Here is a 72,089-nt window from a genome sequence, read left to right as displayed (position 1 = left end):
ATTGATCTGGTTTGTTTTAACTAAGTGTGGTTGAGGCATAACAACATCATCCAATACTCTTAGTGAACTGTTAGAGAGAGAGGAGATTTAAACCAAAGACATAATGATTCTTAGCTCAGTCTGTCCACAAGCATGATCCAGATTATGATGTGCCAAAAATCATGGCATGAATCCAGAAATGCCCTTCCTCTAGTGCAGGCCTTGTTCAACTTCGGCCCTCCTACAGATGCTGGACTACAACTCCCATAATCCCTGGCTACTGACCATTATGTCGGGGGATTATGGGAGTTGTAGTCCAAAACCAGCTGTGGGACCAAAGTTGAGCAGGTCAACTCTAGTAGAAAGCCTGTTTCACTCAGGTAATATAGTAGTAATGCTCATGCAATCACAGATCAGCTGTTTTTTACTTGGAATAAGATTGCATGTGAAAAGTGACCATAAACCCAGAGTTTCTCAATTTGCAAAATCACTTGTGTAAGACTTTGCAGCTAAGGTATTTTCTAAGCCTTTAATGGTCTACCAGAGTATATATTCTACAACATCTCTTTCTTATTCACCATATTTCTCAAGCTGTACTGCAGCCTCCAATATATTGTAGCTCTGCACTGTGAGAACATTCCTACTAGTAAAGGTAAAGTGTGCTATCAAGTCGATTTTGACTCCTGGCGCCCACAGAGCCCTGTGGCTTTCTTTGGTAGAATACAAGGTGGGTTTACCATTGCCTCCTCCCGCACAGTATGAGCTGATTGCTTTCAGCATCTTTCTGTATCGCTGCTGCCTGATATAGGTGTGCTTGTGCACAAATTCACAGAACAGCAATAAGTCATTTTCTCCTTCAACTCACTATTCTTTGGATGCAAGCCATGACCAGAATGAATGTGGTGATCTACATCAGTTACTTAAACAATTGTATTCTAGGTTGCAACTATTTTGCCTATCATTCCCCCAGTGAAATTGCCAGGATCAATATGGTGGCAAAATCCTTCCCAGAATGATAGATTGCTGATCACTGCTGAAAGTACCTTCAATGAATAGCTACAGGCAAATTTTGGGTATATTAGAATATCCTTCTGAGATAGGTAATGATGAGGGCCACTGCTCTTGGTCAGCATCCTGACTGAATTGTGTGTGTATCTTAAACATTACCCCCAAAGTACATCTGCCAGTACTCTGCACAGGCGGCAGAGTCATAGCAGCATACCAGGCGTCAGGTGGGAACAAAGAGAAGATTCACTTCCTGCCAGAGCAGCTGCAACAGTAAGTGCCTGGAAGGAGGAAGGGTTTGGGGCCAGGCAAGTAGATAGGTGTAATATCTTGGCAAAGAATACTGCAATCAATGTTCTACAGATCATGCTTTATTCTTCAAACACACAACACAAAAGAACAAGAAATACTAGTAGATAAGAACAAGAAATACTAATACCCTGAGTAGGGTAGGGCAGTACTCGTCTGAACGAACTAAGGAAGCCCCAGCAGGCCAAAACTAGCACACAAACTCTATAGAACGATGCCCCTAGAGGTAATTCACATTGTCACAATGGGGAAATTAAAAGGAGAAGTTGGACCTTCAGGAGGCATCAGATTCGAAAAAGACTTGTAATTTGTTTTTGGGTTTTTTTAAAAAAAAACTCGAATATTTTCCAATTTTGAGGAAATATTTATTTTTTCCAAAACCGGTTCTAACCTTAACTAGCAAAGCGGGGGGGGGGGGGCTGTTTGCCCATCATTAGTAAAAAGATAAGATCTTGTGAGTTAATTACTGTATTTATTTATAAGATTTATGTACTCCACCTTTCGATCAAAGTAATTTTCAAGGCAGCTTACAAAAAGTAAAAAACAAAATAAATTAAAAATAAAGTGAAAGTAAAATGTAATAAAGATACACATTCACAACAGCAGCAATAAACAGATTTTTTTAAAAAAAATCTGGCTACAATTGAAATTGGTCTTTGGTAAATAAATGTGTTTCACTTGGAGCAAAAAAAATTGGATATGCACATGAATATGTTTGGGGAGGGCAGGTCACTGCTGGGTGTCACATCAGCAAAGGCCCTGTTTCTAGCTTGACAGCATCTTGGAAGTTGGGGATATGGAGCAAGGCCACAGTAGATGGGAGGGGTCATTTTTCAGTGGTGGTGCACAAGCTTTGCGGTTAGAGGGTCCTAGGTTCAATCCCTGGAATCTCCAGGTAGCATAAGGGAAAGACCTTTGTCTAGAGAACCTAGAGAACTGCTGCCAGTAATTGTAGACAATACTGAGCAAAATGAACCAATGATCAGCATTCCTTCAGTAGCTGTTGCTGGTATCTCCCTTTAGGTTTTTTTTACATAGTGAGCCCTTTTGGGGGAAATAACCATCTTTATCTATCTATCTATCTGTCTATCTAACTATCTAACTATGTAAACAACTTTGAGAACTTTTGTTCAGAAGCGGCATGTAAGTGGTGGTGGTGGCAGTGGTGGTGGCGGCAGTAGTCGTCGTCATCTGATTCAGTGTAGCACAGCTTTCTATCTTCCTGTCTTAATGCTTATGCAGGAGAAGGTGGTCCAATGAGATTAAGAACTTGATAGGTCACTTTGAATTTCATCTGGGACAAATAGAGGAAACAATGGATTTATGTGGATATTCGGATTTCTGCCCAATTTCATCATGAAGATTGCCCACATCTGGATTAAATCTTCATTCTTTTTAAAAGAAGTTTGCACACCTAAAGCTGGTATGAAGTAAAGTAAAGTTGTGCCGTTGAGTCGGTGTCGACTCCTGGCGACCACAGAGCCATTTGGGTTTTTTTGGTAGAATACAGGAGGGGGTTACCATTGCCTCCTCCTGCACAGTATGAGATGATGCCTTTCAGCATCTTCCTATATCTCTGCTGCCCGATATAGGTGTTACCCATGGTCTGGGAACATACCAGTGGGGATTCAAACCAGCAACCTCTTGCTTGCTTGGCAAGTTACTTCCCCGCTGCTGTACCTGCGATTTAAAAGGCAAGTGAACAAAGTTATTGTAGAATTTCCAGTCAGGGGAATCTTTCCTATCAATATTTAGAAAGGAACACAAAAAAACCCATCTGCTCTGATGGGCCTTTCAAGTTGGATGTTGTGCTCTCCTGGTAGATTGTTTTTGTTGCTGTCTGACATAATTCTATTCAGGGTTGTTGTTGTTGTTTTATCCTTTAACTATTTTAATCAAGTGTTGTTGTTTTTATTTTATTGCATTGTATTTTGTTGCCTTGCAAGCAGCCTTGGAGATCTTTGTGGGGTGGGGGGCAAAAGGCCACATACAAATCTAAGATGAAGATAAATCAGTGAGTGAAATGAAATGTCTGTGTATGTGTGTGTTCTATATCTGCTTCCCTCATACACACAAAGAAAGCTTATATGGATTTAAGCAAAGGTTTATTCAGAGACAGTTAATTGTCTTGTCTCCTTTCCCACCCTTTTCCTTTCTGACTTCTCCCCCACACTCTCTACCAGATCTCCCTTGGGACAAATGCCCAAACAAAGAAACTGCAAAAGATAACTGGATAGGATACAAGTATGCTCCATGCAATTTTGGTATTTTGCCACAGGTGGTCTTAGTCACATGACTGAGTTGCTCAGTCACATGACAATAGAGCAGAAAAGCACAAAGCCTTCCATGTATTAGTTACTGTGTTCAACAGTAGCCATTCCACCTGACTGCAGCAGAGGAAAAGGTTGGAGAGCCAGGACCCCTCCATCAGCCTGGCTGGGCCCAACCGTCATCTGGAACATAGGAAGATAGGAAGCTGCCATATACTGAGTCAGTCCATTGGTCTATCAAGCTCAGGATTGTCTACACAGACTGGCAGTGGCTTCTCCAAGGTTGCAGGCAGGAATCTCTCTCAGCCCTATCTTGGAGAGGCTGCCAGGGATGGAACTTGGAACCTTCTGCTCTTCCCAGAGTGGCTCCATCCCCTAAAGTAGAATATCTTCCAGTGCTCACACTTCTAGTCTCCCATTCATATGCAACCAGGGTGGATCCTGTTTAGCTAAGGGGACAAGTCATGCTTGCTACCACAAGACCAGCTCTCCTCTCTGCAGACCAGTTCTCCTGTCTGTCCATTCCTCTGAGAGCTGTGTCCCTCTGTACCTTTCCACCGGCAGGCCCCCTCCATGACAACGGTTGATAGTTGACAATAGAACTTCTATTCTGTTTATTACCTGTAATTAGTATTATAAACCACCTTGGGAAAACAGGTTGAAAAGTGGGATTAAAAATCTAATTAATTAAGTAATTAATGAAGAATTCATGTAACTGGAAGCAACCAAGAGGCATTGCTATACCAAAAAAATTGAAGGGTTCCTAACAGCTTATATAACTAACGTTCAAGACATCAAATCAACTAAGCAATGAATTTATCTCACTATTCCTATTCAATTTATTAATTATTATATGAAATCACACAGAACCTTTCAAAAAGGGGGAGACTTCTTAGGAATCATTGTTATTAGGTTGGCTTTTTGTATGCTCATTATTCCTTTTGCCCATCTAAAAGCTGCCTGCCACTGTTACTCGGGGGGGGGGGGTAAATTGTGCTGAGAAGGAAGGGGAAGGAGTGTAGGGAATCAAGGTGATGTTTCGGAATGAGGGGTTTGGAGGGGCTGAACAACTTGCAAGTGTTTGGATTGGCTCCAAAAATAAGCTAAGTTTATTTCCAACTTCTTATAAGTAGCTTGATTTTATTTTCTTGGATAATCTCATGTGAGCAAAATGGAACTCCCTTATCTCTGCCAAGAGGAAGCCCCCCGCCGCCAAAAATTATTTTCTGTGTCCTGGCCACCACAACATTGTGTCCTGGACACCAGCCACCAGGAAAGGTAAGCCACACACCAGACATGTATGAATGGGAAAGAGTAAACCTCACAACCAAGAATTAGAGGGTAAGAGGCAGTAAAGCCAGCAATTGCTGCTCATGAGAACCCACAGGACTAGGCCCACCTACCCAGCCTGTTCGAACCTGGGCAGCCCAACTTTTTAACCTTGCTTTTTATCAAGGTTGGATGAAAATAGCAGCTGTCCTATCTTGGTCTTTGTGTGTGGTGAAACTGCTGTTTTAAACAGTCCCTGGAAGCCAATGGACAGGACATGTTTGCCAGAGAGTGCTGCAGCCAGAGGGGCCAATCAGAGGAGAGCTGATGGTGCACTGAGGAACCAGCTCCTTTTTTTGAGAATGGAGCCTGTGGCTGCCCTGATCAGTGAATTAGCAGACACAAACAGAGGGGCTGCTTGTCTGTGGGGATCAGGGTAAGAGGTCTTCCCTCCCACAAACCACCCTCAGATGATCATGTGAAAGACCTTCATGAGTTTCCAAAACTGAACCACATTTGTACCCATTTGTACCACATTCATCACACTGAATGGACCCCATTCAATTAATGTTTCCATTAATTCCTAAATGAATGTAAAACCATTGTATCCTGTAGCCAAATAATTCATCAATAAATTAAAATTTCAAGATGAATTAATAGCAAAGAGAAAGGAGACTGCCTTTAATCCTTTTTCTTCACTCCATGGTCCTGATGAAATTGCCTCCCAGACTGGCAATCAGGGGCAGAGCCACCATTGAGAGAAAGGGTTCAAAGAACCCGGGCTGCCACCCCTCAGGGGCCACGCCTCATGACCCAGCCACACCCCCTGCGTCTGATGTCAGACAAGTGGGGGCATCTCTTTGCTTGCAAATGGGGCCATGCTGACATCAGATGCAGGGGGTGGGGCTTAGCAGCTGACACCAGATGCAGGGGCGGGGCTAGGCAACGGCAACCTGGACCCAGGCCACCACTGGCCTCCCTCCACCCCTGGCTCCAGTAGCAGCAGCCTTCTGGGATAATTAACATCCTCATCCCAAATAGCATCCCAGTTTTTATTGGTACCACTATACAAGGAGGAAATGATTAAATTCCCTTCCAACTGGATATAGCCCCAGCATTGATCCCTGTTGCTGCTTATTTGTTAAGCAGAAATATATTTCTATTGTTGCATGTAGTTTCACTCTGATTTTTTTTTAAGTGGATGAGGAATAAACAAGAATATATGTTAGCACTATGTCTATATGGCTCTCAAATCTTGCTTTATTAAGCCTGTTTTATTAATATAATTCATGATTCCTCAAATATAGGACTTATGGAGGTTATTCACACAATCTTGGTTGTGTGGAAACAAGAAAAAAGGAAATCCTGGGTAGAAGTTATTGGGTGGAAGCAAGGAAAGAGGAAAACCTGAGTAGCTTTTTCTCCTACCTTGCTTCCACACAACTGAAAATTGGGAGCACACAAAGTTCCCAAACCTAGGTAGAATATAATTTTTGATTGTGTGAATGACCTCACTGAGTAAATGAATTCTAGAACTTTTTCTTCTGTCTTCACTATATTGGATCCTTCTCTGACCATTTCTCTCTTGCAATGACATGAATTCTGCAAAACTTCCTAGACTAGATGTAAACACCATTATATTGTTTTGACTTTTAATTATCCCTATGTAAAAACAGAGATTACAGAGTCTCTGATTGTCTTGAGGCTCATTCCCACTTTGTTAGCTTGCCATCCTCAACGTAACCCCCCATGAATGTAAACAAATTCAAGGTTGAAGTAAGTTAAGGAGTTGTTATCCTATAATAAATGATGGTGAAAATAAGTCAATAGTGTAGCTGACAAGCTAACTATCTGGGAGCAATCTAATCAAATCTCATTACTGATTTTCTGTGCCCCTGTTCAAGTCTCTGATTGATTAACAGAAACTGCATATAAAAAGATATGTGGGAGATTCCTCATCTCCACAGAATTAATAGCAACATAGAAAGGACTGGAATAGACCTCTAAGTCACAACTTCCATACTTGGTGCTGCAAGGAGTTTATAGCATGAGACAGTCAAAGAATGGGAGAGAATGTACAATGTACACCAGGTTAGAGACAACAGTAAGAATGTGCACCCAATTAGAGACAACAGTAAGAATGTATACCAGGTTAGAGACAACAGTTAAAGACAACAAAGGCCGAAGACCCATCCACCCCCACTGCCTTGGACAACTCCCCTGGAGGGGGTAAGTTTTTTAAAAAATTAAAAATGTAAAAAAAAAAAAACCCTTGTGAACCCCCAGGGGGGCTTGGTCCGGGGTCGGACCGAACAGGGGTGGTTTCGTTCAACCCCAAACAGTCAAACTGAACTGGTTCAATGTTGCACATCTCTACTTGAGGGCCATGTGACCCTAGGGACATATTTTGGTGACACACGGTGAGATTCAAAGGGATGGGGGGGGGAATTGTCCAGTCCCACCCTCCTGCAACACCATAGCAGTACTCTATTATTCAGCACTGCTATACTCACACAATGCTAGTTTGGGTGTCCCTCCTGTCTTTGTCTTTGATGTGATTGTGCTAATAGACCCATGCCATAATTTGGTACTGAAAGATACTGATTTATTTGTTGTGTTCAAATCAAACTTCTCCCTCATTTTTTATCTGGAAATACAGGTGCTATGATTAGCGTGGGCCTATCTGAGGGCCTGTACCCTCAGAGTTGAGCAGGGGACGAGCCACCATTGTGTGAACAGGTTAAAAGAACCCAGGTCGCCCCACCTCAGGGGCCATGCCTCATGCCCCAGCTACTCCCCCTGCGCCAGACGTCAGATGCAGGAAGAAAGATTTCGCTCACAAATGGGACCGCATGCCCTGTTTGGGAGCAAATTCCAGCCAGCACTTCATTCGCAGCATGTCTGAGAGTGGCTCTACCTGCCTTTAAAGGCAGAGAGAGCATTCCCAGCCACGTTGTGAATGCAGCGCTGACCAGAATTCTCTCCCAAGCAGGGCATACAGCCCCATTTGTGAGCAAAACCATGCCCCTGCATCAGACTTCAGATACAGGGGGCATAGCTAGGGGGCTGCCAATGGCAGGAGGAACAGAGGCCACTGCTGGCTTCCTCCACCACTGGAGTTGAGTCCTCTACTCATAAAACCCGAACATATAGCCACCTGGGATGGGACCACTGGGTGCATCAGTGTCAGGGTAAGGCCAGAGGCACAATCCTCCCTCTCTCCCAATATTTGGTAAAAACATGGAGAATTAAGTTAGGTGCAGGCTAAAGTCTGATAGAAAAATGAAATATTACTTCTGTATTCCAGATAAATCAGTAATACCTGAGAGAGTTCCTATTAGAGAAAATTATAATGACCAGAGAAGCACCAATGAAGACAGTGCATTGGAGTGTTTGTGTGTGTGTGTGTCTGTGTGTGTGTGTGTGTGTGTAATATTTTGAAATGGGATAGCTACTAAGTGCATATTCCATAGGAGAGAGAACCAACAGGGCAATAATATCAGTCTTTTAATGGTGGGAAGGCAGAACAAACATATAACTAGTTATGAGATTTTGTAATTATTTTGTGTCCCAAGTAATGTTTTTGTTAGGAGTATGGTGATTCCATAAGAAAATTATTTTTAAAATAGTTTAGAATGTCAGCGAATGCTTCCTGACATTGCAATAAGCAAAATCTAGTTATTTCAGGATTTAGTACCCAGATGCTTTGCCAAAGGTGTATATAATTATCCCCATTTCACAGGTGGAAAAAATGAATCAATTGCTCAAGAATATAGGTTGCAGACCATTTGGTGATTTATAAGTCAAAAACCAACATCTTAAACTCCACTCTGAGACCAAATAGCAGACAGTGCAAATCCCAGGACATTTGTATAATGAGATCTCTGCAATACAGATGCTTAATGAGGGGGTTGCTGGATGCTGTTCCAGTGTCAGTCCTGGAATGCATTCAGAATTTAGCCTTATGCAGAGCACATTGCAATTGTTTAATCATAGGAGATAAGTAGATAATGGTGGCAAGGTTCACACCCAAAAGGAAAGAGAGCAATTTTGTGGAGAAAAGTCATTCTAAGCTACTTTTGTAATGTCATTGTCTAATAAGAATTTTGGCATATGGAGCCAACTGAAGTCACATTCTGGAATAATCAGGCATCAGGTACTTCCATATAGCTAAAATCCCCCTTGGATATTCATTGCCTTCACCAAGATTCTGCAGAAAGAGCCTGCACAACCTGTCGATCATGCAGTATCCATCACTGGTAAGTGAACAAACACATATCACCTCAATGGTCCTATCTATGCTTCTCACATGTAAGGAGGCAGGATTTGTGAAATAGTTATTTTAAGCATGAGTTATTGAAAATGTGGCCTCCATATAGCATGTTGAATAAATCAGCAACAAAGGGAACCACTCATTCTTATATTTCTTTTTACTAAAGCATTTCTATTTAGCCTAATGAACAGAATGTTCTTACAAGTAAAGCAGGTCCCCCAGCTGTTCCAATTTGCCCAAAATTGTTATCAGAAATGCTTGACTAACAAGCAGAAGGTTGCCAGTTCGAATCCCTGCTGGTACTATATCGGGCAGCAGTGATATAGGAAGATGCTGAAAGGCATCATCTCCTACTGCGCAGGAGGAGGCAATGGTAAACCCCCTCCTGTATTCTACCAAAAGAAAAGAGCTCTGTGGGCACCAGGAGTCGAAATCGACTTGACGGCACACTGTGCCTTACCTATGGGCCATCTGCTGCCTTTGGAAGAATCATGGATATAGGCAGATGGCCCCTCTGTTGTGTCTCTCTTCTCTCCCAACCCTCTTCTCCACCCATGCCACTGCTGCAACAACCAGTCAGCTTCTTCTTCATTTCCTCCTCCCTATGCAAGAGATAGTCAGTAAAAGAGAAACCAATTAGTGGAGATGCTCTAGCTAGAGCAGGCCTGTACAACATAAGGCCCAGGGACTGGATTTAGCCCACAGGGAACTTTTTGCTGGCCCCAGGTAGGAATATCCTGCAGCAATAACAGGAGCCATGAAGAGCTCTGGGCTCGTCTCACTGACAAACCTCAATGCCTCTTGAGTTGGCTGCTCAAGACCAGATGAAAGGCATGTGGTAATGATGAGTGAATGAGTGAGTTGCTTCTGCTGGGGAAGCAGTAGCAGCGATGCATGGAGTGGGCTGGAACAGTGGCATCCACAGCATCAGGGAGGTGCAGACAGAGTATACCCCAGAAAGGCAGAGGGTCACTCTTTTGATCAGTTCCCTCTTCTCCAAGGGGCGCACATCCTCTGTCCTCTCCAGAAACTGCCTTGCAAAGCCATCCTATACATGTTAACTTGGAAATGTGTTCCACAGTGTACCCAGTAGAAATTTACTTCCAAGTAAGCATGCCTGAAAGCAACAGTTATTTAGAGAGAGGAAAGGACTTAGTATTTCTTTGGAGCTGGCATGCACTCCAGGTTCCCCAGTGACTGACTGAACAGGAAAAGGACCTATTTTCTGGTCACAGAGCAGAAACCAAGGACCTGTTTTCTATCCTTGGTTAAAACTGTGGGTCCCTTGTGTGGCAGAATGTGAGTCGTCTGTGTGGCTTTCAGAACAAACACCAGTGCAAGGTTTAAGACCACTTTACTTGTGAGACAAACGCTTAGCGGTCAATACAGAACTTGCTGACTCACAGGAACAGGAACAAACAGGAACTGCAAGGAGAGTGGAAACTCCCAGCTAGCCCAAGCCACGCAGAGGAAAATATGGTACACCCTCTGGCTTAACAATAGTTTACATACAAACTACACAGCAAGTTAGACTGCAGCTGTTGCATATCCCAACACCTTGATGGGGCTAACATCCACAAGCAATTGTTTCATTAATATTGTTAATTAATTTAGTGCAATAACACACTGAAAATTGACTTTGGCCCTTGTGCATCAAGTCATGGTCTGTTCTGGTTCACCAGGGCATTTGAGTTATGCATCCCTGATCTGTAGTTTCCCCAGACTTATATTCTCCTTCAGTAGCTTCCCTGCTGGAATAGGAAGTGATGATGGAGAAGACTCCCAGGGAGTGAGGAAAAGGTGGGAAGCAATGTGCTCAGTTGTGAGTGGAGGGAGGAGGAGGAGGGAAGAAATAGAGGTTCCCCTCACCACTTCTTGAAGGATATTCTGGGGAAAATGTATCACCTAATCCAGCAATAAGATGTACCCATAATGCATTTCTCAAACTAAGATGTGTTCTCCCAATCTTCTTCTTTTCACTTACTATTAAAGATGAATTTGGATATTTGCTTACCATATCCAACCACTGGGGTGGGCTAGGGGGTGCTTATCACACTGATCATGGTTTGGGCCCAGAATACCTGAGGGACCGCCTGCTCCCAAGGGTTGCTGCCAACTTGACAAGGTCATCTGAGGCGGCCGACAATGAGGGAGGCTCAGCTGTTATGCATGTGGAACAGGGCCTTCTCTGTTGGTGCCCCCAGACTCTGGAATGCTCTCCCAGAGGCTATTCGCTCCTCAGTCTACATCACATTTTTAAGAAATCGTGTGAAATCTTGGCTTTTTACCCAGGCTTTTATATTATTGTCTCCACTGCTGCTGCTTTGTATTTTGTACAGATCTCATGCTTGTATTTTAAATCTTTTTAGTCAGATTTGTTTTATATTTTAGCTTAATATTTTAATTGTGTCATTTTTATAGTCTTGTTTTTAATTTTGGTGTGAACCACCTTGGAGTTGTTTTAATGAAAGGCAGTATACAAATATAACAATAAATAAATGAATGAATAAATAAATATTTCTCTTTATAGGAATGGTGCTAAAATTTTGGAAAAAAGTGAAATTTCAAAAGATCAAGGCAAAATATCTGAGAATTTCTCCACACTCCTAATTCCAGTTCCACCAACAATCATTACACATCTTCAGTGGCATGCCACTGCAAAGACAGGACCTGTTTCCAGACTAGGTGGATATGTATCTTTGAAAAAATGGCTCTTCATTATCCAGACAATTACATTTTCTTTTATTTCAAAAAGCATTTAATCATTTAGATTGTGCACTTTTTAGATACAGTGATCTGGCTCACCTATGCAGATTTTATTGAGTCCTGTTTGATCCTTTGGGATAAGATGGTCTCTAAATCTGGTGGGGGCATGGGTATTGACAGTATAGCTCATTCGTCTGTGACTCTGCAACTGATTTTTAAAGCTAAGGCACATCTTTCAGAAACCATGCTTCAGGGACAGGGATGGATTTTTATTCTAAACTCCACAGTGGGGGATATAAAAATGTGATCGTGTTCTCCTGCTGCTCTGTTGCTAGAGTAAGTAAGTTTGGTTAAACCTCCTGGGAGTGCAATGCACATGCTTCTTTTTAACTTGCATTTGGAGGCGTGGTGGTTCTCTGCTCAGTCTCCTTTTGTATCTACTGGATAACAGAAGAAAGAGCTGTTAAGAGAGGACTGAGAACATAAGCACATCCCACCTACTCAGCAGGTTGCACTTGGGCCCATAGGGATTTCCCCTTCAGATAGGGTTGTGTAGTTTCTGCAGATCTGCACAAGCAACACATAAGTGCAAAAACTGGGGCTTGCAGTGTAAGGGCCAAAATACATGTGGCATGAAATGCAGGATCTAGACGTGAGCTTGAAATGGGAAGGGCTTCATTTCTATTAAAAACAGTTTGCCTTGTCCTCTTAGGAACATAGGAAGCTGCCATAAACTGAGTCAGACCATAGGTCCATCTAGCTCAGTATTGTCTACACAGACTGGTGGCAGCTTCTCCAAGGTTGCAGGCAGGAATCTCTCTTAGCCCTATCTTGGAGATGCCAGGGAGGGAACTCGGAACCTTGATGCTCTTCCCAGAGCAGCTCCATCCCCTGAGGAGAATATTTTACAGTGCTCACACTTCTAGACTCCCTTTCATATGCAACTAGGGTGGACCCTGCTCAGCTAAGGGAACAAGTCATGCTTGCTACCACAAGACCAACTCCCTTCCTTTTCATCTAGTGAGCCATTTGCAGCTGGTTCTGGCGCCTCTCCTGTGGACTTGGCTCTGCAGAGAGGCTGCATTTGGTGAAGGACCTAAGTGCGGAGACTCCTTCCCACTTATGGGACAATGGGCAAATCTGCAAAAGTGCTGCTTGCGCAATCACCCATTGTGTACAATACCAATGCTGCCTGTGAAGGACCCAGCAGTCCTTGGATATGCAGTGCTGTGCTGGATGTCAGCCACCATAATTATTATTTAGAATAGTTATACATTGCTTTTCAAGGGAAAGTTCTGAAAGTCATTTTCATAGCAAAAGAAAAGATGGTTCTCTGTCCCAAAAGGGCCTACCGCCTAAAAACAAACACAAGGAAGACATTAGCCACAGCCACTTTGAGGAATTCTGTGTGAGTAGAGCTGCCATGCCCCCTGAAATTCCGGATTTCACCCGGATTTTAAGCATGTCATGCAGATTGCTTAGCCAAGCCAGATTTGCCCGGATTTCAGCTTCCATTTTTAAAACAAAAAGCTAAGATTTAGCCCTTGTAGAAATGGAGTTATGGAGCAAAACGTGCAATCACTATTCTGCTCAAAAATTATTTTCAAGCCAATTTACATAATATGCAAATTAGGCACCTGGATTTGGAAAGCCAGAATACGGCAACCCTATGTGTGAGGACACATCTGCTAAAGATAAAAGAGTCCACAATTTAAAAGATGCCTCTTTGCCCAGTCAGCAGAGATATTTACAAATCCCAAACATTCCAAAGGGTCATGACAGTTTTGTCCAAACCGCCTAAATCAACTACATGTTGACTGTCATAATCTGGTCGGATTGCAGACAGATCCGTTGATGACTGAGATGGAGTCACTTACCGTGTTTCCTCTTTGGGCAATAATTGTCCTCCTTATAACCATTGACGCATTTCTATGCATCAGGTCTATATAATAAGCTGCAACTATAAGCATTTCTGGCTGTACACTCCCTCATGCCCAGTGTCAAGTTGAAAAACCAAGGCACCATATGGGTGAATGAGCCTAATTCTTAAGCAAGCATAATATGCAAGACTATACCAAGCCCAATGTTTACATGATGCCGAAGCGAATGTAAGCTTGACTTATGATTTCCATAACTTTTGGAGCACTAATGAAAGTTGTAAGTATCACAGCTTAAATCTTAAGTGGAAGGGTTTGGGGTTGCTTCTTTTTTTTAAAGGATCATGTGATACTTTCAAGTATCTAAAACATTATTCGATGCAAGTGTGTGCCACTCATGGAAAATACATTAGTTGGTATTCAAAAGAGCTTCTCAAACTTCAGTGACTGAAACCACAACTATCCCAGTTAAGAAAGCATCTCAACTTCCATCACAGCATGGTATATTTTTCTTATGTATGACTACTTTGAATTGTGAGGTATTTCACATTCTTCTGAATAGTTTTAATATGTAAATAAAGAATTGCTTTTATTGCAAGTTAAGGAAGCAGACTTCAGAAGGGCATGTCAAAGTCAGTGAAGATTGTGACTCAATAATTCACCAAAATATGTCCTCACAATAAATCAAAACATTTGAAAAGAGAGTAATGGCTTTATTTTATGTAAACAGAACAGAACCTTTACAATAAATATTTTATCCTTCATTTTCAAAGAGAAGTGAGAAGAAGCAAATATTTCTAATAAGGAGGCAATTCACATAAGGATGATTTATATTGATATCTATCTGTCTGAAGGCTGACAGGAGCATGCCCACCATTTTCCTTTTAGCTACAAAAGAACTAAAAATGCAAATTTGCATCTTCCTCCAGGTCTCAGTTGCTGGACTGAATGCACCTGTCCATATAAAAGCCATGTGTAGCCTGGCAACTACAGGAAGATTCACATGCTAACTTTCAGAGCGTGGGATAACTCTGGCAAATGATCCCCATTATGTATGCCCAGAGAATAAATGGGAAGTGTTCCCTGAGAAAAATGAATTATAAACCAGGTTATAGTGTGTCACAGTTCCTGGGTTCATAAAGGAGCAAACCACATGCATTATCGTTCTGTAAACATCCTTACACACATGTTCTAATCTGCTAACTGGGCAAAGAGGCACCTTTTAAAAGTGGTGATTCTCTTTATTTAGCAGGGGGAGAGCAGTTGGGCCTCCAGGGTGCAGAGGCTCTGGTTTACCGACGTCTTCTGGATACTGAGCTACAGAATGAGACTGCCCTTCTCCCAAAACTGTATAGACTTTTAAAATCATGGTTAGGATTTTCTACTGCCCCATATTTATCTAGTATCACCTTCTCCAGGTATTACTGGGCCTTTTCTAGAGCCCATTTTAATGCACTGCCATCTGCATTACTTTATGGCAGATTCCATCATTGGCCGATAGAAGTGCGAATTTGCCCTTGTAGCTCTAATGAAATTGAGGCGGTTGCTCATATCCTTGCTTCATTGTGAATTGTATAAAGAGGTTAGGAAGCACTTAATTGTACCCTTATTATCATGACGTTTTGGTTGCTGTCGGAGCAGTATTCCTAATGATCCGTTAGTGAATTTTCTCCTTGAAGATAAGGATGCTGATATTTCTTACCCAGTGGCAAAGTTTTGCTACATTGCTAGCAGAATCCAGAGTATATTGATGTAGGGTGAGTCTTGTGGGATTATCTGAATGTATCTTGTGATTTGTTCTTGCTGTGTATTATTTGTCTTGCTGGTCAATGGACCGAATAAAGATGATTGATTGATTGATTGATTGATTGATTGATTGATTGATTGGCAGGGGGAGAGCAACTGGTGGCGCAGTGGTAAAACTGCCGCCCTGTAACCAGAAGGTTACAAGTTCGATCCTGGCCAGGGGCTCAAGGTTGACTCAGCCTTCCATCCTTCCGAGGTCGGTAAAATGAGTACCCAGAATGTTGGGGGCAATATGCTAAATCATTGTAAACCGCTTAGAGAGCTCCGGCTATAGAGCAGTATATAAATGTAAGTGCTATTGCTATTGCTACCCATCCCTAGCATACCATCCCGGCTGTTGCTGGTGTGTCTCATGTTTCTTTTTTAGATTGTGAGCACTTTGGGGACAGCAAGCCATTTTATTTGTTTGTTTATTTACTTACATCTATGTAAACTGCTTTGGGAACCTTTTTTGACAAGTGGTATATAAATATTCATTGTATTCATAATCCAGGGGACTGTTCCAGTACAATGGCTGATGTGATGAGCAAAGTTACTCAGAGTAATCTCATTAAAGTTAAAAGGACAAGCCAGGCAAGATAATTTTCCTCATCATGTCAGCCAAAAATAAAGCATATAGAGCTCTTTCCTATTTTTAGCTGGGAAGTGTTTCTACATTTATTGAACGTTTATTGGAATGGAGAAAGTAGACCCATATACATACTTCTTTTACAGACATTCTCATAGTGGACAACATACAGTATGCCTTGCATACAGAATCTTCCAGGTTCAATCCTTGGCAAAGCGAATAGGCCTGCAACAACACTGCCTGAACATAAGAACAGCCCTGCTGGATCCAAGGCCCATCTAGTCCAGTGTCCTGTTTCACACAGTGGCCTACCAGGTGCTGCTGGGAAACCCACAGGCAAGAGCTGAAGGCATGCCCTCTCTCCTGCTGTTTCTCCCCCGCAACTGGTATTCAGAGTCATCCTGCCTCTGAGGCTGGAGGTGGCCTATAGCCTTCAGACTAGTAGCAGTTGATAGACCTCTCCTCCATGAATTTATCCAAACACTTCTTAAAGCCACCCAGGGTTGATGGCTGTCACCACATCTTGTGGCAGAGAATTCCACAAGTTGATTATGTGTTGAGTGAAAAAGTACTTCCGTTTGTTGGTCCTAAATTTCTTGGCAATTGGTTTCATGGGATGACCCTGCTGGTTCTAGTGTTATGTGAAAGGGAACGTTTGTTGAAAAGGAGAATCAGTAAAGGAGAAAAGGAGAATCTCCACAAACTGGACAGACAATGCCAATCTAGAGCACAGACACTGCCAATCTAGATGTACCAATGGTCTGACTCAAGAGGCAGCTTCATATGCTCATCAGTGTGATGCACATGGAGTTAGAGTCTTTCAACTCCAATCAGAAGTAAATCCTCCTTAGTAAATCCATAAAAAGAGATGTAGAGCAGATACTGGAACTTTCCACAACAAACTGAATCAATACCAAGACTATGAGGATCACAACAACCATTCCATAATGGTGGCATCATGTAGCTCTACATATCATGTAGATAACAAAATCTCTCAGGTATATTTATACACCAACATCTAGCATATATTAAGATGCTTCAGTAGTCATTAATTGTTTAGCATAACACTAATATTCAGTACGAATTTCCAAAATAAGTAAAGTAATCCTAATCTACAATAAATATAGCTTGTAGATCTAGTTACATACAAGCAAACTTCTGCCTTTACTCCTCAGAATCTCCTGTCAGAATCCACTGGATGGGTTGGCCCTAGTATGCTTTCTGATTGGTTCTTCCTAGTTTTGGTCTCTCATAAGCCTTCAGATGCATCTGTCTCAGAGGGTATTGCTAATATCAGCTTTCTCTGGCTTGCCATCCCAAGAGAGATTTCATAGAATAACAACTCTCTAGACTTTCACGGGAGTTAACCCTTCTAACATGTTGGAGTGTGTCATGATTGCCATTCTTGTCCCTTCCGGAACAGCAACTCTCTTTCTTTCAAATAAACTGAGGTTTATTTTTGCTCTATAGCCTGAATATTCTTTTTCCGCTGACATAAGAGTTTTAGTACATTGTTTGAACTTTTCATTTGATTGTTCTAGGCCTTTTTTTGCAGCATTGCTCATGTTTCTTCATAAAGTTCAACCTCTGGAAAAAAAATCAAATCATTACTTGCAGCCAAATGCAGAAGTCATTATCAGTTCTTGCAATAAGGAATCTATGCACTCATTTTTTTTCTAGACATAGGGAAAAGATGAGTTCTCATGTCAATAATAGGACCCTTCTAAATGGCTCCCAATAAGATGGATGAGGCAAGGCAAACAGGCTGAAGTCAGCAAGTCTATTGGGCATAAGCAGAACCACCAGCCCCTTCAAACGGTGTCCATGAGGTTTGTATCTAAATACACCCCTTTTCTTTCTTTTTGTATAAGCAAATGGTTTCCATTAATTCATGAAGGGAAAAGTTAAGTGCAGAGTTGTACTGGCCCCAGACCCAAAACCTACCTCTCCCAGCAACAACCCAACTGGGAGAGACTTTGTGTGGTTGAAGATGGAATGAATCTCTGCGTGCAGAGTGTGCAGAAAATGTTTGCAGTTTACCAGGAGTTCTTGCCCTTCTCTCATCTGCTCATCATAACAATGGGCATTTTGCTAGTTTGTGTACTATAGTTTACTAATTCACATGAAGGCAGGAAAAGAAAACAAAGTAGAAGGGGAGTTTATAAGGGGGGCTTACATGAAAAAGGTTGGTTGTATGTCAAAGGAACAAATGTATCCATGTCTACAACCTGAAGAACACTAAAAAAAAAAAAACCCAACGTTTACATAAAGAAGACAGTTATTTACATAGGAATGCATTAACAAGGGAAGCACAAGGAATATGGCTAATTTTTTTCAGAGAACCTTTTCATAAAGTTTTGATTATGGGACTTCTGCTTTATATAAAGCTGTGAATCAATACCAATTTATGAATATACAGCCTGTTGAGTTGTGACATTATTTTAACAGATGTTCCAAATGAAGAAATGCCTTCTGGTTTAATGAGATGCTATTGTGTCAACTTCTTAGAATGAAGTACTTCTTTAGAAACCTATACCTGGAAATGTGGTTCATGGAGCTGCCTGGTGTTATGCTATTGCCTAAGACAGAGGTAGCGATAGCGTTCTCAAATTAGCTTTATGTAAAAACCAACCCAAGTTCTTAAAACTGCAGGCAGACTTGCAGGCAAGGGGGTAGCTATAATTGAGTGAAGGGGTTCAAAGAACCCGGGGGGCCCAGCTCCTGAGGCCCCCCAGATCCACCCCTCCCTATTTTCCTATTTACTTCATTATCTCCCTCACTCCGAGGAGCTGCTGGAGAGAGGGGAGAACACGAGCCCCCTCTACCCTAGCTACGACCCTGTTTGCAAGTCTTCCAGTATATGATATTGCAAAGAACCAACCTTCTACATCCCTTATCGTCTGCATGTAAAGTATAGAGTGCACACTGACTTCACAAGGCTTCCTAAAGCCTTCCCATCTGGGAGAAACAATCAGTTCATTTTCCCTCCACTTCTGTTTTGACTTTACTCACATCTTAGAGTTTGTCAATATGCTGGGCTGGTTCAGTCAATACGAACAAACAGGTGCTGCCCACCACATGATTAGGAACATGCACAAGAAGGTCCCCCTCCCCCTCACAGAAAACCTTTTCCCTTCTCCTAATCACATGGTGGGGGGAATCATCTGAACAGTCTCCTCACAAGCAGTCTCCATACTGCAGTAATGCAGCATGTAGATTGTGTGTGTGCATGGTGGTTCAGAAGAACCCTGCCCAAGCAATTACTGTAGGAGAAGGGGGAAGGCATGTCATGGAGGGCAAACAGGATGACCTTGTGTACTTCCCTAAGTGGCTGGTGCCAGCTCAGATATATTGTGCATACTGGTCCACTAACACAGTGTATCATGTGTATCATGCTGCCACCCTAACTGACCCAGTGACAACTTCTTCTGGGGCTTTGAAGACATAAGAGTCTCTCTGAGTACTCTCTCTAAGGAAATGGGCCACCTCCCAGAACACCATGAGTTGTTTCCTGAGAGAGAAGGAGGCAGTAATCCTAATGTTCCACATCCACACTAAGTGCACATGCAGAAAACACACAGTATGCATTCTGGGGAGAGACAGATCCAACCACATTCTGAAACTAATTATAGGAAACAAGAAAAGGCTGAAAGTAAGATCAGGTATACAGAGAGCTAGGCATGAATAATCAGACACTAGACCCCACAAGAATGTACAAGCCAGCATTACACACAGAATATTAGGCAGGTGGTGTGACCTTACAATGCGGTTAATTTCAGTCAGAAAAATGGCCAGCTGGATATGGATATCTGCAGTACAAATATTCTGATGTGATTAATAAACTTGACAAAGGAACAAGAGACTGGAATCAGTTAAAAACCTGTTTCAGTTGATGAATCTTTAAACGTTTTGTTAAAAAAAGCAAAACATTTTACATGTTTTCTTGGGAAAGTAACCAAACTCAGAAACAATGAAGATGATTGGGGGGAGGGGGGAATTGTCTTTATTGATTTACTTGGATGGATTTAGAGACAAAAGATTTTTCCTGTTCAGTTGCAGGGGCTATTCTTTGAGGAGATGAAAAAAGACCCATGACCCACTGCTCTTCTCTGGATTCAAGAAAAAAGACAATGCGATGCAATGGTGAGAGTCCTGGATGTCTCAACATATAAGGATGTGCACGGAACTGGCGGGGGGCAGCTCAAGGCGGGGGAATACCTTTAAGGTCAGGGGAGGGTGCGCTTACCCCTCCCACTGTGTTTCCCCCACTGGCGCGGCACTTTAAATCAGTCTGGTGTGATGGCGGCATACCTCCCTGCTGCCCCGTTGACTCATTGGACCGGAAGTGACCAGAATTACCCAATGCACATGTGCATATTGGGCACATGAGTGTGACATGTGCCCACGCACCCGACATGTGCATTCACATGGGGCTCTTCTGGTCACTTCTGGTCCCACAAGGCAATGGGGTGGCAGGGAGGTACACTGGTGCCCTGCCTGACCCGTTTAAAGTACAGCACCAGCGAGGGAACCCTCCCCCACCCTTAAAGATATCCCCCCACCTTCAAACTGGCTGAACCACCAGTCGTGCAAACCTGTTCAGAGGCCCATGAAAGGGCCTCTGAACAGGTTCATGCACATCCCTATCAACATATGGGAACCAATTAAGAGGGTTAGTGAAGCAGACAGGGAGACTGATAGTGGGACACATAGAGACTGACCGAAGCAATGGGGAATACGAAAGAAATCAGTTCAAGCAGCCCAGAAAGCAAGCTGGAGGAAGCACAGATATAAGCATGAATGTTTAATAAAATAATCTATTCATTTTACTTCTGACTGGTTCTCAACTATTAAGAAACACCACTTGAAATATTGGATGAGGCATAGGAAGACCCAGTTGAAATCCCTGTTCAGCCATAAAGTTAATTGAGTGTCCCTGAGCCAGTCACCATCTCTCAGTCTAACCTGCTTCACAGAGTTATTGTGCAGACAAAATAGTGGGAGAATTTTGCATGCGCTCTTCAGCTCCTTGGAAGAATGGTGGGAGTCAAAGTAGTCAAAGTAGGAGTTCACTCTTCCTCAACAATATTTAAACTGTGGGAGAAAGGGGGATCCTTTCATAGGACAAATCTTCTAGCCTCTAAAGTACATCTCTCTGGGCTTGACCAAGAAGCACTTCCAGTGATCTGGTTTTTGTATTGTGAGGGACCCTGTAAAGCACAGGAAGTCTCCCAGAAAAGACATCTGCCTTCCCTTCAGGGATGACTTCTATGGGTAGCAAGGGAGTCATCTCCAAAAATATTTCCTGCTCTCACATCCACCAGACTGGAATTTTACAGCAAAGTGTCAGGCAATGCAGTCATGGTATATTATGGTCCTATAGCCTGAATTAATTATTTTAAAGGCCTCCATTGTTTAAAGGAGCCTCATTCATTCACTCCTCTATCCCAGAACAAACAGCAGAAGCCAGCACAGCCAGGTAGGTAGGAGACTCCTCCAGCCTCCCAGGAGCCAGGCCAACCCCTGAGCGTCCTTCCTGGACAGGAATTGGGTTGAGTGAGACCTTGTGTGCAGGGGAATGCTGGGTAATTTCCCTGCAGATTTCGGTGGGTCTTGTACCAACCTCTCTTCCCACACCAGTCTTTCCTTGCCACATGGTGCTGGGTAGGAAGAGAAAAGTAGCCTGAAAAGCAGACTGGAAAATTTGGCCTAATTTAAAGAGATAATTTTCTAAGAGGAATTTTGCCCATTTTATGAATACGTTTGAAAATGTCAAGCAAGCTCCAATAATAAATAATAAATAAACTAAGAACATAGTTTACCTCTATAAGCAAGAGCCCTGATAACATTACCATTCTTTGCTCCTCCAAACTATTTATTCTAGAGTTGCCCCTGCTTCCTTTGTGACTAGGGGCAAGTTATAGAAGTACAAGAACAAAACAGTCATCTTAACAGTTTCCATACAGTGTAGTAGTGAGCTTTCCATCTAGAGTGGGCCTTCTTGTTTTGGGGTAGCACCATGCCACCTAATGGTGCAGTGGGGAAATGACTTGCCTAGCAAGCACGAAGTTGCCGGTTCGAATCCCCCTGGTATGTTTCCCAGACTATGGGAAAGACCTGTATCGGGCAGCAGTGATATAGGAAGATGCTGAAAGGCATCATCTCATACTGTGCAGGAGATGGCAATGGTAAACCCCTCCTGTATTCTACCAAAAGAAAACCACAGGGCTCTGTGGTCATCTGGAATCAACACCAACTCAATGGCACACTTTACCTTTATTGTTAAAATACTCCTTAACCCTCTTTTTTGTGTGTGCCATTATGCCATATACTAATTCAAATAAATATGGATGATAGGTTTATTCCATCCTGTTTCATAGCATGTATGTCATCACTGCACATCTATGGCACTGATAATGTTTTCAGAAGTCGCATACATGTAACTCCCTAATCACTGCTTAAATATTGACAGATTTTAAAGGAAGAACAGTACAGTTGAACTCCTTCAGTATTCTTGGAATAGTTTTTCTTCTCTCAGCATAGAGAGAAGAAAATAGCATGTTCAGTTCTTGTGTCATCTGTTTCTGCCATACTTTGGCTTCAGAATTGCTGTTAATTAGAGGTGACTATGGTTTGATTAATTGCTAACATGTGTCACATATGCACAATATGAAGAGCTGCAGTCTACATTTTTCCACTTAATGAATGCCTAAATTCAGTGGACATCAGCCAAACATTTCTTTTTAATGACTAAGGACCTAATCTTATCACAGTGAACAATATGGATGTAATCAAAATAAGACACTCTAATCCATTTGAAGTGTTAAAAGTTCACAGAAGTATGCAATAACAGTTGACCACGTTTCACAATGTAATGCAGGACAAGCTGGAAGTGAAAGTTCAGGAATATAAGCTCTGAGTGTCTTCCCCTTTCTGAGGTTCACCACATTTGATTCCAGGTTGGTGATGAGCTTTTGAAGCCCCAAAACTTGTCTTGTTTTGTCTCGTGTTCAGCTTCCTTTGGTAATGCCATCTGAAGCCTACGGAGTTAGAAGAATATATCATGAGATTTATTTTGCAGTGCACTGAATTTCATATAGGTTTACTGAAGATTCAAAGACAGATGGCTTTTATGCTTTACATGTAATAGTCTTCACGGCTCTTCCACAACAATGTGTTGGCATCCCCAAGGAAAGTTTCCTAACACAATCACTATTTTGGCTGAATTGTCTATTCAGACTCAGAAGTGGGACTATTGTTATAGGCTTCGCAGTCCATAATCCATGTCAAATGCATTTCCCTGATCTCTTCCGCAAACTCATAATGTAATAGTCTCAGTCCACATGGCAATAAAAAATTTACCAGATTGGGTGGTAAATTCTCTACTACTATTACTACTACTACCACTACCACTGTCACTACCACTACTGCCTCTACTACTACTACTACTACTACTACTGCTACTACTAAAGATATTTATATACCACTTTTCTACAAAAGTGGTCGAAGCAGATTACAAAGAAACATTAATAAGATGGTACCCTGAACAAAAAGGGCTCACAATCTAAGAGGAAATGTAAAGTAGACACCAGCTACAACCTCTAGTCTAGTGGGACATTGTGCTGGGGCTGGACAGGGACAGTTGCTTCCCTCCCCTTGCTAAATATAAGATAATCGCCACTTTAAAAGGTGCCTCTTTGCTCAGTTAGCAGGGGAAATTCTCTGTGAGGATGCAAGCCAGTGGGGCCATTCACACAACCTACCAGGCAGGTGGGGTGGGGGGAAGGCTGCGCAAACCTTGCCCTCTCCCCAGATGAACATCCTGTGCTTGAGATTTAAAACAATCAAATCAATTATTCATAACTAATAAAATAAAATAATTTAAAATAAAATAAGGTATGAATTTTAAGTGCAAACAGAACAGCAAATGAAAGTTGTGGCAGGACTAATATAAATGTGAATGGTGTAGCAGTCCTAAATGTTAGCTGGCTCACTCTTTTCTTATGCAGATCACACTGGCTAGTCCAAGAGGCCAGAAAATGTTTCTGAACAAGGTGTTAATGGTGTGGAAATATCTTGCTGGGAAAATCTATCAAGGACCTAGTAAGAGAGCACACATACATCACCTGATGGGAGGGGCTGTCAGAGTGTAAGGGGGCACATCCTTCCTCCCCACACTCAGCCAGATGTGTGAATAGTCAGTGGAAGGGGGAGGGGGCAGTTTCAGGAAGCTTCTGTGTGAGATAAACACAGATTGAGTTTTGGAGAGCTAAGATGAAAATGCCGGGTAGAGTTGAAGCACCTTGGGGTGCTGCAGCAGTCTCTGCAAATGGAAGTAATCTGTTGCTGACTTGTTGGAATATGCCGCTATTTCAGCTCGATCTAATGCTCAACATATAATTTCAAATAAACCAAGAATTACAAAGACACCATAAGCAGGTACATAATAGTTTTGCAGCAACACAGAACTGTAAATAAAACTGTGTGTGTGTGTGTGTGTGTGTGTGTGTGTGTGTGTGTGTTTGCCTAGTATTTCATTTGGTGGTTCTAATTTTTTTAAATGTACGATTTTTATATTATACAGCCCCTGGTAGTAAGTGAAATATAATTCTAATTAATTTTTCCTACGGCTGTATACAAATCAATAACTGTAAGCATCCCAAAGGAAAAAGCATGCTACATGGTTCTCCAGGTTCCTAATGAATGCAAATAAGGTGACCTTTTTCTGACAACTATGAATATTGTTTCACAATTTTACCACTAAAATTGCTGTAATCAGCAATTCATACTGCAATATGGAACCAATAATAATTCTAAATAACTATTCATTATAGCAAAGCAGATTGCAGATTCCCACTAAACTATTGCAAACTTTATGAAGCCGAGATGCACAACTGAAAGCACTCTGAGAACCGCTTTGGCATTTTTATTAACATCACTACACCACTGCATTAATTGCAGGAAAGCATTTTTGTTAAAAACATTGTTTTAAGTTGTAGATTTTTAAAAACTTCTATGCACACTCTCTTTTCTCTCTCTGTACCACCATAGATCTCTCTGTTAACCCTCTGTCCTTCCCCCCACTATGTCTTCTCTCTCTGCACCATCATTGATCTGCACCTGTATCTCAGTTACTCCTCTGTTTTCTGATTCTTTATTTGTTAGTGTCTCTGGGTCATTTTGAAGATAATCTGTCAGATAATCTGGCTTTAGGACACTCACCAAGGACACGTGCACACCATGAGCTGCTCCTCTGCTTGTACTACAACTACTTGACATAACATATTGAGTGTACTAACCCTAGCAGATCATCCAAATTGTCACGGAAATGGCAGCAAGTGGGAGGAGGAGCAGGTATGGATCTGCTCTCCCCCTTCTTAAAGGGGCTGCGGAAACCCTCATTTTTAAAAGGATTATGTCGGTGATTCAGACATTGAATCGCATTTTGGCACACCCCTAGTTTTATTGCCTTAATGAAAGGGATCAGTTGGATTGTTTCAAATATTTCGATCCATAATTTGGATGGGGGCCCCCCATGTGGGGCTCAAGGCAATTGCTCCCATTCCACACATACACACACCCTGCAAAAAAAGCCTGTCTGCAACTCATACACTTTTTCTCTCTCTGAACCACCACAGATCTTTGTAACACAGATCCCTTTTCTTCTGTTTCTCATCCCACATCTTCCCACTCTCTGCTCCCCTATCAATTTCCCCCTTTCCCTCCTGTTGCTTAAAAAAAAAATTGTCTCCTAGGGCTGCTTGCTTCAGAAATTCTACTCATCCAAACTTGTCAATGGATTTTGACATTCCAAATTCCCCAGTCTTGTTCCCAAAGTGGAACAAATGCATTAGTGTCTGTATACGTACACACACACAATATAAAGTGCTGTGCATGCACAGTTTCTAGTAGCTAAGTGCCTTCACTTAATTTGCATTTCTCCCCTTCGATTTTCCCATTGCAGTGATAAAACATTGCAACAAAGTTATCTTCATCTCATTATATGCACTGTCTATCAAGATTCCTTTGAGTGTGTTCCTTTTGGTGTGCTTAATGCCATGGAGTACATGTGCACATTGGTAAAACACCATACAAAAGGAAACATTATGCAGTCATCTTACAGTCCCCCAAAGTTGCTTCTTTGAAGTGTTTTATGTGCAATAATATATAAAGAATATTGGCTGGGGGGAGTCACTTAAAGTTATAAAATATATAATTATTTTCATTTCTGTTATCTTGGAAGGATTGATCCATAGGATAAAGTTATATGCTATGGCACAGTTTATGACGTATATGAAGTTTTAAAAATGAAACTCATTATATACAAATTCTTAAATTAAAGTCTCACAAGTATGTTCCTTGAATCACACACTTTACTTCCATATCCAAAATATGAGTATGATTCAGCCAAAGTACTTAAGTCCTGATGATTTCTATGGAATTCAAGCACCTCCTACTGAAATCAATGGGACTTTAAAGTGTATAACTTTGGCTGGTTCATTTCCATCCATTCAGAAAAAGTAACACAATTTAAAAGAAACTGAACGAAAACTTGGTTCACATTTCCTTATGCTCAGAACTATCATACTGAACCAGGAAAACTAGATGGTCAAAAAGACTGTTTTTAAAATAGAAATATTAAAAAGATGGTGTCAATGATTACAATAAAAATTTCCTCCATTTGTTTCTTTGCTACCAAGTAGCTCCTCATTCTCAGAGCTTCTCTAGACATATTGGATCAATGAAAACAAAAGTGAAATTTGACTAATATCTCCTGTGCATATGACACATGTGGTGTTCTTAACTGAGCTAAACCATCTTTTCTTGATGACATCTCAAAAGATATCACAACTCTCTAATACTTGTAATTCTTTCATGTTCCAAATGAATCCCTACTACATCTCACTCAATATTGATCTTTAAGCCATGTCTCCCAATCCTTTTCCCTGTGTGGTCACTGAACAGTATAAAAGTTCAATAGGAAGATCAGCTGCTCATCCACTTTTTGCTAAAGCAATTTGTATTATGGATTTACTTTAGCAGTCTACAGTGGCAGTTGCTGTTTTTACTATTTAAATGCTTTGATTATCTGACCTTGCTTACTTTATCTTTTTAAGTGCTGTGCATGGACTTTAAAAGTTGATCAATAATGGGGGATTCCTCCACCACATTATGCAGAAATCAATCCTGTTTCGGACTATTTGTATGTTGCTCTTACGAGCCCATCTGTCTCCTTTAATTTTAAATTTTCTCTTTCTTTCTTAAGTAATCTGGACCTGCCTTTGCAAATAAACATTCCTAGGGCCCTGTGGAATGCAGGGACTATGTTGTGTACTAAATATATCAGTATAAGAAGATGCTCAGGGAACTTTTGGAATGATTTTCCCAGGAGGATTTTAAGATGAGACAGGATTAGCATCTGATTGGTATGGCATAAGTCTGGGGATTCATGTTGCCGTCATGAGTTGGACTAAAGTGTTTTATCTTAAACTGCCCTGGGAGATGTGAGTAATTGGAGGTATACAAATATGCTAAATAAATAAATAAATGACCCAAAATAGGGACATGCAAACAGGTTCGAGTTCAAACCAGTTCGGTTCGAAGGTTCAAATTCAAACCAAACCTAGCATTGTACTGGCAATGTCAGGCCAAGTTTGAACCAATACAGTCTGGTTTGGATGGAACCAGTTCAAACTGGTTTGAAGGCTCAAGCCTCCATTTTAGGTGCTATCCTCCATTTTGTGTCACTAGTGTTGCTTGATTTCATTTGCCAAGCTCATGTTTCCCTGATTGGCCAGATGAGTCTGGCTCTCTGGTAGACTCTGCAGTGGTGCCACTCCTTGAGAACTGGCACCTTATTGGATAGGGGGGATGGCAAAGGTGCGGTCACCAAAAGGAGGGAGTTTCAATTTCTATTTAAAGGCAAGTCTCTGGCCTTGCAAAATCACTTTTGCTGCATTCCTCCTTGGCTTGCTGAGTGCTGGCTGCTGTTTCTGCTGGTAAGAGTCTGCCTGCAGACTTGTGCTGTGTTTGTTACTTTCTGTCCCGCTCTGCCTGTTTTTCTGTTTCCCCTCCTCCACTCCACTCTGCTTTAAACCTTTTTTCCACTGGTGTGACTGTGTGTGTGTGCGCGCACATGCCTACTCCTGGTCCCCCCCTCATTGAGTGAGTGGCTGTCTTTCTCCCCCTCTCCTGATCTGGGATGTGGGGGGCAGGTCCTTAAGCCTGAGAGGCCTCTCTGGCCCATTTTTCTAACCCACCACTGTCCCCCTGCCCCCACATTTTTTGTTTCTGTGCTGACTGGTGGCTGCTGCTTTTAATTCTGGGCTGAGTTGAGAAAAGTCCTCAGCTCAGCAGCTGCCAGTTGCTCTATTTTATTTTGGGGTTGGGGGGGGGTTTCTTGTTTTCTCTGGAGCAAGTGTTTTTCTTTTTTAGCCTGCCTTCCAGTAGGATTATGAGTTCACCCGGCATTTGTGTGTGTGTCCATGTGTCCCTCCCCCATCAACTTCGCAAAGCCTGAACCAATATGAACCAAATTTGGTACAGTTGTGGGGACACATAGGGACACCTCAATGGCAAAATTTGTGTTGATGTCATCCACCCTGATCCAAGATGGTGTACGGGTAAACTTTTGAGGCACAAGTGGGCTAACTTGTGAACTGCTTAACCAATTTGAACCAAATTTGCTATAACTGTAGGGAAAGGGATGCCCTAATGGTGTGGTGTGATAATGTCATCCACTCCAATTCAAAATGTTGGTTGTATGAACATCTGAGATGCTAGTGGACTAATTTACAGACTGCCTAACCCATTTAAGCCAAATTGGATACAGTTGCAGTGAGTGACACACAGGGACACCTCAATGGCATAGTTTGTGATGATGTCATCCACATAATTCAAGATGGTGCACATGTAAACTTTGGAGACACAAGTGGGCTAACTTGTAAGCTGCTTTACTGAATTGAAATAAATTTGGTACAGTTGTAGTGAGTGGCACACAGGGACAATCAATTGTGTAGTTTTATAATGATGTAATCCAAGATGGCAGATGCATGAACATTTGAGGTGCAAGAGTTGGAAGCCTACTGGGAAGAGCAGAAGCAGCTTCAGGAGGTGAGACAGCGTTTCTAAACAGAACAACATCAAGCCTTTTTCTCCTTCAAACTAACTAACAGGAGAAGGGGAGATGTTGAGGGGCTGGTTTCTCTTTAAGGGATAGGTCCTAGTCTGTGTGTTTGTTATTTGCCAGGGCTAGCATTTGCCAGGGCTAACAAACTTGTGTGGCATCCAGTTTTTGTTTGTCTCTGCCTGGAAGGGTGGAGTCATCTAGGGCTGTGGGAGACACCATATTCCTTTGAGACAGATCCTGTGTCTCAGTTTGAAGCCTACTCTGGGAAGAGCAGAAGCTCCCAGAAGCAGCTTTAGGAGGTGAGCAAGCTTTTCCAAACAGAACATCAAGTCTTTTTTTCCTTCAAAGTAACTAACAGGAGGAGGGGAGACTTTGAGGTGCTGGTTTCCCTTTAAGGAATAAGTCCTAGTCCATGTGTTTGTTATTTGCCAGTGCTAGCATTTGCCAGGACTAGCAAACTCCTGAGGCATCCAGTTTTTGTTTGTCTCTGCCTGGAGGGGGTGGAATCAGCTAGAGCTGTGAGAGGCCCAGCATTCCTTTGAGCCACATCCTGTGTCTCAGTTTGAAGCCTACTCTCTACATAAGAGGTGAAGGCCCAAGAGCACAGCAAACAGGGATAGCAAACAGGGCATTGGAGTTTTGTGGGAGTTTAGCGGGAAGTGTGAGGGGGAGCCTGGAACAAGTCCCTGTGATCACAAGGAGCCCAGTGGAGAAGAGAAGGTAAGTACAAATCCCTTCCTCATCACTCCCTCATATTCTTGAGAAAGGCTGTTTGGACAGATAAACAGCTGACCAATACAGCTGAGACCTATCCTTCTAACAAACTATCTCTAAATACTGTAAATAGCCAACAAAACCAGTTAGGAAGTCAGCAGGGGAAGGGGCACTTCCCAGTGTATATTTCACAGAGTGTCACATGTATGACTTTTTGCCCCATGGGCAGAAGTCATGGGTGTGTGCTTGGTGCAAGGAGCTCCTGGCTCTCAGGGAACAAGTTCATTCCCTTGAGACCAAGGTGGCGGATCTGCAGAAACTCAGAGAGACAGACAGGCATGCAGACGAGACTTTCAGAGATGTGGTAGAGGCATCGCACTCCAAGGCTGATAGCTCATCTGCTGTCAGGGAGAATGAAAGTCTCGGGGAAGGAGAACATTGGTCTGAGGAAGAGGAAAATGCTCCTTTAGAAGAGACCTCTTCCGTGGAAGATGAGCCCATATCCTCTCGCACAGGGGATACTCCTCTGGGTGGTTGGGCCCTCTTTGTAGTGGGTGATTCAATCATTAGAGGTATAGAGAGATGGGTTTGTGACCCGCGTGTTGACTGCACGGTGACTTGCCATTTTATTTATTTATTTATAGCTGTAAACTGCTTTGGAAATTTTAGTTGAAAAGCAGTATATAAATATTTGTTGTGTTGTTGGTTGTGCAAAGGCTGCAGACATCACACAGCATCTAGACAGACTGTTAGGCAGTGCTGGGGAGAAGACAGCTGTCGTGGTGCACATCGGCACAAATGATGTGGGAAAATGTAGTCAGGAGGTCCTGGAAGCCAAATGTAGGCTGATAGGTGGCCTACTGAAATCCAGGACCCCCAAAGTAGCATTCTCAGAAATGCTACCTGTTCCACACAGAGGTACAGTGAGACAGGCAGAGCTGAGGAGTTTCAATGTCTGGATGAGACATTGGTGGAGGGGTTTAGATTTGTTAGGCACTGGGATACATTTGGGGGCAAGAAAGAGATGGGCTGCACTTGAACCAAGATGGAACTAGACTGCTAGCACTTAAAATCAAAAAGGTTGCAAAGCAGCTTTTAAAATGATGCCTGGGGAATAGCCGACAGGAGCTGGACAGTATCTGGTTTGGCAAATGCCATCATTTAAAGTGCGAGGGTACAAAGGATTTAGATAAAACACAAGGGGACAGAGCTGAACCACATAAAGAGCAAACAGAAGGTTGTGCCAGCTGCTCAAAGAGTCAAAAGAAAGATAGGATACACCAGGTCAGCCCTGGATTAGCCATAAGGCAAAACAAGCACGTCTTTAGGGCATCAAGAGAAGGGGGGCACCACAGAGTTTCCCTCCTAGCTATCATGCCCTTAACTCTTTCACTGAACATAAGAATATGAATAAATTAAAAAGCACCAGTTCCAGTACAGATCTCTGGGGGATCCCACTTCTCTCCATTGTTAAAACTCTCCATTTATACCTAGAGGCTATTCAAATGATGGGACGAAATCAGGCTAGCCTCTGCTAGCCCAATTTCATCCCGTTGTATGAACCACCAGGCTCGGCTGTGAGCCTGGTGGTTCCTGAGCGGGTAACCCACTCAAGTAACCCACCCCTTAAACCAGGTTTGCAGAGCAAGTGCTCCGCAAACCTGGTTTTTTGGATCGTGAGTAGCCGTGGCGTGGGTCCGCACCGTGGCTACTCATGAGGAGACCCCAACTGGGAGGCTAAGATGCAGCCTCCCGGCTCGGGGGTGTCTCCAGCATGCCCTGCGGAGCGCGCAGGGCATGCTGGAGCTTACGGGGCTGCATGGCCTTGGAACTCCCCAGGTCTCGCCGGCTCCATCACGGAGCTGGCAGTCATGTGGGCGGCCAATCCGGGTGCCCAGGCAGAGCTTCCCAATCTTCTGCGGGGAAAGCGGGCTTAGCCCGCTCTCCCCACAAACCTGGACAAAGCGGGTCTCACTGATCGTGAGGCCAGCCTTCTACCCTCTGTTTCCTGTCTTTCAACCAGTTTGCAATCCACACATGTACTTGTCAGCTTATCCCATGACTGCTAAGTTTCCTCAGGAGTCCTTGATGAGGAACTTTGTTGAAAGGTTTTTGGAAGTCCAGGTGTACTATGTCAACTGGATCGCCTTGATCATCATCTCTTGTCACTTCTATCTTACTCAGTTCTTTAGCCTCCATCCCTGAGAAGTCTGGTTCAGGAACAGGTATATGCTCTGTATCCTCTGCTGTGAAGATGGACACAAAGAACTCATTGAATTTCTCTGCAAACTTCCTTAATAATCCCTTTCACTCCCTCATTACCTAATGGTCCAACAGCCTCCCTGGCAGGTTTCCTGCTTCTGATGTATTTAAATAAGTTTTTATTATTCCCTTGATACTTTTAGCTAAATGTTCCTCAAGCTCTCTTTTCGCCTCCCTTATTGTCACCTTGCATTTCTTTTGCCACCTTGCATTTCACTGCCACACTCAACTTTAGTCAATTTTTTGTAATTGTATTTATCTGCCATGTTAAACTTTACCCTGCATTGTTAAAAAAAATGTTTTCTTTGGCACGGTGAGCAACTAAAGTTTCAAGAAACTACTAAACTATGTATCTGAAATAGAAAGTCATTGATTTGCAAGATTACTGTAAAGAGCAGTACAAAATATTGATAAAACTTCACGTAAAAGATGGTCGTATGTTATGATATTGTTATGATATGTCTGACCTTGAAGATGAAATATTTTTCTCAATCATTCCTTCTGTTGCAGCTATTTATATGAAACTATTAGCAGTGGAACTACTTTGTTTTACCTTAAAAAAATCTAGAAGAAACCTTTTAAAAATTTAAATAAATATTAAGGTATAAGTAAATAATTTGCTCGAGTCTTAATGTCTTGTCAGTTAAGCAATGGAGGGGGCCAAGTGAGGGCACCATTTTTGGGCTGTGCTTAGGGCAACAGTTGCCCTTAATCCGGCCCTGCACCAGGTGAGAGATTCAGCATATAGGTGCTTATATGTCAGTGCCAGAAGTCTCCGAGCCAAGATGGGTGAGCTGGAGTGCTTGGTTGCTAACGCAAAAATAGATTTAGTGGGCATAACAGAAACATGGTGGAACATTGAGAACCAGTGGTTCAATGTTATCCCTGGATATAAACTCTATAGAAAGGACAGGGAGGGGCACCTTGCAGGTGGAATAGCACTGTATGTTAAAGAAGGCAAAGAATCTAACAAGCTAGAAAACCTAGGCGGACCTGGAGTGCACCACAGAAACCCTGTGGGTGAAAATACAAGGCCTGAAAGGAAATGTGCTACTGGGGACATGCTATCACCCTCCTGATCAAAACGCTGACAGTGACTGGGAGTTGCAGGAGGAAATCAGGGAGGCGTCGAGGAGAGGCAGGGCAGTAATAATGGGTGACTTCAATTACCCACACATAGACTGGGTAAATTCACAGTCGGGTAATGACAAAGGTGAAATTTCTAGATACACTGAATGACTGTGCCCTAGAACAGTTGGTCTTGGAACCAACCAGAGAGAAGGAGATCTTGGACCTAATACTGAGTGGCACCCAGGACCTGGTGTGTGATGTCAGTGTCATGGACTCTTTAGGGAACAGTGACCATAGTGCGATAAAATTCAGCATACATGTGGGGAGAGAATCACCAAGGAAGTCTAACACAGACACTTAGAATTTCAGAATAGGAAACTTCTCCAAAATGAGGAGTATGGTGAAAAGGAAGCTGGAAGGGAAAATCAGGAGAGTCACTTCACTCCAGAATGCATGGCGTTTACTCAAAACCACAATACTAGAAGCCCAGTTGGATTGTATACCCCAAAGAAGGAAAGGTACCACTAAGTCCAGGAGGATGCCAGCATGGCTAACAGTTAATGTCAAGGAAGCCATAAAAGGGAAGAAGACTTCTTTCCAAAATTGGAAGGCCTGTCCCAATGAAGAGAACAAAAAGGAACACAAACCATTGCAAAAGAAATGCAAGGTGACAATAAGGGAGGCAAAAAGAGAGTTTGAGAAACATTTAGCTAAAAGCATTAAAATGAATAACAAAATTCATTTTTTGTTATAATAACAAAAATGATTTGTTAACAAATAACAATAACAAAAGCATCAGATGCAGGAAACCTGCCAGGGAGGCGGTTGGACTATTTATTAGACAATGAGGGAGTGAAAGGGATTATTCAGGAGGATATGGAAGTTGCAGAGAAGCTAAATGAAATCTTTGCATCCATCTTCATGGCAGAGGATACTGAGCATATACTTGTTCCTGAACCAGGCTTTTCAGGGATGGAGGATAAAGAACTGAGTCAGATAGAAGTGACAAGAGTTGATGTTCTAAGCTGTCTGGAAAAACTGAAAACTAGCAATTCATCAGGGCCAGATGGCATCCATCCAAGAGTTCTCAAAGAACTAAAATGTGAAATTGCCGACCTCCTTGTTAAAATATATAAATTATCCCCGCAATCAGGCTCTGTACCGGAGGACTGGAAAGTATCCAATCTAACACAGATTTTTAGAAAGGGATCCAGGGGCGATCTGGGAAATTACAGACCGGTTAGCTTAACATCCATTTCAGGCAAATTAATGGAAAGCATCCTCAAGGATGAAATTATAAAGCACATAGAACAACAGGCCCTGCTGTGAGAGAACCAGAATGGCTTCTGCAAAGGTAAATCCTGCCTCACAAACCTTTTGGAGTTCTTTGAGAGTGTCAACATGTGTGTGGATCAAGGTGATTCAGTTGACATAGTATACCTGGACTTCCCAAAAGCTTTCCACAAAGTTCCTCATCAAAGACTCCTGAGAAAACTTAATTGTCATAGGATAAGGGGACAAGTACATGTATGGATTGCTAACTGGTTGAAACACAGAAAACAAGGGGTAGGTATAAATGGATAGTGTTCACAAAGCAGAGAAGTAAGTAGTGGGGTCCCCCAGGGATCTGTACTGGGACCGGTGCTTTTTAAATTTATTCATAAATGATCTAGAAGTAGGGATAAGCAGTGAAGTGGCCAAATCTACCAATGATACCAAACTCTTTCAGGTAGTGAAATCCAAAATGGATTGTGAGGAGCTCCAAAAGGATCTTTCCAAACTGGGTGAGTGGGCAACAAAATGGCAAATGCGGTTCAGTGTTGACAAGGGTAAAGTGATGCACATTGGGATGAACAACCCCAATTCCAAGTATATGTTAATGGAATCTGGGCTGTCAGTGACTGACCAGGAGAGGGATCTTGGTGCCATGGTGGATAGTTCATTGAAAGTGTTGACTCAATGTGCAGCAGCTGTGAAAAAGGCCAATTCCATGCTAGGGATCATTAGGAAGGGGTTTGAAAATAAAACTGCTAATATTATAATGCCCTTATACAAAACTATGGTGTGGCCACACCTGGAGTACTCCATACAATTCTGGTCATCACATCTTTAAAAAGGGCATTGTAGAACTGGAAAAGGTGCAGAAGAGAGCAACCAAGATGATCAGGGGCCTAGAGCACCTTTCTTATGAGGCAAGGCTACAATACCTGGGGCTATTTAGTTTAGAAAAAAGACAACTGCAGGGAGACATGATAGAGGTCTATAAAATCATGCATGGTGCGAAGAAAGTGGACAGAGAGACATTCTTCTCTCACACACATAACACTAGAACCAGGGCTCATCCCATGAAATTGATTGCCAGGAAATCTAGGACCAGCAAACGGAGGTACTTTTTCACACAACACATAATCAACTTGTAGAATTCTCTGCCACAAGATGTGGTGACAGCCAACAACCAGGATGGTTTTAAGAGGGGTTTGGATAACTTCATGGAGGAGAGGTTTATCAATGGCTACTAGTTGGAGGGCTAAAGGCCACCTCCAGCCTCAAAGGCTCAACTCCTGCCTGTGGGCTTTCAGCAGCATCTGGTGGGCCACTGTGTGAAACAAGGTGCTGGACTAGATAGGCCTTAGGCCTGATCCAGTAGGGCTGTTCTTATGTTTTTATTTTAAGAGATCTAACTTGTGGACCTTGATTTGAACCAAATTTAGTCCAGTTGTAGAGACAGTGAAAAGAAAGTAGACTAAATTCTTACTAGAACAACTTGTTAACCCTTTTCTTTCTTTGCTTAGCACATGCCTGCTCCAGAGTACTACATCAGCGCCTCCCCTCTGTCCTCGTTTCCTCCCTTTCCCCCACTTATTCCCCACAGCCCTCTTTTCTCACCAGCTTTTTATTATATTCTATTCAGTGGTTATTTTAATTAGTTTGGGTGGGTGGGCAGATGTAAGGCTTCTGCTCATCCCTCCCCTCCCTCCTTCTTTCTTCAGCCATGCCATGTCGCAGTGTGCCCACTAGTGCTCCGACATGACTACTGGATACACCCCCATTAGAGTAATGTGATGCTGAACAAGCCCCTGGTTCTACCTGACCTTAGCACTTGGGGGGTGGGGGCACACAAACAAACACTAGGCATTTGTGTAGATTTGTAAATGTGTAGATTTGTAAATGTGTACATAGGTGACCTGGGTAGGAGGCAGTGTTGGGGACAGTAAAAATGTGGCTCTGTGAAAATGTAGATTTGTAAATATGTAAATTGTTGAATGTGTACATAGGTGTCTCGGCGGGGGAGACAGGAGCTGGTACTGTAAAAATGCAGATTTGCAAAAATTTCAAACTGTAAAGTGTAAATATGTGCTTGTGTAGAAGTGCTCTGTGTGTGTGTGTGTGTGTGTGTACATGCGTGGAGGTTTCTGTTGTGTGTGTGTCACTAGAGGTTTCATTCTTATGTGTAGATAGTGTTTTGGAAACTTTGGTTTGTATAGATAGTTGGTGTGTAAATACTATAGCTGCATAGATGGATGTGTGTATATACTTGAAAATAATGAATCTGTACAGTGTGTAAATACTGCAGCTGTATATCTATTTATTTAATTCTCTTAGCCGGCATGTGTGTCCTAGATTTTGTGGCGGAATTCTCGCGACACATTGTGAGAGTTCCGCCACCGAAGGGTGAGAGTTGTGGGCAAGAAAAAATGGCAGCGGGCGGTATCAGTGGGCCGCAAAACAGCCTGAGGAGGTGGGCTCGGCTGGCTCCCGGGAGGTGGCGGGACAGCCTGGCCAAGTCAGGCCGTCCCAGGAAAGGACAAGGCTGCCAGGAGTGGGAGGCGGCGGCAGGATGGCTGGAGGAGGTGCTGGCGAGAGGGGTGAGTGGGAAACAGGCGACAGCATGAAGCCCCGGGCTCCTGTTGGAGGCCGGGGTGGGAGGGAAATGAGCGGTTCGACTTCACCGCCCAGGAGGAGGTTCCCTGTTCGCCACCTGCTGAGTTAAGATGCACAGTGCGGGGGGGAAGGAGAGGAATGGAAGGGGAGGGAGGACAAGAGAAAGGGGAGAAGGGCAAGAGAGTGTGGGAAGAAGGGGGGCAAGAGGGGAGCAGGAGGGAGGGGGAGAGGGGCAGGAGGGAGAAGGGCGGGAGGGCAGGATGGGGCAATAGAGAGAGGAGCAGGAGGGAGGGGGCAGGGGGAGGGAGGGGACAGGGGGAGGGAGGGCAAGAGTGTAGGGCAGGAGGGGAGGGGGCAAGAGAGAGTGGAGGGGAGGGAGAGCAAGAAAGTGTGGGGCAGGAGGGAGGAGGCAGGAGGGAGGGGGAGGGAGGGCAAGAGAGTGGGGCAGGAAGGAGGGGGAGGGAGGGCAAGAGAGTGTGAGGCAGAGAGAGTGGGGTGGAAGGGAGGGCAAGAGAGAGTGGGGCAGGAGAGAACAGCCGGCCCCCAAAAGCGCACAGATGCTCTGTGCAGGTAGGCTAGTACTTGTATATATGTATTTGTGATATGTGTTTATTTCACAAAAACCACCTAGAGCCTTTGGAATGAAGCAGTATATAAATTAATTAAATCAATAAATAAATTTAGGGGGACCCCCTCTCTTTTCCCTCTCCAGTTTGCTTCTGACACGTGCGTACACACACACACACACACACACACACACACACACACCCCAAACACACATGAACCAGCAATGATGAGTAAGCAGTCTGCTGCCACACCATGTCATGTATGGCCTCCACCCGACCCGCCTCTCTGAGTTGGACTTTCCTATCTTTCAAATGTATTTAGGCCCCCACTCTCTTTCCCCTAGCACGCATGTACACACCAAACACACATGAACCAGCAATGATGAGTAAGCAGTCTGCTACCACACCGCATCGTGAGTGGCCTCCACTGGGCCTGCCTCTGAGCCAGACTTTCCTCTCCTTTTACTTTATTTAGGGCCTCCTCTTTTTCCTCTCTTCAGTCTAGCACACACATGCACACACCAAACACGCATGCACGTTGATGATGACTATGTGATCTGGTGCCACCACAGGCTGTCTGGTGCCTGTGTGGCCTCCAGCAAAGATGTGGTGGACTTGCCACTCTGAGGCGCTTTTTCCGACAGGCAAAATGCATGCACAAAGAGAAGCGCAGAAAACCGAGGTGCGTTATTTTAAATTCTCCTTCAGTGTGGTGGGGTGTTGTTGTTTTTTGCCTTACCCCTCTTTCTTTGCATTTTGCGTGCCCGGTTAGTTTTACTTCCTTGCACCTTCTTGTTGGGTCTTGTTTGTTTGTGGCTGTTGTAGTTTGTGGTGCTTGGTTTGGTTTTCTTGGTTTTGCAATTGTGCAAAGGTGGGGGGGGGGATGGGGCTGTTTCAAATCCCCACAATTCCCTATGGGAGAAATGCAAATGGGGGCGGGGGCGGGTTGAGCAAAACCAAAACCAAACCTACCTCCCCTAGTTTGAATTGGGTTCGAATTCAAACCAAACAGGCCAAGCCAGTTTTATGCACCTCCCTAACCCAGGAGATGTCTTTCAATTTTGTGGCATCTGATGAGTGTTGTATAGAAAATGATTCTTAACATTTCTGAAGTCTAGAAATTACCATTTTAATTGGGGGTTTTTCATAACTATGGCTGGCATGTTGCTCAGTTCAGAACTGCTTGCACTGCTGTGAGTGCCTAAAAATTTTCTGCTGATGGTCTTGCTGGTGCATAAATACTTAAACTGACACAATCCCATTTCCACAGTGCCACTTACATCATTTACTGCATAAACAGTGTCACAGAAGTGCGATCTCACCATTTTAAGTATTTGTGCACGAGCCACTTGCACAAGTCGGTTGGTAGATTTTTTAGGCATTTACAGTGGCATGTGCAGTTCAGAACTGCTTGCCTTTCTCTGCACAGCATGCCAGCCTATACTGTAAAGTTTTGTACTTCACCCATTTTTTGGTTAGAATTAACACAGACAGAGACAGAGACAGAGATAGAGATAAAGTGTGCTGTCGAGTCAGTGTCGACGCCTGGTGACCACAGAGCCATGTGGTTTTCTTTGGTAGGATACAGGAGGGGTTTACCATTGCCATCCCACACGCAGTATGAGATGATGCCTTTCAGCGTCTTCCTATATCACTGCTGCCTGATATCGGTGTTTCCCATAGTCTGGGAAACATACCAGTAGAGATTTGAACCAGCAACCTCTGGCTTGCTGATCAAGTCATTTCCCCACTGCCCCATACACACACACACACACACACGAACATATCTATATCTATATCTATATCTATATCTATATCTATATCTATATCTATATCTGAATGAAAGGATTAATGAATGAAACTAAAAGCATGTATCTAAAGATTGAGTGGTTGTTTTGCACTGGTATGCAGGGTTACTTTGCACTGCCCTGAATGCTTACTTTGCATCAATACTCAGCCATGCTTTGCACCCTTCCCATCAACAGTATAGAGTCCCTCTCTTCTCTGGCCTTTTCCATTCACCTTCATGAATCATATGTAATATGATATTTAACATCATATTTAATAACCTTCATTCCTTAGCATCCTGTACCTCCACAGCAATCATCTCATGCCCCCGTCTTTCTGCCTTCCCTGCAGCATACAGCTCCTACCACGTTTTCACCCACTAAACCTGACTTATCTATCAAAAGATGTATATTCCAACTATTTTCCAAATGGAATTAGAAGCAGCTAACAACCACAAAACATCCAATAAACCAGTAAACATTAAAACAACATTAAATATGAAACATTAAAACAACAAGGATGCAGGTTAAAAGGCAGCAGATTTTTTTTTTAAAGCAATAAAAGCATGAAAACTGGATGGCAAATAATCACGGGAGAAAGAAAAATTCAGTCACAGACAGAAAGCTACCTGGCAGAAAACACAGATTCACAGAGGCCTTGGAAAGGCATGGTGAAATAACAGAGCTTACCATTTCCTTTTAAAGACCATCAGGCAGTAGTGGCTTGTCTTAATGACCCCGGGGCAGGGGGGGGCACAAATTGGTGCACAGCTGCCTCTGGTTCCCAGCAGCCCCAGTTGTTCCTCTGTCTCCCATCCCACCCCGGCATGAATGAGAGCTGCACTGCCTGGCTTGTTAGGACGAGCCGCTGGCTTGCTAGGTTGAGCTGCTCTCGTCCTAACAAGGGAGGGCTCCAGCCATATCTCAAAGGCAAACAGTTCCCGAGAACTACCTGACCTGAAAAGGTGATGGGGCATGCTCTCTAAAAGTTCTTACAGAAAGAGCAGATACCTAATCCTATGGACTCTTCTAGATCAGGGTTTCTCAACGTGTGGGTCCCCAGATGTAATTGGACTTCAACTCCCATAATTCCCAACCAAAGGCCACTGGGGCTGGGGATTATGGGAGTTGAAGTCCAGTAACATCTGGGGACCCACACGTTGAGAAACCCTGTTCTAGATCCTCTTGTAGGACCTGTCCACCTAATATAGAAATCTCTAGGCGATGTACAGACTAAAATGAAATATAAAATATAAAACATTTAAAATTCATAAAAACAGGGAGGGGGGATCACAACAGATAAATATTGTGATACTGCTCTTCTTAGAAAGAAGGCTAATCAAAGCTGATTCAGCCGTTATGCAGTACAAGTGTACAGATGTCTGTACACTCATACATGTGTTTGTGTGAATGTCTGTACCTATGTTCATTTAAAAAGTGAACCTGAATACAGACCCTTTAAATGCATGGTGCAGATAGGAAGTGTACTTGTGTACACAGAGATGCTCTTAGGACTGGGCCACAGGGATCTGGCCCGGTCCATCGCCACCTAGTAGGGGTCTCCGAATGCTCCCCTCAGTGCTGGCGGTGGCCATCTGCACAGGCCGCCGCTGTAGTGTGTGGAAGGGGGCAGGCGGGGGCCTCAGTGGGGATGAATGGGCCTGTGCTGCAAGGAACAGCTTACCAGAGCTTCCAAGAACTGTGAGGAAGCTCCTCCCAGTTCTCAAGGGCTGCTATGTAGGACATAGCTCACACGCCCATAAACACACTTCTGTGCCTCTTCTGTGCCCCTCCCAAACCAGGGGGCTGGGTTCTAAATACAGTGCAGGATGCCTGTTTTCTTTGCTTCACTGGAAGGAAGAGGAAGTCCATATCATACAAAGCGTGCTCTCTCTCTCTCTCTCTCTCTCTCTCTCTCTCTCTCTCTCTCTCGTTTCATTCATATGACTGGGTGGGTGGGGCGGAGGAAAGCTTCCCCCCAGATGTTCAAGTTCTTATTTTGGGAGTGCAGACTGTACTCCCATACGAGCAGCACTGTGTGGTGCAGTGCACAGGTCTGGAGGCTGGGGCAACACATCCTGGCCTCCTGGAATCCCACAATGCACCTCATGACACACGCAATGCATTGGGCAATTCCCCCAAGAGACAGGCACTCTAGGCGCCCATCTCTGTGTGTGGCCAGGCTGGAAACAGCTTGTGTTCATACACGATCAGGTAGCCCGGGTTAAGGGAGCGCTCTCTTACTTAACCTCGGCTAGCAGCTGAACTAAAAAGCCCAGCTTGGCAGTGCTGTCCCACCGGGACACGTTCTCACGACTGGGTTTCCCTACCTGGGTTAGGCTGTGCGTGAGAACAGCTTATGTCCCTCCCACCATCCCTTCCCTCTCTCTCTCTCCTGCCTCTCTGGAAAACAGGATTGTAGCTCATGATATGAATGGAAATGCCAGTGGAATGGGGCAGACAGAAAGGAAAATGGAGCTGGGAGTGGGCTAATTGGTCCAAATTTTATTTGCAAGGCTTTTCAGAATTGATGTTTATTCAATACACATGACTTAGAATTGCTCTTATGTTGCAGGTCTGTTGCTTTGTGGAAAGCTTGCCATGATTACACAATCTAGAAACCACATTTGCACAAAGTAGTCACCACAGGAGTATTTTTCGCTTAGCTGTTCTTGAAGTCCTAGGCAGCTCTCAAATAAAACATTGTTATAAAGAAATCACATTGACAAACCAAGAAAGACAAGAGTGAGTGTGATTGTTTTATCAAAGCAAAATGGCAGTTGCAAATCTAAAATATCTCGGTGGCTGCCTCAAACTTTCTAAATTAGACCAGGCAATGGCATTTTTTAAAACCTGAAGTTCAAGTTCAAGTTCAATATTATACTTCCAACCATTCCAAACTTTGCCCTCAAATTCAGGCAGCCATATTAGCATCCATCATGCTTTTGATAAATCTCCTGCATGTTGGACTTAAACCTAGGAATTATCATTGCTGTCTCACATATTACAAGTAGTATTAGGTACTCTCATCAGATCCTTGAGTTATTGAAAACATTCTTATGTGAAACCATTTTCATTTTTTTATATTTTATTTCTTTTGCAGTAAATCATCTTGTGTAATATCATCTAGTCCCACAGCATTAGGTCAACCGGGGGTGAGGGCAACATATTCATGCACAAGTATGACAGTGTTCATGCTTCAAGGCTACCAAACCCATGATGGTGAGTGAATTTCATATATGCAAGGATCAATGACTGAGATACATTCGGGGGGGGGGGAGGTTTTGGAAATACAGCAATTAATAAAGTTTTGAAGGCACTGAAATGCAACCAAAAATGGATGAAATAGAAATCAATTGACATATTTTCATTGGAAATTGATACTTCGGAGAGAAACAGTGGACCTGGAAATAGATTTCCACCTGCTGGATTATCAATGTTTCACTTTATCTCCAAGAGGTTACTCTGGAATGTGAGGCAGCTCACCAACCCATATAAGCTTTATGATGTCAACTGGAGCATGTAGAAGGCACTACAAAAATGGTGTAGAAGAAATCTATTGAGCAACAACAACAACATTTATGTTTATAGGTTCGGATTGCCACTCCATTCATGGTAGCTGCTGCAGTGAACAGAAGAAGAGCTTCACAAAGAGCTAGGGCCGGTACACAACAATAACAACAACTCTCCAGTTGTGGAAAAAGACACCAAAAAGTGGTACTTTGGGGTCCAAGACACAGACTTCTTTTTCAAGATAATTCTTTTTTTTTTTTTCCTGATCAGGCAGGTGGCCCTTACTGGTCTTTTCAAGGATTGGGCATATCTGGACTGGTTACATCATCGTCTCTCTTTTTAATTTATTGTTGGGAAGATATGAAATTAATCTATATTAATCTAACTATGCGTGCTCCACAAAGCTTATTAACTGACAGCGTAAGTGGGATAAAGTATAAATTTCCCAATAAATTCATAGAGACTAAGTTTATCCAGGCTATTAGCTATGAGAGCTCAAGAAAACGTTCATGCTCAGAGACAATATGCTTCGTAAGTACCAAGAGCAGGGGATGAGCAAGAGATGTTCATCTTCATCATGCCTCCCATGTGAGTCTCCAGGTGCTTCTGGCTGACCACAAATTGCTGCAAGAGACAAACCCAGGTCTGATCCAGGCAATTATTTTGTTCTTATGGTGTTAGCTATACTGTTCAACTTCAAGCGCCAATTCAATGCTTTATCAAAAATTAAAGGAAACGCACATATTCCACGCTAGGCAAGTCCAAAGGCAAATTCAGCCAAGTATATTATACATGATGCACTGTAACTGATGTAACTATATGATGTAATTTTCAAAAAGTGCTCTTCATTTTAAGTGAAATATGATGTGAGCAGATGCTAAAGTGAATGTTTAATGACAAAAAGTTAGAAATGCAAATGAATATTTATATGATTTTTTTCTTAAAGTGGCTGATTCCATGTTGCATCACTTAAGGCAGCTAGCTTGATTTTAAAAGGACTCATGATTTGACTTTAAAGGTCTCTATCTTAACATTACCTGACCAGACTGGGAAAGAAACACACCACACCACACTCTACAGATAGATGCCTCAAATACGTCTGCAGAAATTTAATTAGGTTTCTGCATAAACTTTGGACTTGTATCAAAATCTAGCAGATTACTAAACATTCATATTTGATGCAAATTAATATTTTGTGCATCAGGGGGAAAGCATCATGGCATTTATTCATTCATTCATTCATTCATTCATTCATTCATTCATTCATTTAGTGCACATGATTTGAGTAGAAGTTGTTGTTGATCCTAAAAGTAACATTTAAGAAGATTATAGGAGATTGGCATGAGCATTGAAAAATATCACCAGGAATAAGATACACAGTGTTGATTGATGTGAGGAAGAGAATATCATGAGAATGCAGATATTGTATGGTTAGATAATACATGGTAAGCATGAAAATAATTGCTGTTAGTTTGATAAAAGCATGATGCTGCAAGTAAGATGCTGCACTGTCATAGCTCAAACAGTAAATCAAAATTCTGCTTTTGCCTAATTTCAGTGGTTCAACCTGAAATTTAAATATTTCAACCTGAGACATATGGCTTCTATTAATACCTGTCTGGTAAAGGAAATAAATAACCATTTGGCTCCCTGCTCCCCCTCCAAATTGACTCTGTACAACACATGTCAAGAACCTGGAAAGCCATTGGAATTGTGTTATGTAGCATGTAGAAGCATTTACAAAAACCTAGCACACGGAGCAACAATAAATAATAAAATAATGTTTTGGTTTTGGTTTTCTTAAATAAAAATTTGAAAATGGAACTAGTGTTATGGAGGATTTAAGAATTCAGCACAGAAAAACCTGTTAAAAATAGCCACTAAATATCCAAAACAGTTTTCTCGGAGGCTATGCTTTGGATTTTTCAGTGTCTAGTTCCCTTTTTTTATTTTTTATTTTTTATGATTGTGAAGCCAAAACTCTAGTGGGGCATTTCACTTTTTATGCAAAACTTTTAGCTTGCAGTTATTGATTGAAGCAAAAGGCAACGATACACAGATCAAGATAAAAGCTGCAGGAAACTAGTTAGTTACTGAAATGTTATGTCTAAGAATTGTACTTTCCTTATCTGATAGTCGCCTTTACATGCAGAGAATGGGGAAAGCATACATGAGATACACAAGACATTGTTCACAAACCGTATGCATCAGTCCACTGCCGGCCCTGAAAGAGACAAGTCCATACTGTTTTCCTCAAGTGGGTAAATGTTAAGAGAGAAGAATCCAAGTTTCATGATGCAACAGCACAAAGCTGGGAAGTGAAAATTATGTTGCAGCAGAGTCTTGAAAATATGACTGTAAAAGTTAATCAATAAAATGTCTATTCCTGTCTATTCACTAGGGGCCCCAGCTGCATAGCTTCACACAATCGATACTACAAATTATTACGATTTCCAGGTTCCCACTGGACATTCTGAACAAATCTTTCAAGTGTAACAGGCTTACATAGTGGGGTTGTTGTAGCTGGCTCCCCCCCCCCCTTTCAAACTTTACATGTAGCTCATCCCAAATAAGTGCTAATAAAAACATAAAGCCTGTGAATTTTGTACAACTGGTAAATATTCTCTTTCTGGCATGCCTTGTTTTGTGCTTTCTTTACTCGAAAATAAGATAAAGCACTGCTTGTGTTTGTTTTAGGAGCTCCTATTGTGGCAGCTGCAGGGTAGATAACTTTGCACTTTTAGTTTTGCACATGTATAAACCTGCCACATGGTTGGAAATAGAAGATTGTCCGATAAACAGATCATGGCAGAGTGCACAATTTTTTTTCCATTTATTTATGTCATTTATTAAAAACTTCTTTCATTTAGACACTTATAATCATACTCATTTCATTACTTATTCATTGTTATTTCATTCATTTCTTTAATAATGCTTACTTTATTTCATTCATAAATGGGAGTTCAAATGAACTTCCATTCGTGTTCATTCCCCATAGACTCTTGTGAAGTCAAGTCAATGCATTCAAATCTATGGAGAACCATGCTCTCTGAAAAATAGCTGCTGGAGTGGGCAAAGCTAAGCCCCACAGGAACCCTCCTGCCCCAAGGGTTCCGCTTCAGCAGATGGACTTTTGCCCCTTCAGGACCCATTTTCCAGGGAGCATGGTATTTAAATTTCTCTCAAGTGAAATGCACTCCAGATTAATAACAAATGGGTTGCAATTAGCAACCCATTCATTATACATTCAGAACAAATGGGCCCCATTCAGTTCACTTTTTCATTTGTTGCAGAACCAATCCACCCTCGATGATTATACAGAACAGGTTGTCACCTGCATGTTCCCCATGCTTCTTTACATGTTTGCAGGACCTCTCACCCTGCCATGTGCCAGCAATATTTGCCGTCCTCCAAGCCAAATCTTATTCTAATTATTCATTCATTTGATGTCTATACCGTCCTTCCAAAAATGGCTCAGGGTGGTTTACACAAAAAAATAACAAATAAATAAGATGGATCCCTGTCCCTAAAGGGCTCACAGCCTAAAAAGAAACACAAGATAGACACCAGCAACCGTCACTGGAGGTACTGTGCTGGGGGTGGTTAGGGCCAGTTACTCTCCCCCTGCTAAATAAAGAGAATCGCCACATTAAAAGGTGCCTTTTTGCCAAGTTAGCGGGTTAAATCTTTAGTGGGATTTCCAGAAATCAGTACGGATACAAGCAATGATGGAGGTTCCATCCCCAATGCTGAATAAATTGGCCTTGGCTTCTGCACATCACATAACCAGTTAGCTGGTTAGGGAGGAAAACCTGAACTGAATGATTTACCACAAGGATTACCTCCCCTGTAAGGTTTGCTGCCTGCTAACATCTCCCATGAGTAGAAGGGGCCATTTACATTGCACAGAGGCTCCATTCATGTGGTAAACTGCTCCTCTTTAGCATTCAGTCATGCAGTGAAGCTGATGTTAGCATAGCCATTGCAACTGCAGAGAAGTGTATGGCAGCAGAGACATCTGCCAACTGGTACAGAGAAATGGTTTCTCACATGGCTAGAGCTACAGCATAGTACGATTATGGGCCAATTCAAATGTTGTGGACCCAATATGCAGGCTACTAGAAACACTCACAATTTTCTGTGGGAGGCTTTTACAAATTCATCGCACTGATTGCTCTGGTCACATGGAGAATATGCATGTCAGCACCCCAGATTGTGGGCAGTTGCAGGAACTGTTGGGGAGACTTTCCACATGTCTTGGGAGATCCATCTAGTAAAGATATTTCAAATTGTGCAACCCCTGCATAGGGATATTTCTGCATGGAGATACTAAGTGCTTCCCGCACTCTCTACATGGTGACCATAATGCTTGAATCAGCCTTATAAATAGCCACTACAGAAGCCCTGTAGACATTTAAAACAACTGTAGAGCACAGCTGTCAAATAAGGCAGATGCAGATGTCCCATCCCCCAGTGCATAAATCATTTCCCCTCAGCCCCCCTCCTGGGCTCCTCATAGTTAACAGTGGTCATCTGAAGAGGCAACCACCATAAATGTAATGGCATATACTTGCATGATCAGCAGCCTCCCCCGAGAGCAGGATTGAGGGGGAGAGATTGATGTACCAGGGAGAGGTGGACTTTCGCACCCAATTTTGACAGCTGTATGCTACAGCTTTTAAAAAGAATTTCTGTATAGGGCTAGGGTATGCAATCAGCAATCAGGTTAGTGTCTAATTCTTGAAATATCTGAATTCACTGGGTAGATATGTTCTTCACTGGGTAGATAGGGAGGGGTCATCTTAAATCCAATGTCCTCTTTCTTTGGGGTAAATATAGGTATAACCTGTATTTAGCATCTATTATTTTAAGGCATCATCTTCCAGTCAAGTAAATATGGTATGTACACCTTGAATAGCCACCACTTGCTAAATTCTCTGTGGCAAGGGGAATGAAATGCAAGATTTTCCCATCAGCCACATCACAGCCGCCACCAGTCATGCTATTATGTTTTCCAAGGACTGAAGTTGTCCATCAGTAATTAAAGCAGAAACAAAGTCTTAATTACTGCTACATTAGAAACATCCACAAAGCATATTTTAAGAAGTGTTGTTCAAATGACTGGACAATATTTTTACACCTGCTATTTCAACAGCAACAACATTAAGGCGCAATAGTAAATCCTCATCAGATTTACTTGTAATATTTCTAGATATCTTATTGCCTTACATAAAAGAGAAATGTATTCAACCATTTAAGATAACCAGCTGTACTGTTTTAGACTAAACTAGATTAGCAATAGCACTTACAGATTATGTTGGATACTTTGAATATAAACTGGAATTATGAAGTCAAATTACAAAGCCTCCTCTGGGTGCAATTTCACAAATTAATAAATTTTCTTCATAAAGGGAATAATGTCATAACTATTACACCAGAACTTTCTGTTTAAGCAGAAAGGTGAGGTGTATTGTTTGACTTGGTAAGCAATTTTCCATATGTTGTTCCAATGCATCTACAGTTTACAACTATCCATTAATTTAGCTCCTATATATTCCAGATTAAACTCGTACGATAGATTTACATGTTTCACCCGGCTGTGTCAAAGATGACTTTGTTTTCCACACTATGTGACTTTATATAAGTATAATTGGATTTGATATTATTTTGAATTCCTCTCATACAAGATGCATGCAAATAAGATCATCTGATGTAAGAGTAGAGGAGAGAACAATAGAAAGATCCTTCAAGCCTGATCATGTGCATTCATGATTTCTTTGGCCACAAGGTAGGTATCATCAAAACTAAGCCTAGCAAGTTTGAGACTATTACCTTGCGAACTTGGAAATTTAGATTAGGTGAGTCTAGCCTGGCCCCTTAGGATCCCAGATAAATGGGCTGAAATTACACTGTTATGTAAAATGACAAAACCATTTACTTCTCTCTGCTTATAGAGCAGAATATGACTTCCCATTTACCTGGGATACTAAGGGTCCGTTCCAGTATCATTGAATGATGAGTTTCCAAGTAGGTAAGGAGTAGTCAGAAACTTGCCAGGCACAGTTGTGATATTAGTTACACTGCAGTGATAAACTAGTTGTGATACTGTTACACTGCTGTGTAATCAGAAATGTGGATATCTTGGGGAAATGCTCTGATACTTGCCACATATCTTAGATTAATAAAAACCTCTTCATAATGAAGCCATACTTCAGAAAATGTCTTAGAACTCTCAAAGTTAGTTGTTCTTTCATATCACAGAACAGTCTGAAAAGGCTGCTTAAATTGAATGCAAAATGTAACAAATTCAGCAAAAAGAATGCATTATTCAGAGTATTTATATAATGTAGAAGAGACAAAAGCATTTAGCCGAGATGAATACCTTTCATAACATTCACTTGAATAGTGAACAATGAATCAATTTATGATTCATAAACACGAAAAACCCCTTTGAAAGTTTTAACATTTTCCTTAAAGAAAGGGGGGAAACCTATTAAGATTAGTACTTGAAGTTCATTTTTGCAACTTCATATGTTACTCGTTACTCAGACTAGAAGCTCAAACTCTTAAGTTTGCTTTAATTTGGTAGCGTCTTGCTTTGAGGCAGCTTCTTGAACCAAAAAAGACAGACAATAAGAGCCATATGTAACCTTCAGACCCCAAAAAAGAGAGGAAGATGAGAATGCCACTGGCATATAGACAATAAAGAAAACTATTTTTTCCTCAACACCAGATTTTCACATTTTCTAGGGGCAGGGGGAAAAAGCCACTAAGAAGATTGCTGGTTAACACATTTTGGGTACAACATGGAAGACTATTTTAAAATGAAGTTTATCTACTGCTTAATCCTTGATTTAATCAATAAATTAGTCAAAGGCATTTATAAAATACAACACCTGACTAAAACAAACCCTACAGCATAGAGCTAAAAGAATTATTGCTGCCTGCTGGCCAGCTTTCAGCCCTTACTGAAACATCAAAACAAACAGTAACTCACTTGTAATCACTAATTTCTTCATGAGAATCTATAATGCGTTCTCTCAGTGGCTTCAGCTCTGTCTGTGATTTTCTACTGGACTGGGAGAACTGTTTCTGTTCTTTGCTCACTTAGCTGCTCTTGACTTGCATTCAAGCTGGATTCCATTAGAAGTTTTCATCCTGACTGGCCAAATTCTTGGGCTGAAAAATAATAAAAGCATTGCAGTCTCAAAAGAAGCCAATGCCATCCTTTTTGTTGTTGTTTCATTTCACATTTACTGCAGTGCTGCTCAAAAATGCCACTACATATTTTTTTTAAAAAAGCAATTCTGCCCACAGATTTTTTTTTAAAAACCCACAGATGCTTTAAAAGATCATTTTGGTGCTTAATATAAACATTGATGACATTTCACAATTTTCTAATGGCTCCATAGGCTCAACACTTATGCAAACAGCCACTATTAAGCAGAATTTCTCCAAAGCATGCATAATTTGATTTATTATTCCAAAATGCAGTTTTGTTTAACTGTCTGTTCTTTTTTAGCAGATTCAAGTCTACACTCTCTTCACCTTGAAGACAATTAAGGTATAAACTTAAAACTTCTGTGTCACTACATTCTTTCCATTGTACAGTACCCCTATAGTATAAACAAAATCTTTTCCAAGGTCATCCAATAGATGGCACTCTTTCATTAGACCAAAGAATCTAGGGCAATGTGTTTCAAGCCTCAGAAAAAAAATAGGCAATTTAAGACAAAGACATTTTTCCTTTGTTCTTTTGTTGACCATATTCTGAGAAATATACATATATAGGTGTTCATTTAAATATTTGTCCTTTAGCACTGATATCTATCTGGGTGTTTTTAAAGCTTTTGGCAAATATACAGTCCCATACAGACAATGTTTATTCAGCAATGTAGTCCAAGTTTAATGAGGTACAGAATTTAATTCCAAAATAAACATGTATCAATGAAGGATGCTTAATTTCCAAAATCAAAGCTTGTTACTGAAGGTGGTACATATACATTTTAAATCTTAGAAATCGAGGGGGAAAGATATGGCACCAAAAGATATCAAAATCAGAATTAAGAAGGTCACATATTCATAGATAGCAAATCTCTTCAAACATTTTCCTTTTAATAACCCTGGTTTATATTAGAAGAATGATGTGTAAATTAGGCTTCAATTAATTCGGAGCAAAGGGACTGGAGCCTTATAAAACCAATATTGTCATTCAAAAATTGGCACACTAGTCTCTGCAAATAGCCTACATTTATCTTACATAGTTGAAATCAATCTTGGTTGCTCTGATAAGTTGAATCTAAATAAAAGTATTTAATTAACAATTAGGAACATGTGGAAAATCTAGTCAATATATTTCCTAACTTTACATCAACAGTCACCATTGTTATTGACTTGCAACTCCCTTACAGTAAATATGCAATGGTAAATAATTTTTAATTTTGGAGCAATCTGATTTCAATAAGCATGTATCTAAACTTACATTTGTGTGTTGGGTGGGGAAGGTATGAAACAGCTATATATTGTAATAAGGAGCAGTTCTAATAAACATATATATTAAGTCATTTGTAAAATAAGAAACCATTCAGACTACAGAGAAATATTTCTATGGAGTGTTAGTTCCTACATTTAATAAAAAGGATAAACCCACAATAGACAGGACAGAATATGTTAGGCCTTAAAAATGCAAATAAATTAAGTGGCCAATAACTTCACTTCTAGAATGGGTAGACTGACTACATCCTTCTGCAATACTAAGCAATTTCTTATATCATTTGACAGGATTTGTCTCAGCGCTGGAAATGCCATGTCAAAAAAGGACTGTAAATGCAATCATTACTCCCTGTACTTTGTATACCCTGGTTTTAGCGTTCACATTTTTTAATACAAAAGATAAAAGAAATAATAAAAGGAACAACAATAATAGCATGATACCTGCCATCCATTTTATTTTTCAGAACACCACAGTAATATTGATCTTCATCACTTGTGAATTCAGTCTTTAAAAAAAAAAATGCCAAAAGTTTTCCAAAAGTAGCCTGTGATTATGGGAGCCCTGATCAATTGTCCCAAGATGAAGCTAATTTGAAGTATTGCCCACTTTTTTCCCTACAGAACAAACCTGTGGATATAACATCAAGGGATGTGTGTGTTTTGTGAAACTTGCCCCTTCAAACTGATAAAGCCTATTTCCCAATTCTCTTAAGAACCTACTCTAATTCACAATGTGCTGGTTGAAAAGGGTTAAATTATTTTAAGTTTACCTATGCCTTGGACTTGAGCCTCACTGATCCCAAGCTAGAGGCACTAGCAGCTGCATGCTTTATTTACAATCCCTTTGTCAGACTTACAACTGCCTCAGGCTATAACATAGTGTACCTAATGTTCAAACTGGCAGGTAATCTTATGTCAAACATACTTCTTTGATTTAAAGTGATCAATAGATTCTTGTAAAGAGGTAATTTCTCTGATGTTTCCACCTTGCCTTTCTTACAGGTGATTCGCACAAAAGCCTGCTTATATGATGTACAAACAATAAACAGAAAGCTATAATCATGTTTTTTCAGATGTTTCCGGTGCACAACGATTTTGGATCAATACCCTGTGTAATACAATTATCTGCAATGATCTGGTTGTATTGAAAAAGAATTTGCAGCAAACCTCTAGGGGGTTTTATCCAGAAACATGTGTCTGGCAATGTTGTGAATAGTGGAAGAGAAAATTAAGGGTTTGACACAAGCTGTCCATTACGTTCCAAATGACTTCATTAATATTTTATTTGGTAAAAATCATATTTTTCAAAACTTTACTATAGGGGTGGATCCATAATGTTAAAGGATGATAATAAGGCCATGTCCTTTCAGTATTGACTATATCCTGAAAAACACCTTCTAACATATAAACTAGATGCCAGGGCTACAGGTAATAGGGAGGAGAAAAAGGGAAAATTATTGGCTTTGGCTGAATGCCTCTTTAAATGGCTTACAAAATGAAAATGGAAAGTAAGTGTGTGTGTGTGTGAGAGAGGGGGGGGGAGAGAGAGAGAGAGAGAGAGAGAGATGGGTCGACAGTGCATGTGAGAACAGCTTTGTCTGCAAGAGATTCAAAAGATTTTTTTGAACTATAACATTTCTATCCTGGCAATTAATTGTGTGACTTAAAACATTCAGTATCATTATATGTATTCAATGCACACATTAGATGCTTGTGAGTGTGCACACACACACACATTACATTACATTCGCAATGTCTGCAGTCAGCAAGTGTGCAAAGCTAACACAGACACTGGGTTGTTTCTCACATTTCTCACACTGTCCAGGGATGTGCGGAAACAAAGAAACTCCGTTGTGTTTATTTCTGTTTGATAAAGCTGCTTTCTCCAGCTCTAAATTCCCCCTAAAGCTGGACAGGGAACCTTTTGTGTTCATTTGATTACTGCAATCTTTTGTCCATATGATTGATATTTCTATTCTATTAGACTGTGCCAAATTCACAGTGCAGTAATATCACTATTTTTATATGTTATTACCTTGTCCCTCTGCACTATTCCTGCACATCCTGCAGTTCCTGACTTACCTGCTGAATCTCTGTTCTAAATATAATAGTGTGTCTTGCCTTCCTAGTCTTCCTTTCTGTGTGTCCTGCGTACCTGCTTTCAGCTTCTTGAGCATACTGTCAAAGGGCTCCACCTCAGCCACTTTAGCTTTGATATCTTCCCTTGCCTGCAGGAGAGCCGACACGCTTAGAAGGTCATCTCTTTTACGTAGTGCCTGTGAAGACAAAAAGCATTCCAACAGTACCTTTTATTATTATGGTTTTTAAAAAAAAAAAACACGACATCCTGTTCTTTCAAGCTATAGGATATGGGAGATTATATTGTTTCTCATTAGCAACGAGGTCAAGTCCTCACGTCCCCTTTAAGCTCAAAAAGTTGTGAACACTTTTCATGTTTAAAAACAATTCTGAGGGCAAAAGATATTGATTAAAATAATTAATCGTTCAAATAAAAATGGATTTCTAATTTGAGGTGGGGAGAAGAAAGTCATTCTTTATATAAATGTGTGGAGTGGGTCTTTTTTGTTTTTAAAGAGATGTAGTGAATAAAGAGAAACTGAGCGACTTGAATCCAATGCCACAACTTTCTTTAGCTAGCAGGAGGTAACTAGATAGCAGTACAGAGTTACCAAAAATCTGAAGCAGAGAGAATGCTACCATCCTATTGCCTCACTAAATTTAAATCTTTCTCTAATTCTAAAGAATTAGCACTAACAACGATGCAAGTCCCTTAACAATATCAGAAGTCTAAAATTATCTACTTTATACCTTGAAATAATGTCAATCCATGGATATTTCTTCGGAATTAAATACAGTGTATATAAGGAAGAGTATTTTCTCTTAAGAGACTTGCATTTTAACTACGGTTATAGTTTCAAACATCACAACTGCAGTTTTAAAATATCCTTGAACTTATATCTCTTTGACTTGCAAATATCTAGATCCTAAGGAATAACTAGTTCTGAACGATACAAAAGTTCAGCCAATGAGTTTAACTTTCATATCGCTCCGAACTGGATATTCACGAGCATCTGTGCTTCATTGGCAGAGTGCCACACCTTGATTCTCTATCATGCTCCATCATGCTTCTTTTAATCTGAATATTTAGTACTCTTTCATGTCTTAATTACAGCAAATTGCACACAGTTGGCACCATTTCTTGAAATTAATCCCAGAGTACTTTGTTTCTGTCAAGTACAGTCAAAGCCTTGGAGAATAATAGTAAATGTTATTGCAGATCTAAATTTAAATGACTGTCTATGTATTTAACTTAAGCCTTTAATTATTCGTGCTGCACTCCTTTTGGTTCAAATGTTAAACATTCTTCATTGAGAAGGTAAAATTGCTTTAGACAGCTTAAAACCTGCAGATATGTTTGGCTGTGATGTTAACATGACAACAATTATTTGTATTAACATATTTTTTCAGGTGTGTAAAACTTAGACAGTGCATAATATCCTGTCATGGTTTCATTTGCTTTACATCATCAATGATAAAAAAAAGATTCTACATAAATAGATAACTGTTATTTTTAGAATGATCCGTTCTTTTCTTCTAGATTTTTAGAATAATTATTCTCATTATTCTTATATAACGAATGGCAAATAATTAAAAATTATACCCCTTTTACTAGTGACACAGCACATGTTTCTGTAAAAATAGAGGCTGTTGTTCTTAGGAAATTTAAAATATAGAAGCTTGCCATGTAGTTTTAGGATTCTGCCTTTTTAATCATTGTTAGAACAGCCACTTTAACAAAACAGAAATACAGCAGGACCCAAACAGCCTCACCACCTGCTTAATGTAATGAGATATTTTTGAAGTAAATTCCAGAAACCTCAACATTTGGAATAATTTTCCTCCCAATAATGCAGATATCCCCAGAAAGTAATACATATCTTTTCCCCTCCTGTGTATGTTATACAGATAGCTTTCACATGACTATAGCATAAAAAGCTCCAGGCCTCTGTACATTTTTATAGAGGAAAATGCCTCCAGCTTGGTCTCTGATATTGAACATATTCACAGCTAAAATGGGAATTGCAGTTTCTAAAATCTCTGCAGACATGTATATGGCTGTACAGTATTCACTTTATTTTGTATCAACATGCTTTTTTGGATGGAATTGTTATCACAAATGCAAACACATCTTGAGTTTCGAGACAAACACCAAAGAAATATGTACTTACAAAATTTGTGATAAAAATAGGGCGGTTTTCCCCCCCTCTCTCCACCTTTGGAATATATATATATATAGAGAGAGAGAGAGAGAGAGAGAGAGAGAGAAGTGGTGCGCATCTCAGCTTCTCTCACATTCTCTTTTGCAAAGTGATTATTTTAAAGAGATAGCTGTTTTGCTCATTTTTTCTCATCACAAGAGCATACCTGATGTTTCTGACTACAAAGTTTCCTGGCATCTGTAAGGTCCCTTTCAAGCTGTGTTATCTGCTGTTCTAGCTGAGCAAGTACCATTTTGTGTTTCTGCCGGGAAGCTATTACATTCAGATGCAACAACTGCAAGGGCTTGCCTAGATTTTCAATCTCAAGGACAGGTTTCCTTTGGTTATGAGATATATTAGCAGTTTCAGGGTTTTGTTCCCGTAGGTTCCGGTTCCTGGTTTTCTACTTGAAAAGCATTTTGCTACTTTTATTTCTTTAGCAACTACACACACACAACACACACATATAACATCTGTAGTTACAGAAACTGTAGTTCACTGTGCCTTATTCAGTCAGCTGTCATCTAAAACATTCATGGCATTGAAGTCTCCAAAACTGAACAAATGAACATTATCTAATCAGACGTACAGCTTTTGAAAAAGCACAAATCTTTTCAAAGTTGGTTCTTCTCTACAACCCGGACTTCAGAGATGGACTGCTTTGCTAACTGGTCAGGAAAAGGACACTGGGACATCCACCATTTTTCTCTAAGTAAGAAGCTTGGAGTACTAAAAGGACTGTCTCACAGAAGAAGACGTGGCCAAAACAAATTAAATTAAAAATATATATGATCACATCTGCCACTTTAAAACAATCATGGGTATCTAATTTTAGCTGGAGCAATGGTGCTAATACAGAAGGTGCTTAACCCTTTCCCCGATGTGACTCCTCAATTTAAATCTCCCATTTTAAAGCTGCTCTTAGACCCATAATGAGAAGGGGGAGAACTGGCAGGATTTTTCTCATAGTGGGTCTAAGAGCAACTTCAGGGGTGACTTAGTTTAGGGAAATCATGCAGGAGGAAGGGATGAACTCTCCCCTTTCCAGAGCTGTTTTTCTAAATAAAATTGTAGTCCAGTAGCTGCTGCAGAGTGAAACAAAAAAAACACAACACCAATATTAAGAGATCCATGTTTTTTCCAGCCCCTATGTACCTGCTTACTGGGAATCCTAGTTTGACATCCTGATTAGTTAACTGTGGCTTGTTTTGTAGCATCAGATCAATATGTCTACCCTTCTGAAAGTGTAGTCTAAATTTAGCTTAGGCATCATAAAGGAACACAAGGAAGGAAGCAGTTGTGATTTTTTAAAAAAATACCCTTTTCATTTTATTTTGAGTTATTGGTACATTAAAAACTGCCCAGGGTAGTGATGAGTCACCCAGGAAGCAGCAGTGGCCCAAAAAATGTTCTCACATCCATTGTCCTTTCACTCACAATACACTTCCAGACAGATAAGTGTCTGGCTAAGTGGTGATCATTAAGGAACATTTCTGTTGATAGACAGTTACCCTATTTTGACAGATAGTTATCACTTTCCTGCCCAACTTTCCTTTTGTAATTAGCAACATTTTGGGAAAAGCCAGTTTGAGAGCTAGCATCCCCATTGGTTGGTCCAAACTTTAAACCAATACCAGAGTCCCAGGTCCTGGCTAAGAGGTCAAGCCAACATCTTGTTTCCAGGATTTTGGGGGAGGAAAATAGGTGAAGAGAACCACACATCTGATAAAAATGCTGTCTGTCATAGTTTCAATTCCAGTTCCCTGTTTATGGATTCAGATTCTTGGCCTAGTAACTTTCAAATTCATAGGTACTGGCTCAGCAAAATTTGTTCAGTGAAGAATCAGAAGTTAGAAAAGAACTGCAAGGGGGGCGGGGCGGGGGGGAATTCTAAATTTTCTGTAGTTTGACAATTTTGTCTTTCTGTGCTTACCAATAAAAATACTAAATGCTCTGATTTTAAATGCTCCAGTTTGATGATGATGATGATGATGATGATGATGATGATGATGATGATGATACAACTTTATTTGTTAGCCACCCCATAAAAAATTGTTTTAATGATGTTCTGCATACTAAATTAGGTGGTCAGGTCCAGATCACCAAAACAGAGGACATGCATTACCAAAATAGAAGACCGTTATCGCCAAAAAGGAGGATGAAAACAGACAAAAAGAGGACAATAATCTGCATGATATTTGCACTTGTCAATTTATATGTATAGATGTAAATTTAGAAACCAGATCACTTAAAAGTAAATACAACTTAACACAGTGGGGAAGCCTATGACCCGGTGACCTGTGTGCCTGCTCAGTCTGTTATCTAAGTTCGAAGTTCTCAGGGCCCCTGTTCATTGCCTCTCACTCCCCTCCCCACTCCCCCACAAAAGCCTCATTGTTTTCATTTCCCTCTAGCCCTCCCGTCCCTTAGTTTCAATGGAACTACATTTTCACACCTATCCACATAACTCTTGCTCTCCTCCACCATGTCTCCCCACAATAATTTTCCCCACACACTGCATCCTTCCCTTTTCCTTTCTGTCCATCTCTCCAGGCTTTTCATTTCATTGCACCCCGATTTCCCACATTTCTATACTCTTGCTCTCATCCCTTTCTGCCATAATAACTGTTACTCCTCTCTTTCAAACAGCTTTTCCCCCCTCTCTCCTCCCGCCCAGTCCCAATCTATCAAGTGTATCTACCCCATCCTGCATTGCTGCTGCACTCGGCCTGGCCCCTCTTTCCACCTGACTTTATGATAAAGATGGCTGCCAGCATCCCAGAAGCTGTTTTAATTGTTCTGGTGCTACAGAACAGGTTGGACAGGATCTCATCATAAAAGGTTGGATGGGATCTCATCATGTCCTACCTCACATCTATCTATCTATCTATCTATCAAATTTGTACACCACCCGAAGCTTTCATCTCTGGGTGGATAACAATAAAATGAAACAAGTTATGTTAACGGGCTCTTCGGCCCATTTGGGCCTTCCCACTTGGCGTGGAAACCATTTTGGAGGCTGCCGCACCTACTCAATTGGCCTCTGAGAGGCCTGGACCAAACTGAAATGGGGGGGAGTTCGAGGGGGTCTGGACCAAACTGGCCAGGTCAGACTCGAGTCTGGTCTGGATGTGAACCGAACCGGGCCAGCCAGTTCCATGCACATTCCTGTTGCTAGCCAGGCAGATATTCCATGAGGCAAAAGCAAAGCTAGATTATGCTTTTGGCCAGCTGCTGCAGTCCCTCCTTCCACTATTTATTTTAAATAAATTCAGCTTGTCCCCGCCTGCTCCCAGAACTCTGAACACCCCTGCCCACCTAATAAATATTCAACAACCATTTTAAAATGAAGACTGCCTGCTATAATAGATGACATTTGGGCCCCCTAACATTAGATAACAACTCGTATGCCTAGACACTTAAATAACATTACTGGTTTGAAGAGGGTGAATTTGGGGGGGGGGTGCGGAGAGAGAGAGAGAGAGAGAGAGAGAGAGAGAGAGAGAGAGAGAGAGAGAGAGAGAGAGAGAGAGAGCAACTTAGATAATATCCTCCTAAGCACTCTCTTTCCAAAGAGGATCCAGACCTCTGAATAAAAATAATCCATAGAAATCTGATGGAAGCAAGGAAACTCTTTGGAAAATCCTAGAGAAGGTTATTTATATTATTATTATTTTTTAAAAACCGAAATTAATTTCCAACCCAGTTTACATCAAATTTGCTTCAATTTAACATCAACATTTCTTCCTTTTTTTCTCTCCCTTAAAGAAAGAAAAAAATCTCCAATTTTCTTAGTCATGTTATCTCTATTTCATTTCATATTCTCTTTATCCTTGCAGCCAATAATCCCAGTTTTTAACTCAATTCCTTTCCCGGTTCTACCAGCTCTCCCCTTTCTCCCATCTTACTTAGCTAAACACACCCTTGTCAGTTCAACCAGAGAGAACAAAGGTATACAGTGTCAACTTGGCAGCTCCTGTCCAGTCAACAGTAGGTACCCATCAGTACTGAGAAGATGTATCAGCCTTTGCCAACCACTCTTCTCCACCCCCATTATACAGCACAACAGCACAGGTGCCAATACAGCCGGGTGGGGGGTCAAAGGGCCCAGCCAATATCCAGCCAGACTTTGTAAGGGGTCAGTAGGCAGCAAACCTTACAAACTCTTTTGTTGTGCCTGAACCATCATCTCTAACTCTGAGGCTCAGAAAAGTATTTTGCACAAATGCATATTATTCATTTAGGTCATGCATGCACGTTATTTTTTATCTTGTATCTCTTTTTAAATGGTGTGTGTCAGAGTGCTGAATGCCTTAAGGAGCACTGGTGGTTTTAACCCTCATCTGGAGTCATGATTTTTTACAGACGAATATGACTACGACCTACACCCAAGCAGTCCCATCAATTACATTGAATGCCTCCCAATATTTTCAGGCAACAGAACCTAAAATAATTTAACATTTCATTTAAGGGGAGAGCAGCAGTGAAACCCCCCCCCCCCCGACACCAAGCATGGCACCCTGTGTGACTGCATGACACCCTGAGAATGTGAGTTATTAGCAAAGAAAAACAAACATAAGAACATAAGAAAAGCCCTGCTGGATCAGGCCCAAAGCCCATCTAGTCCAGCATTCTGCTTCACACAGTGGTCTACCAGGTGCCTCTGGGAAGCCCTCACGAAAGAGCTGAGGGCATGCCCTCTCTCCGGCTGTTACTCTCCTGCAACCAGTATTTAGAGGTATCTTGCCTCTGAGGCTGGAGGAGGCCTATAGCCCTCAGACTAGTAGTCTGTGATAGACCTGTCCTTCCTGAATGTATCTAAACCCCTTTTAAAGGCATCCAGGTTGTTGCCTTTCACCACATCTTGTGGCAGAGAATTCCATAGGTTGATTATGCATTGTGTGAACAAGTACATCCTTTTATCAGTCCTAAATTTCTTAACAATGAGTTTCATGGGATGACCCCTTCCATCAATTACCAGAAGACTAAGATCGTAACATTTGCCACGAAACCTATTATGCATAAATGGCAAATTAACAGGGTTGATGTAGTACAGACATCACAATATAAATATTTGGGGGTCTTCTTCCAGGTGACAAGTAGTTGGAAAGCGCAAACTAAGGCCATCGTAACAAACGCCCTGAAGTCTACTACTGCGATTTTTAGATTCTTCTTTTCGGCAGCGGGCAGATATGTTCCAGCTGCCATTAAGGTCTTTCAAACTAAGGTAATTGCACAGCTTCTTTATGGCTCACAGATTTGCATATATGGTGACTTTTGTCCACTTGAAAGGATCCAGTCCAAATTTCTCAGTGCTATTTTTTTCAACCCCCTGTTGTGTGTCAAATGTCAAGCTGAGATTAGAAGGTGGTTTGTTAAGCTTGGAGTCCTCTGCCTGCGTTTATCTTTTGAACTTCTGGCTGAAATTGATTTTTCCCCTTCTGGCTTAGCTCCCTTTATCTTTAAGAATGAACACCCCTCTGATTGGACCCTATTAATCACTGAAAAATTAAAAGTATATGTATTTCTACTCTCCATGGGCTATGATAATGCCAGAGTGATCCTTAAGCAGCAGATTATCGATATGAGACACCAGATAGATTTAGGTCGGGCACCAAGTTACAGGTGGTTTGGAGCAGTTAAGCTCTTGCAAAAACCAGCCAACTATCTGTATAATCTGACATATCCAACTCACAGAAGAGCCCTGATGCTAGCCCGGATGGATGTATTGCCCTCTGTGGTATTAGAGGGTAGATTTAGGAGGGTTCCTGTTTTGGAGAGATTGTGTCCTTGTGGGAATGGCGATGTTGAAACAGTAGGTCATGTGCTTTTGTATTGCTCATTTTATCATGATCTGTGTCTTAGACTTATTGCCTCTCTTGTTTTTAGATATCCAAATAATTCTGATGAGTTTTATATAAACTTGTTTCTTTCTGATACGTATACCGATGTCTCGTATCTGGTGGCCAAATTCTGCACAGCTGCGATTAAGACCCGCACACGGTGTGTCAGAGATGGTTAATACAGGTTCTTAATTTGTTTTGTAAATATTTTGTTATCTTATTCCATTTTACATTTTATGTAATAGTTCTTAATTGTATATTTCATGTGTATGTGTGTATATATATATATACACACACACACACACACACACACACACATACATACATGCACTGGTATCGATGTCCACTTTTGGGGACTCTTGTATCTGGATTTGATCTGTGCGCTGATCTTTGATCGTAATAAACTGAATTGAGTTGAATGGGGTGACCCCTGGTTCTAGTGTTATGCAGGAGGGATAAAAATTTATCTCTATCAACTTTCTCCACACCACACATGATCTTCCAGACCTCTATCATGTTCCCCCTCAGTTGTCTTTTTTCTAAACTAAAAAGCTCCAGGTGTTGTAGCCTAGCCTTGTAAGGAAGGTGCTCTAGGCCCTTGAGGTATGGTGACCAGAACTATATGTAGTACTCCAAATATGGCCACACCATAGATTTGTATAAGGCTATTAGAATATTAGCCTTTTTATTTTCAGTCCCCTTCCTAATGATCCCTAGCATGGAATGTGACTTTTTCACAGCTGCTGCACAGTGTCAACACTTTCAACGAGCTGTCCACCATGAACCCAAGTTCCTTGTCCTGGTCAGTCACTGACATCTCAGAACCCCTCAGTGTATATGTGAAGGGGGGGGGCAATTTGCATCATTTTACACTTGCTTACATTGAACCACATTTGCCATTTTGTTGCCCACTCATCCAATTTCAAGAGAACCTTTTGGAGCTCTTCACAATCTGTTTTGGATTTCACTACCCTACATAGTTTAGTGTCATCTGCAAATCTGGCCTGTTTGCTGCTTACACCAATTTATAGATCATTTATGAAAAGGTTAATGAGTACTGGTCCCTGTGGAACCTCACTTCTTACTCCCCTGCATTGTGGAAAGTGTCCATTCATTTATACCCTCTGTTTTTGTTTGCTGTCCTTCAACCAGTTACCTATTCACCCATGAATCTGTCCCCTTATCCCATGACTACTAAGTTCACTCAAGAGCCTTTGGTAGGGAACTTTTGGAAGTCCAAGTATACTGTGTCAACTGGATCACTTTTATCCACATGCCTTTGGAAGAGCTCCAGAAGGATCTCTCCAAACTGGGGAGATGGGCAACAAGATGGTAAATGCAGTTCAATGTTAATAATTGTAAAGTGATGCATATTGGGGCAAAAAAAACCCAACTTCACATATACGCTGATGAGTTCTGAGCTGTCAGTTACTGACCAGGAAAGGGATATTGGGGTCATGGTGGATAGGCTTGTGCACAAAGTTACTTTGGCACCATTGGAGGTAGTCCTTTAAGGGCGGGGGAGGGTGCACTCACCTCTTCCGCCACATTTCCCCCACTGGTGTGCCATTATTTTTAAGCCCCTCAGGGTGGCAGAGTTCCTGCCTGCCGCCCCATTGTCGTCATCGGCTGGAAGTGGCCAGAAGTAGCAAGTGTGCATGCGCCCGTCGCATGCGCGTGCATGCATGGAAGACAGGCGCACGCACATGCAACGGGCGCATGTGCGCTTGCTACTTCTGGCCACTTCCGGCCCATGACGACAACGGGGCAGCAGGGAGGAACGCTGCTGCCCCGAGAGGCTTAAAAATAACAGAGCGTTGGTGGGGGAAATGCAGTGGGAGGGGTGAGTGCACCATCCCCCGCCCTTAAAGGACTACCCCCACCAGCGCCAAAGTGCTGAAATGGCCCCCGGAGCCGAAACGTTTCGAACGCCTTCATAATGGCCTCCGAAATGTTTCAGGCACAAGCCTAATGGTGGACACCTCATTGAAAGTGACAACTCAGTGTACAACAGCTGTGAAAAAGACAATTCTATGCTTGGAATAATTAGGAAATGGTTTGAAAATAAAACTGCTAATATTCTAATGCATCTATGTATGCATTACTATGCTAATAATTCTATGTATGCACTAATATTCTAATGTATCTATAAAGATACAAACCATGGTGTGACCACATTTGGAGTACTGCGTGCAGTTCTAGTCACCATACCTTAAGTTGGACATTTTAGAACTGTAAAAGGTGCAGAAGAGGGCAACCAGGAAGATCGGGGGCCTGGAGCAACTTCCTTATGAGGCAATGCTACAGCATCTGGGGCTCTTTAGTTTGGAAAAGAGGCAACTAAGGGGAGTAATGATAGAGGTATATAAAATTATTCATGGAGTAGAAAGAGTGTACAGAGAGAAAAATTTCTTCCTCTTTCGCAACACTAAAACCAGTCATCTCATGGAACAGATGGCCAGGAAATTTAGGACTGACAAAAGGAAGTATTTTTTCATACAGCACGTAATTCATCGATAGAATTCTCTGCCACACGATATGGTGATGGCCAGTAGTTTGGATGGCTTTAAAAGGAGCTTGGACAAATTAACGGAGGACAGGTCTATCAATGGCTACTAGTTCGGTGGCGATAGGCCACCTTCAGACTCAGAGGCAAGATGCCCCTGAAAACCAGTTGCAGGGGATCAAAAGCAAAAGGAAGGGCATGCCCTCACATTTTGCCTGTGGCCCAGTCAGAGGCATCTGGTTGACCACTGTGTGAAACAAGATGCTAGATGCCTTGGGCCTGATCTAGCGGGGCTGTTCTTTAACATAAGAAGTTATGTTAAGTCCAGGCTGTTTTTATATCTTTAAGTCCAGATACCTCTAATGGTTGCCAGTTTGGCAATCATTGTTCTTTCCTGATGTGTGGTTTTGTCATTGATCCTTAAATTACTTGTGATTTGCTCAAACCATCTCAGCATTGTCTATTCTGACTGATGTGAAGGTGGTTCTCCTGGACCTTAGACAGTATTTTGAGTCTTCTCTCAGGGTTCATAGTGGTCCTACCCCCCACCTCCCTCTCTCTCTCTCTCTCTCTCTCTCTCTCTCTCTCTCTCTCTCTCTCTCTCTCAAATTGCAGGGGAGATAGTTGCTTTACTCACTGCCTCCTCCTGCTGGACTAAACTTCTCTTGATCTGCCTCTCACTGGAGGACCAAAACCCCACATCAGCACTGACTTGCACATCCCTAAAAACCTTTATTTCACCCTCTGTTTTCTGTATCCAGCCCCCTCCTTTCCTGATGAACTCTTCTTCAGTGCTTCTAGAGCTTAGCTCCTCATATCCTGGGGCCATCTCAAGTATCAGAAACCCTGTCTCATTGCCGTTGTTCTCATTAGTTGCTACACCATTCATTTTGGGGTAATTTGTCATATTTTTATTAGTAACATAAATATCATAACTAGTAAAGGCCCATACTTGTGAATATATTACATACCAGAGTGCAGGTAAGAGTCTGACAACAATGGCAGTGGTTTGCCTGTTCACACACCTTTACGTAACTGGAGGTGGCAATCTACCCCGATATCTAGATGAGGGTTAATGACAAAATGGCATTATTCCTTTTTGCTTACTCTGTGCTCTTTGGAGGAAGAATAGGATACAGATGTAATTAATTATAATTTACACTTTCTTCTATTGAGACAAAGAGAAAGTAATGATGGTACTTTATTTAGTTCACTCTTTCAGATTTTCCTCTCTTCCTCAATCTGACCCGTTGATAAATGGTAATAACAGCAATGCTCTTTCACAATGAAAAACAAAACAGACGATAGAAGGGAGGGAAAGTTCTTACTTGGTGTGCAAAGATTAATGGATTTTCTGCCCTCTGACAAGGTTTGTTAACAAGCCAAAGACATGCGTATGGGGAAGACTTCAAGACACTGTAAATAAAAAGATCAATGTGAAAATCAAGTCCCTTTCCAAAGATGTTAAGTTCTCTCTAAGGGCATTTTGTAAGGGCCACCAACACAGTTAAATGCCAGAATTCTGTTATGGCTGGCTCTTTTCTACTTTCTCCTCCCTTCTATAATCCACTCAGTAGCATAGAGGGCTATGCTCATTTTTGTTATAACATACATTGAGTAATGTACTCAAGTATACTTTGTATTTCTCAGATAATCTCTCTTAAAGACACAACAGACATTATTTTGAAGCAACAAAAAGTAGAAAGATTTTTCACTCTCTTTCCTTGGACTTGAACATTCTTCTGCTGCTTTTTGTGCTATTCCTGTAGGCAAAAGCATCACATGAATTACTTGAGAGTAATTTCTGGGGTACTGGAGCACTTACTCAGAAGGAGATCTACTGGCAGTTAAAACCTCTGGAATGTTTCTTAACACAGGAGGCTACAACTCCTTCCTGCCAGTAAAGGTAAAGTGTGCTGTCAAGTCGATTTTGACTCCTGGCACCCACAGAGCCCTGTGGTTTTATTTGGTAGAGTACAGGAGGGGGTTACCATTGCCTCCTCCCATGCAGTATGAGATGATGCCTTTCAGCATCTTCCTATATTGCTGCTGCCCAATATAGGTGTTTCCCATAGTCTGGGAACATACCAGCGGGGATTCGAACCTGCAATCTTCTTCTTGTTAGTCAAGCATTTCCCCGCTGCGCCACTAAAGGTGACTCCCTGCCAGTAGGTATGTGCAAAACTGGTTCAATTCAAAATTGATTTGACCGGTTCAAGTTTGAACTGGAAAGGCCTCCAATCTGAGGGGTCTCATCCATGTTCTGACTGAGCCGACTCCAGTTCAAATTGATCCAGTTCAAACCAGTCTGATGTTTGAATGTGGCAGCCACCATTACAGAGCTTTGTTGACAGTTTTTCTGCTCTCCTGGTTGGTTTTTGGCCACTAACTTCCAATTGGCTAGCAATCTCATAGGATCATAGGATCATAGGAAGCTGCCATATACTGAGTCAGACCGTAGGTCCATCTAGCTCAGTATTGTCTTCACAGACTGGCAGCAACTTCTCCAAGGTTGCAGGCAGGAATCTCTCTCAGCCCTATCTTGGAGAAGCCCGGGAGGGAACTTGGAACCTTCTGCTCTTCCCAGAGCGGCTTCATCCCCTGAAGGGAATATCTTGCAGTGCTCACACAGCAAGTCTCCCATTCAGATGCAACCAGGGCAGACCCTGCTTAGCTATGGGGACAAGTCATGCTTGCTACCACAAGACCAGCTCTCCTCCAAAATCTTGTCGTATCTTGAAGAAGTCAGAGAGGGAACTTGAAACCTTCTGCTCTTCCCAGAGCGGCTCCATCCCCTGAAGGGAATATCTTACAGTGCTCACACATCATGTCTCCCATCCATATGCAACCAGGGCAGACTCTGCTTAGCTAAGGGGACAAGTCATGCTTGCTACCACAAGACCAGCTCTCATCTCCTTTGCTCTGGTTGGCTTGTTGTCCTTCAGATATTTCCATTGCCTGGGCAACTCTGCCCCCATTGGCTTGGAGGTGTGGGGGATGAGGGAGGAAGCAAAAGGGAGGAAGTTTGAAATGTATTTAAAGCCAGGCAGTGGCTGGCTGGCTTTACTTTTCTGCTTTTCAAGAAGAGCTTTGGCTGAGCTCCAGGACCAGATGCTGGGTTTTTGGAGGATTGCTGTCTGTGCACCTTGGTCAGCTGCTGTGTGGATCCCCTGCCCCCTGACCCATGCTTCTCTGATCAGCTGGCCACAGCCCACCTGGTTGGACTCTCACCTTCCTCGTTTGACCCCTGCCACTGCCTGACCCTGCCTTCTGCTGCCACCTGACCCCCAGCCTGCTGTCTGATCCCCACCTACTACCACCACCTGAGCCCGTCTGCCTAACCCTGTCTCCTTTCCACCATCACCTGATCCACCCACCTTTCCACCGCCACCTGATCTGCCCGTCTTTCTGTTGCTGCCTTGTGGATTACCTCTTTACTTAGATTTATTGAATTACCCGCCTGCTTTTTTTAATTATTAACCCCCCCCCCGCAAGTCCGGATTGACTGACTGCCCCATCATCAGATTGGTGAGACCCTTCCATTTTAAATTTCTTTCTACTTCCTGGTTAGTTTTAGTAAGTTGGTTTTGCTGTTTGGTTCTTTTAGGTTCTGTGGGCTACTTGTGTGCTTTTCTTTTCTGTGCTTATGTTTCAGATGTGCTGTTCTTGGTTGTACTGCTTTTTTGTGGTAGAGTTGGTTGTTTTTTGTGGCTGTGTTCTGGTTCAGTTTTGTGCTTAGGTACTTTATGTAGGTTTATCTTGTTAAATTAGGTCTAATTTGGGGGAAGGGATGTCAAGGAGGTTGCAGGGTAGGTCTAGGAGCAGGATGGAAGAGGGAGGTGTGATGTTGGTTTGAGGGGCAAAGGTGGTAAAAGGAGCCTACTCCCCAAGTCACTTAATACCACCTAGAGGTCATTGTGTGCAGGCTCACATTTCCAGAGACGCAAAGCAGCCTAGGCAGCTGAGGTGGTGGTAGTAGGGGGGAGCCCAGTCAGGGAAGAAGGACCTCTTCCCTTGATGGGGCAGAGGAGGTGGTGACAGCTGCTAGCCCAACCAGATCCCCCCTCATCCCCACAGATCCCTCCTCTCAGTGTGACCCTGTCCCCTGCCCAATCCGAGAGTGAGGAGGAGCTGAGGCAGGAAGATGTCATTCCTGTTGCCCAAGGGCCTTTGCAGCCACGGACAGTGGAGGTTGTGGTCAACCAACAGGCCCAGTAGTGTTGCCAGCAACCAAGAGAGCCAAGCCCACTGGCAGCACTGTGTGGGACCACTTTGAACACTGCCAAAGTGAGCCTACACATGCTATCTGTGTCCACTGCAGGGCACAGGTAAGCAGGGGGAAAGATGCCAAGCATCTGGGGATGTCATCAATTTGGAGGCACTTCGAACAGCATCATCCAGGCATCCTCACTCCTGCTGGTGTCACTAGGCCACTTGCTGTGCTCTCAACTAGCGGTGACAAGCGACATGCTCCTGCTCTCAAGCAGGGCACGTTGCCTGTCATGCAGTGTGTGTGTCTGGTGGGCAAGCGGTCTGGTCACCCAGAGGCATGTCTGATTACCTGGGCCATTGTAGGGATGATGGCTCTGGGAGACCAGCCATTTCAGATGGTGGAGAACACTGGCTTCCACCAGCTGCTCCAGCTGCTTGCCCCCGAGTACCACATCCCCTCATGCACCACCTTCAGTAGGAGGGTGGTGCCCTTCCTGTACTGGGCATGCAGAGAGGGTGTATTGGAGCTTCTGGAGTCAGCAGGGCCTGACACCAGTTTGCACTTCATTACAGATGTGTGGACCAGCTGTAGTAGAGTACAGGCTGCTTTTCTGTCCCTCACTGTACTCTGGTGGGGACTGGAGAGAGAGGGGACAACATCTGCTGCTACTAGTGTGGCCAGCACATCCTCCCAGACAGCAAAGCCCAGTTGAGCTCCATGAGCAAGGACATGGTGACACACCATTGCTCACATTTGGATGCTGGCTTGGTAGAGCAGCTGGTGTTCCTGAAGGCCGACCTCTCCCTGCTGGACTACTCTGAGCTGGATGTGAAGGGTGAGTGACTATGGTCACCCCCACCTGCTGCAACACCAGCTCACCCTAGCCAACCTGAATGTGTCAAAGTCTGCCCATTAGTGCTGCGAACAAACATAGACAAGCATGCAAGCCACCAACAGGCTTGTGATGATGGACTGGTGCTCCAAAGCCAGCACCCATCAGAAGCCGTGGTGCAGCATAGGTGTTTTCTCTTCTTCCTGGCTATCAGTTGTGTTGGTTGCTTTGATTGGTTGTTTTGTTGTTGTTTGCTTCTGGAGCACACACATGCACACACACACACACACACATGCATTGGCCCATGATGAGTCTAGACTGGTTCCCTGGTGTGTGTCAGCCTACAGGTTGTCAGCCAGGGCCCAGCCTTTCCTGAGGCCAATGTACTGCAAACACACACACAAAGTAGAAAGAAGTCTCATGTGGTTTTCTTTTTTCAATTTCAGCATGCACACACACAATTCAGTTCTGCTTGCTTTTGCTGTATCTCAGATGGACAAAGGCAGAAGAACTTGGTTGCCTTGCCAGGCTTGCCAGCCTTCCTTTCCTTCAACTTGAGGTTTGGTCTGGTGTTGTGGTGAAATCTCTCTCTGCTGTTGATTTTCAATGTGAAATTTTCTCCATGACATATGTCTGTCCTTGCAGTGGCACAGCACACTGTGAACTGTGGTCTAGTGGTCTGACTCTGTGCCTCCTGGATTCTAGATGATGTATACTGAGAGTCAGGGGCACCTGTGGGCCACTGTGTGAAATGGGATCCTGGGCTAGAGAGGCCTTGAGCCTCATCCAGTAGGGCTCTTCTTATGTTCTTTGGTCAAAAGGGTGCTGCTGTTGCTATGGAATTGTGTGTTTCTGGAGAACAACTTGTTGCAATGATGTGTTGGCAGGCACTGGGACAGGCACCTGGTTCTTTGTGGCTGGCAGTGGCACAGAATCTTGGTCAGTGATTCTTAATTGGTCTACTTTGTGACATGTTCTGTGGGAGAATCCCCTTTTTAAAAAAAATTAATGTGTGTGAACTTGCAGTGCTGTTTGGTTCTGCCATAGGAAATAATGGGAATTCAAACTTGTCCATTATTCCCTGTGAGTAGTGCCTAAAGTTACCAGAACAGGTTGGGTGGTGTGTCATGATGGGTGCTACCTACCACCCAATCCCCAAAGCAATCGGACAATAGGGCTATTTTTAATGATTTTGAACACAACCGATTAGCTCACAGGAAATTGACGTTGCTATCAGCAGGGTAGCTGTAGTACAGTCATCTTAAATAGGCTGACCCCCGGTGCTGTTAATCAAGAGTTCCTGAGTCAGCAGCTTTGCCTGTTGTTCTACGCATGTGGCTCCTTAACTCTTGCTGTCTCTTGAACCGATGCCTCTCCACAGCTGAGACCAGTCGCACCTCCTCCACAAGAGCTGTCTCACCCAGCTCTAACTCATCTTCAACTCCCCATGCGTTGGACCCACTCTCCTTTGCAACTTCTGGTCCTTGACCTCCCTCCTCTGCTGTCAGCTCCATCCCCTCCTCCAACTCCTCCTCGGAGTCTTCCAGCATGCCTATGACAGATTTTTTTTTAATTTTTTCAGAGTCCATAGGTCAAATCTTGACCTGCTGATGACCCTGAGAAATTCAAAAATTTTTTTAAAATAACCTGATTGTCTGATTGCTTTGTGGGTTGGGTGGTAAATAGCACCCATCATGATGTACCACCCAACCTGTTTTGGTGTCCCTAGGTGCTACCCATAGGGAATAATGGGTGATTTCAAATTCACATTATTCCCTATGGCAGAATCACTTCAAACCAGTTCAATCCCAGTTCAAATTCAAACTGGACCAGTGGCCGGTTCAATAGAACTGATATTTATTTATTCATTCATTCATTTATTCATTTATTTATTCTATTTCTATACCGCCCTTCCAAAAATGGCTCAGGGTGGGTTACATAGAAACATAAGACAGACACCAGCAACAGTCACTGAAGGTACTGTGCTGGGGGTGGATAGGGCCAGTTACTCTCCCCCTGCCAAATATAAGAAAGCTGCCACTTAAAGAAAGATGTCTATCCACTTTACGCAGGCAAGGATACAATAAACACCTCTAATGTTTTCTCAAAAGTAGGTTCCATTCGGCAAAGGTCCCTGCAACTTCAATTTAAAGTCTAATTGCTTGCAGGTTCTGCCCATTGTATTGTTTCCCATTGATCCCAGCAATAAGATCAATGCCAAATAGCCTGCTAATTGCTCCTTGAATTGGTGCCCATTGATGATGATAGGCAGGATGACCAACAATGGACAGAACTGGTAGGCAAAGACCAAGCCAACAGTAGGCAGACATTTAATTGTGGGCATGTCCCATCCTTCTTCCTTGCATTGACACTAGGAACACTTAAGCATTATTACAATTCATTAATCATCTATCTATCTATCTATCTATCTATCTATCTATCTATCTATCTATCAAATGTTTACTGTTTAAATGTTTACACCGCCCCAAACTTTCATCTCTGAGTGGTTAACAATAGCATAAAACAAGTTTAAAACATACAAAAACTTAAAACAATTTAAAAATCTAACATCTAACTGGCTGTTAAGAATAGACTCTTACCTTACTTGAGAGGGCTTACATGCTGCCATATTCTATTCTGTGCTGGGGGGAAAGGTGTGGCCCTATCACCCCTTCCAGGTTAATCATTTCTATCTTCCAGTTTGCGCCCCCCCCCCCCCCGCCCCATTCCAGGGTAAGGAAGGGTAGGCTTAGGGATAGAATGACACCATAGGTGTGTGTCCAGATCACATAGCTGCATGCCCCATTCCCCTTCAACACATGAGTGCAAAAAGATAAATGATCCTTGGAATATCTCCTTTCTTCCAAGAACTAGATCAAGGTCCTGGAACATTCTGAGGACAAACAGTTCATTCCAGGAGGCCAACTGGTTATTGC

General features: G+C 42.2%; 1 long non-coding RNA gene across 1 annotated transcript; it reads right to left on the bottom strand.

Moving 5' to 3' along the window:
- Nucleotides 1-22,785: 22,785 nt before the first annotated feature.
- Nucleotides 22,786-50,135, bottom strand: LOC128352904 (uncharacterized). The gene is made up of 2 exons (XR_008320697.1): nucleotides 49,984-50,135; nucleotides 22,786-23,102 (listed from the first exon to the last, which is right to left on the bottom strand). It is a non-coding gene; the product is annotated as an uncharacterized LOC128352904 (long non-coding RNA).
- Between the last annotated feature and the right edge of the window lie 21,954 nt (nucleotides 50,136-72,089).

The sequence above is a fragment of the Hemicordylus capensis genome, chromosome 4 (assembly GCF_027244095.1).
Source record: "Hemicordylus capensis ecotype Gifberg chromosome 4, rHemCap1.1.pri, whole genome shotgun sequence".
Taxonomy (NCBI): domain Eukaryota; kingdom Metazoa; phylum Chordata; class Lepidosauria; order Squamata; family Cordylidae; genus Hemicordylus; species Hemicordylus capensis.
This window is presented reverse-complemented; position numbering and strand designations above follow the sequence as displayed.